Source organism: Xenopus laevis, chromosome 1S (assembly GCF_017654675.1).
Source record: "Xenopus laevis strain J_2021 chromosome 1S, Xenopus_laevis_v10.1, whole genome shotgun sequence".
NCBI lineage: Eukaryota > Metazoa > Chordata > Amphibia > Anura > Pipidae > Xenopus > Xenopus laevis.
In genome coordinates this window covers 83,189,388-83,255,851 of record NC_054372.1, presented here as the reverse complement: position 1 = coordinate 83,255,851, position 66,464 = coordinate 83,189,388, and the positions used below count along the sequence as shown (strand labels likewise).

Sequence of the window (66,464 nt, the reverse complement as noted above, 5' to 3'; positions counted from 1 at the left end):
ACCCCTGTTCTTAAGCATACACACTTAGATACTATACTATATAAGATACTATAGTATATTTCTATTAACATAGGGAAACAGAGAGTATGCATTTATCAAACCCATCTCTTTTGTATCTCTATAAGAATGGCTATGTGAGCATTTAAATAATATGAAATCTGAATCAGAGACTAATGTAGCTGAATATTTTTTCAAGTGTCTCTATCAACTAATTTTCAATACAGTGAATGAATTCTTTAGAATTAAACAGGGGGTGACCTAGCCAGAAAACTACTACATTGTGAAATCAGGTGGACAGCAAATAATGTGTTGTGTTCTTTTTAAACGTTCTTTTAAAAGTTCTTTTAAATGTCTTACATCTTGGTATTCTCTTTTAGGATATCTACCAGAATCAATATTAAAAAAACCATTTATTAGGCAATGCTCGAAACAGCCCCATAGAAAATACAAATATAGTCACATTATTAGCAAGTTTAAAATACTCTCTTACAAAGGGCACAGGCCCAGATTTGTGGGCAGACCAACCCATGTCAAGATCCTGTTGCAAGGATACTGCATCCTGGATGGAATTAAATGGGCTGCATAGTTTTGTGTCATCTGCAAACACTACATTACTTACAATGCTCTCCCTTAAGTCATTAATGAACAAGTTAAATAAAAGTCCTGAGGGACCCCACTAAGAACCTTACTCCAAGTAGAGAATGTACCATTAACAACCACCCTCTGTACCAGATACTGTAGCCAGTTTTCTATCCATGTGTAAATGACTTCATTAAAGGGATACTGTCATGGGAAAACATGTTTTTTTCAAAACGCATCAGTTAATAGTGCTGCTCCAGCAGAATTCTGCACTGAAATCCGTTTTTCAAAAGAGCAAACAGATTTTGTTATATTCAATTTTGAAATCTGACATGGGGCTAGACATATTGTCAATTTCCCAGCTGCCTCCAGTCATGTGACTTGTGCTCTGATAAACTTCAATCACTCTTTACTGCTGTACTGCAAGTTGGAGTGATATCACTCCCTCTCCCCTCCCCCAGCAGCCTAATTACAGAACAATGGGAAGGTAACAAGATATCAGCTCCCTAACACAAGATAACAGCTGCGTGTAAGATATAAGAACAGCACTAAATAGTAAAAGCCAAGTCCCACTGAGACTGATTCAGTTACATTAAGTAGGAGAAATAACAGCCTGCCAGAAAGTAATTCCATCCTAGTGCAGGCACAAGTCACATGACTGAGGCAGATGGGAAACTGACAAAATGTCTAGCCCCATGTCAGATTCAAAATTTCATATAAAAAAATCTGTTTGCTCTTTTGAGAAATGGATTTCAGTGCAGAATTCTGCTGGAGCAGCACTATTAACTGATGTGTTTTGGAAAAAACATGTTTTTCCATAACAGTATCCCTTTAAGCACAACAGACCTTAGTTTAAAAAAGTCATTTGTGGAACAGGGTATCAAATACTTTGGTAAAATCCAAATAGATCACATCTACTGCTTCCCCACTGTCCAGTATCTTATTTACCTCATCATAAAAAGCAATCACATTTGTCTGGCACGACCTATCCTTCATAAAGCCATGCTGATTGCTGCTCATAATGCCATTTACTAGGACAAAATTTTGAATGTGATCCCTTAACAAGCCTTCAAATAATTTGACCACAACAGATGTCAAATTTACTGGGGAATAATTGTCAGGCTGCAATTGTAATCCCTTTTTAAATATTGTAATGATTGACGATTTTTCTCCAATCTATAGGTACCATACCAGATGAAAGCGAATCTGAGAAAATCAGAAATAGGGGCTGGTCTAAAACTGAACTAAGCTTTTCAGGGGTGTATGCCATCTGGCCCTTGCGCCTTGTTTAAATTAATTTTTAATAAGGCTTTATGAATTATATCCACTGAGTCAGCCACTGACTAGATTGAACTGAGTAATTAGTGCAGCAACGAAATGAGCTTGGGAACTCGGACTCCTTTACTGTATACACTGAAGAAAAGAACTGATTTAGCACATTTGCCTTTTCTGGTACCATTATTTAAAGGCGCAACACTCTCAACCCGCATCTTTTTACTATTAATATACTTGCCATAAAATTGTCATGCAACAAGTTTATAAACTTGTTCCCATTAACTGACCTGGCAGTACTGTTGCTCCTCCTCACTTACATTAGGGGGTCTATAGAATACTCCCACAATTCATGTGCTGGACTCTTCACAATTGGTGAAGAGCTCCTCCTCATTTTCTAACATCACTTCCTCCTTTATATTAGCTTTTAAATCCTGCCTAACAAATAGACATAATCCTCCTCCTTTTCTATTGCCTCTGTCCCTCCGAAACAAAGTATAGCCACTGATGTTAACTGACCAATCATGTGACTCATTCAGCCATGTTTCGGCCACACCAATCACATCTTATTTTCCCTTCAGCACTAGCACCTCCAGCTCTCCCATTTTACCAGTCAGACTCCTTGCATTTGCATACATACATTGAATACTGGTACCATATTGAACAAATGACATGTGGTTCTCCCTATCATTAACAGTACCCCCAACCAAATCTCCTCCCCCATTTTCCCTTCCTATGCCCACTACCTCATCTAACCTGTCTTCCACAGAATCTTTCACTGAACCCTCCCCCCCATGCCTAGTTTAAAATCTCCTCCAACCCTCTAGCCATCTTCTCTCCCAAAACAGCTGCACCATCATCATCACTGAGGTGCAGCCCATCCCTAGCAAAGAGCATGTAGCCGATTGAGAATTTAGCCCAGTTCTCCGAAAACCCAAAAACCCTCCTTCCTACACCAATCTGTCAGCCACACATTACTCTCTCCCTAAGCTCCAGCTGTCTTCTTATGTTGCTCATGGCACAGGTAATATCTCTGAGAATATTACCTTGGAAGTCCTCGTCCTCAACTTTACACCTAGTTTTCTTGAGGACTTCACTACCTCCTCTAACTTTGTCATTGGTACCTATGTGTACCAAGACCGCCAGGTTTTCCTCAGCCCCTCCCAATAATCTGTCCAATCATTCAACCACATGCCAACCCTAGCACGAGGCAAGCTACAGACTGTTCGGCATGAAGGGTCCTCATGGCAGATTACTCCATCCACCTTTCTAATAATTGAATCCCCTATAATGAAAACCTGCCTATCCTTCTTTGCACTCCCCCCACCGAACCATATTAAAGACACTACCTCCTAGGGTGCTCTGAGAGTTAACCTAGGAGGCTTACTCTCAGAGTTCAGTTCAGAGCTGTCCTCCCCAGAATCTTCAGCCAAAATGGTTAACCTGTTGCTTTGGACAAGCTGTGGACCAGCTGCCCTACCATCCCGTCGCCTACTTCTCCTCTTGACTGTAACAAACCTTCCTCCCTCCACTGCTCCTTCTCCACCCCCCACTACACTGGCCCCTGTGAGCCTCCTTTCCTCCCCCATGTTTGCCGTTGCCCTCAGTGCTGCAAGTTCCCCCATTAGAGTCTGCAGTTCAGATTCCAAGATGAAAACCCATTGACATCTCTCACATGTAAATACTTCATGGAACAGCTTACCCCAAAAAGAGAAAAGAAGTAGCTGTTTGTCTCAGTCAGATCACACTGAGAACACACAGCAGTCAGTTATTTGCACTTACTCCCTCCTTGTACCCAGCACTCCTAGACATGCACAGCAAACACCAACACCTTAAAGTAGAATAATAAAACCCACTACCCCTCCCTGCTCCCACCCGCACAGGTGATAACTCCAGTAATTGGCACTAATCCTGTAATTACCCCTCGTTGCAGAGTAAGTGCAGTGGAGCTTACAGCGCCATCTTCTTCTCTTAGGTAATCTTCGTAAAGTAAGTGCTGTATCGGCGCATGTGCAGTTTAAGCAATCTTCTGATTCTGGACAACTGCGCATGCGCCGTCAGTGACGGAAATAGCCAAAGGAAAGAAAGAAGACCCGAAGATTACTGAAGAGAAGAAGATGGCCCCCGTGATGTGCTTACTCTGCTATGAGGGGTAATTACAGAATTATGGGCAATTGCTGGAGTTATCACCTGTGCGGGCGGGAGCAGGGAGGGGGGACTATGTAGGGTAGGGGGTAGTGGGTTTTATTATATGGGGGGGTTTAATTCTCCTTTAATGTTTCTAATGCTGCTTAACACTTAATTCACATGCAAGACTTGCTTAGCTGCTCCCACACTCGCTGTGCAGACAGAAACTTATTGAGGTTTCAAAAATCACTCTAGCTTTTATTATTAATTTTATTGCTATTTTGTAATGATAATGAGCTATTTGATGTAATTTAGGCACCTCCATTTTTCACTTGAACTTATTTGAACATAGTTTGTTCACATGTGTGTTATCCTTGATAAAGGTTCCAAAATAGGACCAAAACATTGGAATCACAGAGGCATTTCAATTACATTTTCAATTACAGAGTGCCTTGCATATAAAGAGTTATTGGCCATGTACCCGGATTCTAAAGTGCAGGCTTAATTTGTGTGTTGTGTGTGACTCCTGTAACAGGTATGAGTCCTGTTATCCAGAATGCTTGGGATCTGGGGTTTTCTGTATAACGGATCTTTCCATAATTTGGAACTTCACCCCCTTAGTCTACTACAAAGTCATTTAAACTGTAAATAAACCCAATAAACTGGTTTTGCTTCCAAGTATTAATTATATCTTAGTTTGGATGAAGTACAAGGTACCGTTTTATTATGACAGAGAAAAAGGAAATGCTTTTTAAAAGTGTGGATCAATTGATTATAATGGAGTCTATGGGAGACTGCTTTTCCGTAATTAGGAGCTTTCTGGACAACAGATTTCTGGATAACAGATCCCATACCTGTATCAAAAAATGCTTGGGTGCAGTGCCACAATAGCAAATAAGTAGAAGAATAGGTCCGCACTGATCAATATATCAATTTAAAAAAACTGTTTATTTCTTCATAAGACCTGTGAGTGCGGACCTATTCTTCTACATATATATGTGTGTATATATATATATATATATATATATATATATATATATATATATATATATATATATATATATATATATATATATATATACTAAACAAGGTAAAAAAGACACTTTTAGTTACAAAGTTTGTACAAAGCATGCATAAGCTGACGCGCCCCGTCAAGGCAGTGTCCATGCGTTAGTGGCTCTCTCCTTAAATGATCGCTCTCCCAACCCCCACCTAATGGTGCCTTTGGAAGAGATCATGCTAAATAAAGAGAAAAGCATGTATGGTCTGTCCCCCCCAAAGGTAACACATTATTGTTTTTCACTTAGGATAGGACTGACGCATGGACACTGCCTTGACGGGGCGTGTCAGCTTATGCATGCTTTGTACAAACTTTGTAACTAAAAGTGTCTTTTTTTAAGAAAGTTACAGTTCAGTTGTGCAAGAATATTTTTTTAGGGGGTTATATATTGAGAATGCTGGGGCTACCTTGTCCACATGCCCCCAATAAGAAAGGTAAGGAGCGGCATTTCAGATTGTTTGTTTAAAAATTATAAATTATATATATACATATATATATATATATATATATATATATATATATATATATATATATATATATATATTGTATAATACGAATATCTATATCTATGTAACATCATTAAAGTATATAGACACACACTGGGACTTTGTAATAAAGTGAAAAATATCTAAATTTATTTGTCAACGTTTCAGTCTCTATGTGAGATGAGAAAGGTCTCACAAAGAGACATTTTGATTTTTTCACTTTATTACAAAGTCCTAGTGTGTATCTATATACTATAATGATGTTACATAAATCAGTAGCTAGCACCTGGGCATTAGCCTACCATTTTTGCCTGCCATTTTTTAGTGCACCACACTCTGGACTATATATATCTATATCTATATAGATATATATTTATATAAATGCAAATTGGTTACTTTTCCCTCACCTTTTTGCCCTGCAGCTTTTTTTATAATTTTGACAATAATGATCAGGAGTGTTAGATGCACAAGGTTTAATAAATCAGTGTGCAATTTACCCTGTCTCCTTCTCATGTAATCTGTACCATTTGCAGGGATGCTGCCTGCTCTCAGCCAATCCTTAGTGACTCACCACAGAAATAGGACGGCTAGGATTTTGTCAAGCCTCCCCTCCTTCTTGCCTCCTGGTCTCCTCCATTGCACATACACAATAGCTTCAACTAAACCTGTACCAGCTGTTCTGTGTGCAGGCAAAGACTTTCATTAGCCTGTGCCATAAGAGATTGTAGCTGGAATGTACATTGGCTTAAATGTGCAAAAATCAGTTAGTGGCAGAAATAAGAAAAAGCTTTTTTGGATTTTCAAATACTCTGCAGGAACGAGTGCACCGAGAAATAGATGGATGCCAGTGCTATTATTTGATGCCAATGCGACAGGATTTGAGAGAAGCGTAATAGTACATTGTGGCCCTATGTGGGAGAGTGTATACAGGAATAATTACACTATTAACTAAAGCTGAGGTAAGCATGGTAGATTTATATTTGAAAAAGACCATATTTTTGACAATGGAAGTTATTTACATGCTTCCTAAAAATATTTAATGTTTCCTTGTTCTGTTGTCGTTTTAACAGTTTGTTTATGCATATAACGTGGGTTTTTTTTTTCCTATATATAATAATATGGAGGTTCTTTTTGGATAAAACTCCAGGACAGTCTCATGAAAAGATAAGCTATTAACCAAAAAAAAAAAAATGGTATTGGTTTTTGTACTCACCACTTATGACCCATATTATATTCTTGACCAAAATATATCAACATAAATACAATTACAATAAATATAAAAACATATACTGTAATTAATTATGTAATTCATTTATTAAATAAAATAACTAATACATTTCATAAAGAACCAATAACAGATTTCTCATATTTCTTAAGTCCATACAGTCATAAGTGCAGGTAAATTAAATCTATTTCTGATCTGTTAACACTTCATTAGTTATTGCTGCAAGGTTCTGCCCTGTCAAGGAGCAGCACTATATAAATAACCAGTTCATTGATGGTGTAGATCAGCACTGTCCAACTTCTGTTGTACAGAGGGATGAAATTTTTCCAGCCTACAAAGTGGAGGGCCGATAATGGAAGCCACTCCCTGTTTTTAAACCACACCTGCTTTAAACCACACCCATGCTACCACAAGATCATGTCCAAATTAATTGTGGTAGCACACCAAAAAACAAATGGTTGGTGCTCACTGCTTTAAACCACACCTATGCTACCACAAGATCATATCCAAATTAATTGTGGTAGCACACCAAAAAAACAAATGGTTGGTGCTCACTGCAGGGATATCACTTATCACTCATATGTGAAAAAAGTTGTCATATTAAGACATACCCTTAAATCCATATGCCTCCTCTTCCCCTTGGATAACACAACACCCCCAGGACATGATTTAACACCTTAGGGCCCCTAACAATAATGTATTTTCAAATGTTAACAAACCCCCAGAACAAATACCAGGCAGAGCATGACACACGCAGGCAGAGCATGGCACACACAGGCAGAGCAGGGCACATGTAGGCAGAGCAGGGCACACACACCGGCAGAGCAGGGCACACAAAGGCAGAGTAGGGCACACACAAGCAGAGCAGGTTACATCCAGGCAGAGCAGGGCACACACAGGCAGGGCACCTACAGGCAGAGTATGTCACACACAGGCAGAGCAGGGCACACACAGGCAAAGTATGTCACACACAAACAGAGCAGGGCACACACAGGGAGCATATGGAAGGCAGAACAGAGCAAAGTGTGAACAGGTGAACAATGTGGGCAGTTTCAGTCTGGGTCTCAGGTGTGAATGAACAGTACAGGGCTTTAGGGGAGTGAACAATAGAGTTGTCACAAGTGTGAACAATACAGGGGATTAGAGTTTGAATTTGAGGTTTAAACAATGCAGGCGCAGTTAATCTCTGTAGTGATACCATTTAAAGTTTACACATGGTAAGCAAACACAGCAGGTAGGTTTGGGGCCCATACAAGGGGGAGTCATGGGCTGCCAGTTGGACAGTCCTGGTGCAGATGGATTTTTGCAGAGCTTTACATATATTTATTCATAGTTTATTCCTAGCAGCATTTATTACAACAAACTTTATTTTTTTATCATTTTCCAAACAAATAATCAAACAACATAACTATAAGTGCATATTTCTTAACGCCAGAGTTTGGAGCATTGGCAACTGACATTCAATGAAGTGCAAAAGTCATTCATAACTTGTCACCAGCCATCACATCATGTTTGAAAATAGTTCTCAAATTGTTAGGGAAGTATTAGCTGCACATATAATTCCCAGCAGGTGCACACAAGTTCTGTAGACATTCAGGCATTCAGTTAAATATAGAGGTACATGACCAGGCTTTCATAGGAAAATTCTGTATCAAATTTGCTGCAGTAACATGGGATAATTTAAATATTACTGAAAGGAAAACCCAAGAGGATTTATGTAGTAATTCTTAAATTAGAGAGAACTGGAGAGAAAAAGATGGTTGTGTCATTGGGTATGGAGGTTAATATGGCCTAGAACATGAGGCAGTTCTCTGACCATGAAACAATTTGAATTATTTACCTTACTAAGGTGCTCTAGTAATAAATTTGATTTTAAGTTTAAACCACAAGCGAAACATACCAACATTTTATATCTTCCCCAAGATTCATAAAAGTTTTGTTGCACTACCATGCAGGTCAGTTGTGTCTGGCACATAGGGGTCACACAGAGATGATAGGTAGATACACAGATCAGTGCTTGCTAAATGATGGCCCACAGGCTGAATTACATTGTGTGGCCCCTGCATTAAATGAACAGTAACATCATTAAAAAAGTGTTTTAAATTAATACAAATATAATGTACTGTTGCCCTGCATTGGTATAACTGCTGTGTTTGCTATAGAAACACTACTATTGTTTTTAGAAATAAAATGCTGTGTAGCAATGGGGGCAGCCATTCAAAGGAGAAAAGGCTCAGGTTACACAGCAGATAGCAGATAAACTCTGTAGAACATAATGGTGTTATCTGTTATCCACTATTTAGCTGTGCCATATAGCATTTTTTCAATTTTAATTGTTACGAAGAAGCTTGTTTATATAAACTATAGTTTTGTTTCAGAAGATTGACAAGTTTTACCAGTGGAAGGCAACAGTGCATGATATTTTCATTACTTTAAAATACTTTCATTTTTTGGTGTTACTGCTCCTTTTAAGTCTGGCTGTTGTGACTGCATACTTTGTGTAAACTGTAAAAGGTATCTTTACTTAGATTAACTGCGCCTGCAATATTCACACCTGTAAAACCCTGTCCTGTTCCTAATGTAAACAGCCACTCCCCCTGATATACATTAAAAACAGTGGTGCCACCATCCATCAAATATTTCCTTTGCATCAGCACATATGAGATTAATTCTACCCTTGAAAGATAGGACAGTTAGACACACCTCCAAACAATTAAGTGCCCATAAAAACTCCCCCTTATCCCCCATTCGTCATTGTTTTTTTCTGTCCTAACGGACAGGATAGGGCGGTTAGGAACAAGATGAGGAAGAAATACCTTTAAGTTTGAGAAACCCTGCTGATGTGGATAAAGGGAGTTCCCTGCGCCTGCCTCCACCAGATCCCCTCCACGGCAGGAGCAGATGAGAAAATGTGTGCCAAGAAGCCGATTCTTTTCTTTTCTTAAGGGCCACATAGCCGAAATTCCCCGCAGCAGGGGTCTGCCGGCTGGGTGGAACACAGCACAATAGCGTGATGATGTCAGACGCTAGCGTTCATACGCGGAAGTAATACATGTGCATGCTCAATAGAAAATTGTGGCGCAGGTGACCTATTGGAGCTTATGAATGCCGAATTCGCGCCAGAAAATGTGAAAACCCGCCTATTTAAGGCCACAGCGGGTACACAGCACCCTCCTGGTGTAAACAAGTAGCAAATATTTGTGAAAGGAGATTCTGCCTGAGTTTTTTTCATAGGTAATAGAGTACTGGTGTATGGGTCATCTAATTATACATATAAGAAAAAAAGTTATTGCTTGCTTTTAGATGTCAAACAAAGTGGAGAACCAAGGGCCTAGAAAGAAAGCCAGGAAGACCAGACATATTGTGTGTAGGGAGTGTGAGGCACCCCTACCAGATGATTACCAGAGGGGGCGCTGTGTGGAGTGTTTGGAGAGGGGAGACCAGCTCTCAGTATCCACCGTTAATTTGATTAAGCAGCTTATCAAGGAGTCTCTGCAGGAGGTGGGACATCAGAGTATGTCCAAAAAAGGGTATGTCCAACAGGATTCTGATATACGTTCAGAAGGGGACTTGGTGATCCTGAATGAGGTTGGTTCATCCTCTTTGGAGGAGGAGGTGGAATTGGCTCTTTTCCAAACAGAGAAAATCCCAAAATTGATAAAAGAGAAAAGAGCAGAATTGAGGCTTCCGAGGAAGAGTCTCAGTCAAAGGACCCAGAATGGGATATTAAAAGCAATGTGAAGAGTAAAACTTTTCCAGTGCACCCACTTATGAAGGAACTTATGAAGATGGAGTGGAATAATCCAGAGAAGGCTCCAGTCTTAAACAAGAGGTTTAAGCTCTTGTATCCAATGGAGAAAGGAGAATCTGAGCAATGGGAAGTGCCACCAAAAGTATATGTGGCAGTCGCCCATTTTTCCAAGAGGACAATAATTCCGGTAGAAGACGGGTCTAGCCTCAAATCGTTTAAAAGGGGAATTTAGATTTCAGCACACTGCCCGTTGTTAGGTTCTATTTAGAAGTTCCTAGGTGCCTTGCTAAGTTTATTCTTTTGATCCTCTAGTGGTTTGACCCTTGCCTGCCTGCTTACTACTCTGACTTCTCCAATCCTGACCCAGCCTATCTTTGACTACTCTGATCTCTCCAATCCTGATCCTATGCCTGTTCTCCGACTATTCTACACTCTCCAATCCGATTCCGGCCTGTCTGACGATTCTCTGCTTGTGCTGGCCCGGCCTGCCTGTTCCTGGTGGTTTTCTTCCTTCCAGGATCCTGGTGAGATGATCGTGCTCCTTTGCTAGTCCAGAACCATTTTGCTCCTCTCTCTATTAAGACCTGGCGGCATCCGATTAGCCGAGGGCTCCTCCTGATGTGAAAGGCGGCGGTTAAAGGCAGAAGTGAGAGCAGAGACCAGGGAGCTTAGCTTGGGTTCTGTATATAGGGTGCCGAACGTGACACATAGACCTGAAAGATGCCTACTTTCATGTGCCAATTTTTCTACCGCACAGAAGGCATAGTCATAGTAGCATATCTGAACGATTGGTGGCTCAGGGCTGTATCGCAGAGCTTGTTGAAGAAGCATTTAGACAGAGTTCTAAACCTCCTTCGATTTCTGGGTTGGATAGTAAATACCCAAAAGTCAACTCTACAACCAGAAAGAATGAAATAGTTTTTGGGTTTTCTGATAGACTCAGAGAAAATGAGTTTAGCAGTTTCCCAGGAAAGACGAGTAAGGTTGATAAACCATTTAAAAAGATTGAGGCAGCCGATACCCGTATCTGCCAGGAAAGTGATGAAGGTTCTTGGGATAATGTCTTCAGTGATAGAAGCAGTACCTTGGGCTCGCCTTCATATGAGGTTGCTGCAACAAGAACTTCTGAAGAACTGGGACAGGAAACTTATTTCTCTAGACAGATCTTGGATTCTGTTGAAAGACACCAGATCCCGGCTCAGATGGTGGCTCCAGACTGCCAGACTAACAGAAGGCAGGTCGCTACTTCAGAGGAAGTGTTGTGTACTGACAACAGATGCATCTGGCAAAGGATGGGGAGCCCATCTAGGCAGCCACTCAGTCTGAGGGACATGGTTCATAATGGAGATGACGCTTTCCTCAAATTTCAGGGAGATGAAGGCTGTGAGCCTGCCACTAATGAGCTTCCAGGAGTCTATTGTGGGGAAATCCGTAAAGGTCCAGACGGACAATGCTACAGTCAGCTCCAATATAAATCAGCAAGGGGGGACCAGCCCTCCATTGTTGCTGAGAGAATCTCTGAAGGTGCTTCATTGGGCAGAGGCCAATTTGTTGCAGATCATGGCAGTCCACATCAGGGGAGTGGACAATGTATGGGCAGATCAACTGAGCAGAGAAATGATACTGCACGGAAAATGGGCCTTGAAGACCCAAGTGTTTTGGCAGATCACAAAAAGATTTGGGTATCCACAAATAGATCTAATGGCATCGAGAAGGATGCCAGGTTCCATTCGCTGTTTGCCCAGGATACTCCAGAGAGTCTATATGCGATTTCAGTGATGTGGGATTACAAGTCGGCCTACATTTTTCCTCCCTTCTCAATGATAGACAGAGTACTGAGGAAAGTAAGAGAGGACCAAGCAAGAGTGATTGCAATACTTCCCTTTTGGCCCAAGAGGGCTTGGTTTGCCCTACTCATGCAAATGAGCCACGGAGAGTTTTGGATTCTTCCGCAGGTCAAGGATCTGCTGTCTCAGGGCGAGTACCTCTACAAGGATCTAAAGAGACTCCGCTTGACGGCATGGAACTTGACAGGCCCTTACTAACTAGTTATGGGCTCTCACATCAAGTAATTGAAGCCATGTTGCAATCTCGAAAACCTTCTACAAACAAGGCTTACGCAAGGGTTCAGAAAACCTTTAGCAAATGGTGTGTTGGTAACAAAGTGGTACCAGGGCCTCCTTCTGTGAACAAAGTGTTTAAGCTCTAATATTAATCAAGAGATAGTGTTACCTTCTTTTTTCCCAAATCCAGTGGACAAGCAAGAGGAGAAGCTTCATTCTCTGGATGTTGCAAGAGCATTAAAAAGTTATTTACAGAGATCTAATTTCTTTAGAAAAACTGAAATTTTTTTTAAAAGTATTTATTTTTGCATTTTGCTTTTTACAGGAAAGGAAAGAAAGGAAAGAAGAAGACATACAAGCATTGTTTTTGCCAGTGCAGCCAAATAATAAAAATACAACTTTATCTATTGTAATATCATTGTCATACCTTTGTTATACATTGCTGTACATTAACATGTCTCTATTCGAATCAGGATTATTGTACATTACTATCTGAACAGGGTGCCCTCCATTTCTAGCCACATGCCCCAGATTGTATCAAATTTTTTTGGACAACCTCGGGCTATATAGGTCAGTTTTTGGCTAGGGAGGGTGTCATTTACCAATGCACGCCAAAAGGCAAGGGTTGGAGGAGCAGTGGATTTCCACTGTAGCAGAATAGCCTTTTTCGCGTAGTAGAGCAGTTGAAGGTAGCAGAGCTTGACACCGGACCGAAGCCCTAAGTCATCAGCTATTCCTAAGAGACATATCAGTGGAGTCATAATGCACGGGACAGATAGAGTGCTGGAAATGTAGTGCAGAACTTCTCCCCAAAATCTCTGGATAAGTGGGCAACTCCAAAACACATGCATAAATGAACCAACCTCATGATTACATTTCACACACTGGTCCAAAGTCATTGGGTATATCTTTGCAAGTCTATACGGAGTAAGGTATACTGTTCAAAAATTTTATTTGTATGTATCTGTCCCTGATCGACATTGTGATGTCAGGAACCTGTTTGAGTGCATCTACCCACATTTAAAAACTGAAAATCACTTTTGCAGGTCGAACAAAAGGCAGTAAAGCATCAAAATGTACGATTGCCAGATGGATCTGGGATACAATTCATTTATGTTATGAATTAGCAAATCTTTAACCTCCAGTTTTCATTTAATCCACCAGAGCAATGGCTACATATTGTGCTGAAAGGAGTCAAGTGTCAGCGGACCAAATTTGCAGAGCAGCTACATGGAGTAGTTTGCATACCTTCTCAAAGCATTATAGGCTTGACATCTGGGCTTCACAGGAAGTAAATTTTGGCAGAAAGATTCTTCAGTCTGCAATGTCTGGGAGTTCCCTCCCTATAGAGCAGAATTACTTTCTATGTCTCATATGTGCTGCTGCGAAGGATGCAAATGAAATAGGAAATTTGTTCTTACCGTAATTTCTTTTTCCTTTGGATCCAAGCAGCAGCAGTAGTTCCCACCCTCTGTTCAATAAATGGTTGATGTGCAATTATGTTGTACTGTTTTATGACAATGACAAATGACAAATGGGGGATAAGGGGGGAGTTTTTATGGGCACTTAATTATTTGGAGGTGTGTAACTGTCCTATCTTTCAAGGATAGAATTAATCTCATATGTGCTGCTGCTTGGATCCAAAGGAAAGAGAAATTACGGTAAGAACAAATTTCCTATATATAAACCATGAAAAGATTAGGCATTCCATAATTGCTTATTTTTGTCTGTGCTGGTGACCAAGAATAAGCTATTCTATTGGCCTTTGTTATAAAGGAGCACTGGATATGTTTAGGCACGATTCAGTTATTGGTATATTATAGTTATGCAAGAAGTGTTGTGCTTGACAGAAGTTATTTGTATGTATACCTAAGCATCCCTGTCTTTAGCACTTTTACTCCTAGGGTTGCTGACTTTCAGAAAGAATGTTGAGCCAAAAATGATTAATATCTCAGAAACCAGGGCTGGAACTAGGGGTAGGCAGAAGAGTCAGCTGCCTAAGGCACAACAATTGAGGGGCGCTGGGCAGCTACCTCTTCTGCCTACCCCTAGACCGGACACACCAACCACCCAGTTTGCCCGCTCACCTACCAAGCACGTACGCGAATGACGTCACTGTTCATGCGATGCAAAGACACATGCGCCCCAGCGACGTGACTCCACCATGCATGCGCGTGAGTGACGCCACCGCACATGCGTGCAGGCGAGGGACAGGGGAAGGACGTGAGTGAGCTGGCCAACTGGGCTGCATAGGACTCCCAGCCGGCCTGGCCCGCCTCTGTCAGAGACGCTAGGGGTTATTTACTAAAACTCTGTTTTTTTCTGGTTGGAGTTTTAAAGGAGAAAAACACCATTCTTTCATAGAAAAAACTAAAAATGTGTGTGATTTCTTAAACCCTGATGCTGTCTGAATAAAAAAGTACTCCATCTCAAACCTGTCGAGGTTATATAGAAGTCTATGGCAGATGTCCCATTTACAAATGGATGATATCATGATCTGCTCTGCATTTCATACAATAATTAATTAATTAATTAATTAATTAATTAGTTTAAAGTGTTCAGAGAATCAGAGCAGCTTTAAAAATGTATTTCTTATGGTGATAGGAGGACCTACAGATGACATAATTTAAAACCAAAACAATGGTAATTTTGTGTTTTTAGCTGAAAACCTAATGTCCAAATCTATTCATTGATGCAAACTTCCACCATATGTAATAAAAGACACCATGTTGGCAAAGATGCATTAACCCAACATGTTAAACATTCTATTGGTTGGTAGGGGTTACTGCACCTGGACAAACATAGTGCCTAAGGCTTACCAAAACAGTCCTAGCAGACACGATTGCTTTCCAAATAAAAATTTGTCCTAAATTGAACCAGACATTGCAAATAATACAGTACTTATTTGAACCTTACAGTGGAATCAATTAATCTCATTCACAAACTTTACCTTAGCTCAGATAAAAGAGGCACTTTATTCCTATAAGACAGGTACACTTAGTAGAAGACACAGCAGTTGAACTATTCATTTTCTTCCTCCCACTTTACAGCCAGCACTCTCATCTGAAACAAATTTTTTTTAATGTCTCCTTGCAGGGGCGTAACTATAGAGGAAGCAGACCCTGCGGCTGCAGGGGGGCCCAGGAGGTATAGGGGCCCCATGAGGCCCTAATTCATATACAATTTCAATAAATATTGGAGAAACAAGTCAACCTCTAAACATTTTGGGGGCCTGAAAAATAATTTGCTGTGGGGCCCAGTAATATCTAGTTACGCCACTGTTCTTGACACTTATTCACTGCAACACATGTTTTGCTGCTTTTCACACTTCCTGTTCAGCCTCTAACAAACTGAAAGTTCCCCATAGTATCTAATTTAAAACGTTAAATAAATCCACTTCTCATTTTTCACAAGACCTGTGAGTGCGATTGTTTTTGTAAAACTTAATATGTTGCAACAATTTTACCAGCACCCAGGCATTTTTCCTTATGTTTTTTGAGTGCACCAGAACAGGACTTTGTATATATACCAAGTCCATACATACAAAGTCCCAAAAAATTACTTGTATAAAAACAAAATTTAACTTGCCTTATGGCTGGGCTGGTTCTGTTGGTTTCAGATCCCCCTGCCAGAATCAATTACAGTACTAGCAAATGACAAAGAGGGAAAGGGTGGTCTTTTTAAATCACAAAACATATGACCTTCTAAAGTGGCTTGCTGAACATTTTTCAAAACAATAAACAGTATTATGTATATTAAGATATGATCTTTTCTTATATTCTATTGTAGGGTTCAGGGCACACTACACCATTGTAGTGTGGAGTGACGATAAATGAGTTCCTGTCTGATACACACTACAAAATAACAAAATATACAGATGGGGACCACAGAGGCCACTCTGCGCATGGAAAATGTGGATGTAGAAGTGAAAGAGGAATGGCAAGATGAAGACTTCCCCAGGTAACTTACCTTTTTATAGTATGGTATTTTATTTTTTGTCACGTAGTATACTATGTTTACCTCAATATACAAAGACAGAAAGGGAATGTTTAAAGGGAACATATGCATTATTATTTATTATTTTTGCTTTTCATGATCTGGCTTGTCAATAACTGTAGGTGGATAAGTAGCTTGAGGGTTATTATTTCAGCAGTTTGTGATTTTACATGGTTACAGGGTCGAACTGGGGGGCCCGGGGCCCACCGGGCTTCTGTCCCAGGGCCCCCTACTGCTGTGCACACACTCTCACTATGTTTACCGAAAAAGGAAGGTCACAGCAGGAAGAAGTCTCCGGATCTGGTTGAGGATCTGAGCCAGCCCTGCATGGTTACAGTTATTTGTTAGATGGCAGTGTTGCGTATATAGTGTGTATATATATATATATATATATATATATATATATATATATATATATATATATATATATATATATATATATAATATTTTGATAAAGGTGTGAATATGTTGATTTTGCACAATAAAAAGGATTTTTTTAAGCAAGTCCTGTGAGTGCTGAGTTGCTGTGGATGTCCTTGCTAAACTACCACTCAGCACCCAGCCAGTTTTTGAATCATTTTGTGTCTGTATATGTGTGTATATATATATATATATATATATATATATGTGTATATATATGTATATATATATATATATATATATATATATATATATATATATATATAATTATTCATGATGGACCAGCACTCCATCACTGTGCATCCAATGTTTCGGCCAACATTGGGGCCTTTATTAACGATGATAAAGGACCCAATGTTAGCGGAAACTTGGGTGCACAGTGATGTTAGAATAAAACACTACTGATTAATGAAACTGGAGTGCTGGTCCATTGCGAATAATTATACGCGTACCTTCAGAAATATTATATATATATATATATATATAACCAAAAAACAAAGCGGGTCCTTCGCACACAAACGAACTGTGAACGACCAGGTGCTGCTACAATATCGTATATTTAAAGGTCCATTGGTAGTGAGCAGCGCACACTGGAATTTTTAAAAAAGATTTAATTTATTATTCAATAATTATTCAAGATACAACATGTCATCCTCTTAATAAAGTGGCAGAAAAGTGGTCGAGTTATTTACAAACAGCAATTACTCCTTCCCAACTCTCACATTCCATTAGTAATTATAACAAATATTTGGTGTCTGAAAACTGGAGAGTACAACACTTTAAATTGGTACACTTGGGCTATGGTAAATTGTATAAAAGGACATCGAGCTTGGGCTCCCAGTCCTTCTGTCCGAAATGTAAACAACAAAAAGTAGACTTATTTCACTACTTTTGGAGTTGTCCTAATGTATACAGCGTATGGTTCAGCTTGGAGAAGTTTTTGAATCTCAAATTTAAGCTCCATATTAAATTAAGTCCAAAATTTGCACTACTACATCTAGATTCTCCAGGACTCGTTCTGAAGGGGCAACCCAAACCCCTAAGTGATTTATTGCACAACCTAATTATGTTGTTTACAGCCACTACTAAGAAATTATTGTTCTTAAATTGGCTGTCTGAATCCACTCCTTCTTTACCAGATATACAGTCCCTTTTAAATCAACTCTGCTGGCAAGAAGCGATAAGGATTAAATCAGCAGAACCCCATCTTAAAAGAAGATTTACTGAAACTTGGTCAATATTCTGGGACCAAATTGATTCTAGCTTTAAACCACGTATTCTGGACTTGTTACAGTTATAATTTTCTTATAGTGGTTAATCTGATGTGTTCATAAAAAGTAGTTGTCATTCCTTGTATGATTGTACGGTTAAGAAACTTGCATAAATTCACTGAGCGTAATTAGGTTGTTGGTTTTGGTTTAATTTACTTGTTTGTAATCTAGTAAATTGTTTAGGTGGCATCACCAATTAAAAACTATATTTTATTTTTCTTTCTGTGCATTTAGCCACAACAAGTTGTATAGGTGTGCCTTATTGTATAGCTTTGTTCTTTGATCTTTGTTTAAATTCCTGCTTGTTTAATATGAAAACAATAAAAGCAGTTAAACAGAAAAGATACAACATGTATTTAAAACCAAAGCTTTATACTCTTCTGTTTAGCAAAACAGGAAATGAAGTCACCGACAAATCACTCACAGATGGAAACATAAGACTGTCCAAATGTCAATAAGTGTTCAAATGTAGCTACTTCACAACAAAGTTACTTAACTATCCACTTTATCAAAGATTGTTACAAACAATTAAAAGGAAAAACATTATGCAACAGTCTCAGTAACACTCAAGAAAATGCTTAGCCACTGGTTTCATAGTACAATTATCCCTAAATGCTGTACTTATGGCAGAGCGATGGCCATCCATCCTGAGCGGCAAAGTAAGATCAGTCTTACCCACATAGGAAAGCCTACATGGGCAGGTGATAAGATAAATGACATGTGTAGTATTACATGTGATGTGGGACCGTATGGCAAATCATTTACCCATATGTGGATGTAAAAAGCTCTGACTAGGACACATGTAACGACATGACGTACAGGTATGGCATCTGAAACAACCCATCTTCCTACTGGCAAGCCAACTTAGTCTGAACTTTTTGGTAGCACTCTACCGGATCGGTTTTAACCAAAAGATTCCGCAGACTGGTACCTCGCTCATAAGCAATTGTAGGGGAGCTAGGTATTGCTGATTTCAAACCCCTATCAGCCTGTACTATGTTCATGTCTTGAGAAAGGTCCAGACTGGACCGAAACGTTGACAAATAAACTTCACTTTGCTTGATCTCATTATGAAGTCCTGGAGTGCGTCATTCCTTGGAACACGACTATATATATATATGTGTGTGTGTGTGTGTTTTATTATTATTCGAAGATAAAAATAGATACTTGTGCTAAAAATCCAAAATTTTTCATGTATATATTACATTTATATTAGTAAGTGATGCAACCTATGGAAGATTAGGTACAGTAAACAACTACACACAGCCCCAAGCCTATATACTGACACCACAGACTGAAATACACAAACATTTGTGGCCAAGGGTAGGGCGGATCCAATAAAACTGCATTTGTGATTGTTTAAATCACATCTGTTGGTTGAAAGTATAAGAAGGAGGAGGTAGAAGCTCTTCTCTACTGATAGTGTCATAAAAAGTTGATACAATACTGAGCCCTGAGGGACCCCACTAAGAACCTTACTCCAAGTAGAGATTGTAACATTAACAACCACCCTCTGTACCCTATCCCGTAGCCAGTACATGTGCAAACAACTTCATTAAGCCCAACAGACCTTAATTTAGAAAGAAGTAATTTGTGGGGCATGGTATCAAACGCTTTGGCAAAATCCAAATAGATCACATGATCTGCCCCCCCTGTCCAGCATCTTACTTACCTCATCATAAAAAGCAATCAAATTTGTCTGGCGTGACCTATCCTTCATAAAGCCATGCTGATTGCTGCTCATAATGCCATTTACTATAACAAAATTTTGAATGTGATCCCTTAGCAAGCCTTCAAATAATTTGCCCATCACAGATGTCAAACTGATACTGAATGCTGATGTCATTCAAATATTTAAAAAGGGATTATGATCTCAGCCTGGCAATTATAGGCCAATATTTAAATGGCATCAGCTTTTCTCCAATCCATAGGTACCATACCAGATGAAAGTGAATCTGAGAAAATCAGAAATAGGGGTTGGTCTAAAACTGAACTAAGCTCTCTTACACCCGGGTGTATGCCATCAGGAGCTGGAGCCTTGTTTACATTAATTTGTATTAAAGCTTTATGAAACATATCCTGAGTCAGCCACTGACTACATTGAGTTTAGCCATCAGTGCAGCTATGAAGTGAAAGAACTGAACTGAAGAACTGATTTAGCACATTTTGCCTTTTCTGTATCTGTTACAACCATACTGGTACCATTATTTAAGGGAGTGACACTTTCAACCCGCATCTTTTTACTATTAATATACTTTTTGGTGTTAGTATTAGCCGCAATGCACTCTTCATTTCCTTTCTTTGCCCTTCGGATTGCTGACAACATTTTTTATAGTGTTTATATTCATTGAATGCAGCTTCTATCCCAACAGACTTGTAGTTTTTAAATGCCTTTCTCTTCTTTCCTATTAAATTCTTTGCTTCTATATTAAGCCACATAGGGTGATCCTTAGTGCTTCCACATTTACTCCTTAAGGGTATTAATTGAGAACAGAAACTGTGTTTTTAGCTGAAACCATAATGCCCAAATCAATGCTCTGAAGGGCAGCCCTCAAGGCACTTAAATGAGCTTTTCTGAAATTCATGTTGCCACAGTGTATATATGTTTTTTGCACCAGACCCTGAATGATATAACATTATGGTCACTATTACCCAGGGGTTCAATGATTTTCACATTTTCGCATTAAAATTTCAGAGTTTTGACCGTAAAGAAATTACGAAAATTCAAATTAATTTTTATCAGTTCGACCCTTAATAAATCTACCCCTTACTGTTCTTGTCTGTGAGGCTGAACTGCTGTACTGCACCATCTCACCAAGCTCTCTGAAACTAACAGTGCATCGCAAGTTGAAAACAGGTTTACAGTGTCTTATACCCACAGCAGCTTCCACATATAGTGATGGGCGAATTTGCGCCGTTTCGTTTCGCCGAAAAATTCGCGAATTTCGCGAAACGGTGAAAAATTCGCGAAACGGCACCGGCGCCTCGTTTTTGATGCCGGCACCCGTTTTTGACGCCGGCGCCCGTTTTTCCGACGCCGGCGCCCGTTTTTTGCGCCGGCGTCCGTTTTTTAGAAAAACATTTTTTGACGCCGGCGATTTTTTGACGCCGGCGAATTTTTGCCGCGAATTTTCACGGGCGTTTTGCGAATTTATTCGCTGGCGGCGAAACGCGCAAATTCCCCGCGAATTCGCACCTGGCGAATAAATTCGCCCATCACTATCCACATATATTGTGCATATCTCAAATGTGCATTCTTTGATCATATTCAAATGAAAAACCAGGGGTACTGGCCTTAATACCCACCAATGAAAACAAGCAAAAAAATTGAGATGGATACCTGAATGATATGCAATAAAGGTATGCAATAAAGGGGGTGTTCCCAAATTATTAGTATTATTATTAAGGTGCTCATGGCAAAAAAATGCCCCTGTAGCTCCCATTTAGCTCTTCTTTTCTGCTGATTCAATGCATGTATGGTCAAATATCTGAATTGTTATAATGCACATGGTCACAATCCTGGGCAGCTATACTGCAGCAGCTGAAAGGGCCATTGGGAAGCAGATGAAAATGGCAGCAGGGCACCAGTGTTAGTATACACAGGGTCAAGGAGGGGTATGCTGTCATCAAAGAGGTCTTGTTTGCAACTGTTACTAGATGAGATTAACTTCTAGTAACCTTGGTATCTTCACAGAATGCTTTATTTAGATAACAGCGCACAGCAAAATAAAAATGGATAGCTACAGACGCAACCCACCATCAGCTCAGGCAGGCCCAGTCCAACCCTGCACATTTGGAAAAACTTATCTTTAGCTTTAAAGGGGTTGTTCACCTTCCAAACACTTTTTTCAATTCAGTTGTTTTTAGATTGTTCCCCAGAAATAAAGACTTTTTGCAATTACTTTCCATTATTTATGTGTTACTGTTTTTCCAAAAACTAAGTTTAAAGTTGAATGTTCATGTCGCTAGTGTTTGAGTCTGGCAGCTCAGTAATTCAGGTACAGACGCTAAACTGTTACAATTTTGCAACATTGAGTTAATGCATTTCTCAGTGGCATCTCTGGAGTATTATCAACTATTGTATGAATTCTAACAGCTGCCTGTAATGAAACTCAGAGATACTGCTCAGCAGGGACAAAGATAAGAAATGTATCAACTAAATGTATCTAATTAGAATAGTTTACAGGGTCGGTGACCCTCCCTCCCAGAGCTGCTTCAGAAGGTGAAACATGTTGACACGTTATTTCTGGTGATCTATCTGAAGGCAACTAGTTGTTTGAAGGTGAACCACCCCTTTAAGATAACTGGTACTTTATTCCAGAAGAAAAAGTGTCTCTTCTGGAAAAATGTGTTAAGCCCATGCCTCTCCCTGCCCATACAAACATGTTTTTAATGTTGGATCAATTAAAGATAGATTTAAGAAAAATTTAAAACCTCCTGTCTACCTACTTTGAAGTGAGATTTGTGTGTGCCCATGTATTCTAATTAATCTTATTTCTAGAAGAATATCTGACATTTGCTTAAAGGAATTGTTCAGTGTAAAAATAAAAACTGGGTAAATAGATAGGCTGTGCAAAATAAAAAATGTTTCTAATATAGTTAGTTAGCCAAAAATGTAATGTATAAAGGCTGGAGTGATTTGATGTATAACATGTCAGTCTGAACACTACTTCCTGCTTTTCAGCTCTCTTGGTTAACACTGACTGGTTACCCTGGCTACCACACAGTAACCAATCAGAGACTTGAGGGGGGGCCACACGGGTCATATCTGTTGCTTTTGAATCTGAGCTGAATTCTGTAGATCAATTGCAAACTCACTGAACAGAAATGTACCATGTGGCCCCCCTTCAAGTCGCTGACTAACTCAGAGTTATAGAGCTGAAAAGCAGGAAGTTGGATTCTGGCTGTTTTATTAGAGATCTGTTCACTCCAGCCGTTATATATTACATATTTGGCTAACTAACTATATTACAAACATTTTTTATTTTCCACAGTCTATCTATTTACCCAGTTTTTATTTTCACACTGAACTATTCCTTTAAAAGTGGTAACGGGGCATATATAATTTTATGTAGTTGGCTGTGCTGCAAGCAGTAATGTTTCTGCGTCAGTAAAATATAAATAGAACTGTTGGCATTGTCTGCCTTATGACTAAGTTAACGTCACAGGAGGAGGGGTTGCTGAATCTCTTGTGTTTGGCTGGACTGTGTGTGTCTGTACCCCATCCTGCAATAATGAGATGGGGAATGAAACAAGATGCACAAACTCAATGGCTTCAGTATCTGTTTACCCAGGGGATTATAGCAGAGATCCGGTGCTGTGTATTGACAACACATTTACTAGCAAAGTGAAAACCTAGCTTCCTAGGTTTTAAATCTTAATTGTACAACACAGATGAATGTCAAAGAAGACATGCAAGAATAGAGCAGAGTTCATTAGAGAGAGCAGGTATGGGTTAAATTATCTAACCACGTTTTAGTAATATTAACAGTATTGCATATTAATATATCATTGAACATGCTTTCTGTGAATTAAATAGCCAAAGATCCTGTGATGTAACTAGCAGCCCATGGACCACATGTCATTTTTGCTCAGGCCCCCTTTGTCCACAATCATCCAAACCAATAATTACCATTGGCCTCTCAGTCCTACCATATCACTCCTAATTCTGCATGGGGGATGGGGGATTTTATGCTGTCCTATATTGTGTGTGTGTGTTTTAAACGATTACATTTGCTTTGCCCATGGTCTCTTCCCTCCCTGCGTATAACTATATATAATATAAATATAATATACAGTAATTAGTGGCACTGAACTGAATTGATATGGATGAAGGAACACTTTACCCTGGGTGCCTCTGCAGCTTTATTGATTTTGTTTGGTTGCATGCGCAGTTAGCACATGGGTTGCACATGATGATACTGTAAACTGGAGTGCTGATTCATGTGGAATTTACTGTGTGTATGCATACTGTATATCTGTATCTGCAAATATACAACATACAGTATATATTCAGATAAGCCTCTATAACATGTGATAATGTTAACAATATGTTGCAGTACTGAGGAGGTTAATAAATTGAGTAGATACTCATGTCTACATCTGTCTATCTATCTATCTATTGATATATATATATATATATATATATATATATATATATATATATATATATATATATATATACTGTATATATTAAACCTTATGAATCAAGCAGGAAGCTGTGCAGAACTGCAGGAAGGCTACTTCTTTCACTCCTAGGGGCAGAATTATCAAGGATCAAATTTCGAATAAAAAAAACTTCAAAATTCGAATAAAAAAAGACCAACCGAAATTTATAAAAAAAATTGAATTTTTTTTCGGGTGAATAGGCTGTTTTCATTTGAAACGTACGAATCTAAGTCACATTGTATTCGAACAAATTTGATTCTAAGTTTTTTCTAAAGTCCACCAATTGACTCAAATAGGTTCTAGGAGGTCCCCCATAGGTTAAAACAGCAATTCTGCAGGCTTTAGATGGCGAATGGTCGAAGTCAAATTTTTAAACATACAGTACATGATAAATTTCGATATTCGATTTTTTTAATTTTTTTCAAATTCGAATCGAATTTGGACTATTCCCTAGCCAAAGTACACCAAAAATAGCTCGAAATTATAATTTTTTTAGTTCAAATTTTCACTTCGACCCTTGATAAATCTGCCCCCTGGTGTGAGCATAGCATTAAAATATAAAGCAGGCATGTCCAAAGTCCGGCCGTGGGCCAATTGCGACCCGGTTTCAAATTTACACCGGCCAGGGGCATCCTGTCCATTTTGCTGCCTAAGGAGGCCTTTATTATGCCGACCCCCACCAGTCCCTACGGCACTCACCTTTCAGCGCCGGAGGGGGTCGTGGGCGGCCCGTGTCGCGCCGGAGGGGGTTGTTGGTGGTCCAGTCACTAGTGCAGAGAACGCAATTTCTGCACTAGCAGAGCCGGATTTCTGTGTTGAAAAATGGAAATTCAGCTCTTAGTTACCTTTATATTATAAAGGATGCACAGAGAAAACCATGCAAAGTGGTATCTATTGGAGATGTTACCTGCATAGGCAGTTAAAGGGGATGTTTACCATTATACAATAAAAAGTGAACATGATAACAGACTGAAGGAATAGGACATGAGCTGCACAGAGATGGAGGATGTCTATTGTCATGTTACACATGCATCATTTGTTTCATGGTTTGCTTTCCCTTGTTTGTCCCATCTCTCCTCCTCTGATCTCTGTCTTTTGGTTTACTCCACTTGTCCGGTATTATATGCTAGGCTCCATTTTGAACTGCATCTATATTGTTAGAGTGGAAATTCACTGTTGTTAAGATCCTCACAGTTTTGAAATAAACTTCTCAACGATCTTCAAGGTGCCATTCTGATTGAGTTCAACTGTCTGCTGACATTCCTGAGGTTGTAAGTTATTGCTATCTCAAGACAACTTGATAAGTTAAAGAGATCCCACTTTCAATGCTTAGAAAGGGAGGAAGAACAGTCAAAAGATCAGTCAATAGCTCTGGAATATAATGTGAAATGTTATACACGGACACTAGGAATATAGCAACTTGGAAGGCTCAGCAAAGGTTTGCGACTGATAAAGAGGAATTGCTTTCTGGTATTAACCATTTGTGGTCTAAGACTGTTAACTGAATGTCTGCCATTTCTCAAACTGCCTTCGATCCTCTTCAACTCGAGGGCACTCTTTATTAACTGCTATATATGAGAGCTACCAGCAATTGTGTTTGAAATATACCAACTTCTTAAAGTGGTACAACACTGCTGAGTCACAAAAAGAAGTAAAGGAATTTGATGAGCTGAATCTAAACAGAGACAGCTTAGTTTCACAAACAAAGACAAAGGCAGAAGTGAGAATCGCACAATTTCATGAATCCAGATCTCATCGTTTTGTATCTAGTAGACACTCCACGAGATCCTCCAAATCCCTTTAATCGGGATCTTCCATTTTCCATCAACAGCTTATTCAGGCATTTCTTCTGAAATGGAAGCAGAAGCCGCACGCATGAAAGCAGAAATGGAAAAAGAAGCTGCATGCAAGGAAACAGAAGCTGCATGCAAGAAAGCAGAAATGGAAACAGAAGCTGCATGCAAGAAAGCAGAAATGGAAGCAGAAGCCTCATGCAAGAAAGTAGAAATGGAGGCCTTGGAAAAGCAGTGAGAACATGCCACAGCTCTGGCAAGTCTAAATGTCTTAGAACAGGAGGCTAATGAAAATGAAAGAAATTGTAGCAGTCAAACAGACATAAAGGGTTTTGAATGCATTACCAACTATTTCGCAAATGATAGCAGAAGCCATTCAAGGGGCCCCTTAGATGTTTCTCCAAAACTTCAGCTCCCAGTCAACATGGCTGCATCAATCGACCAATGTCTGTATACTGCATGTACTGGTCCTTGTGACAATTTAACTACTTCCGGTTAAGTTCATCAGGTCACAGCAACGAAGAAAGCTATGAGCACCGGTATGGAAATACCAGACAATCTCCCCTACTATGGGAATAATCAGTTACCGTGAATCTACCAAACTCCTTCTCAGCTGCAACCTAACACATCCATGCAATCTGAACCTGTGCCAAAGTTGAATGCTTATGCACCAGCCTTTGTTTCCAACTCTGTTTCACATAAGCCATAAATCCAAGGTCTGGAAATGCAGACTTGTCACAGTTTGCGAAACATATGCTTGACAAAGAATCACAATTCTAGATGATTAGAGTAACTGATCTCTTGCAAGATCAAAGTTTTTTCACCTGTTAAACATTCAGGCGGATGGCATTCCCTACACCCTTGGCACCTGTGCTGGCACTATGGAAGCCTCAGGAAGGCAAGTCAGTGGTCTCGTAGTAGCTCCTCTGAATGGCAGTACAGAAATACTATTGTCTACTGTCATTGAGTGCAACCAGATTCCAACTGACAGAGAAGAGATCCCTACTCCTGCAGCTGCCTCCCACCACCCTCACTTCAAAGTTATAGCTGATCAGATACCAGCCTTCGACAAAAATTATGATATCCTTCTTCTACTTGGCAGACATATTATAAGAGTGCCCAAGGTCTGCCAACAAATCAATGGACCTCATGATGCCCTGTTTGCCCAATGCCTGGATCTAGGCTGGGTAATCATAGGCACGTGTTGACGTTGGCCTGCCTGGGAAGAGTTACAAAGCCTACATATGTTTTGTCAAATGAACACAATACTTGTTTTGAACAGTGTCCACATTATTACTGTGTGAAGGAAAATCTATGCAGTGAAGGTATACAACAGAGCATCACACTAGGTGATAGCCTCGGCTCCACAGTTTTCTTCATAACCAATCGTGACAATGAGATGGCAGCCTCAATTTAAGACAAGAAAATTGTGAACAAGGAAGTTTACCAGGATGACTCCAACAGCTGGGTAGCACCCCTATTATTTTGTGTCCCGAGAACCAAATAATAGCCAGCTTACAGAAGCACAATTTGCTTCCTTAGAGCGCACCCTGTACAGGAAACCTGAGCCTTCACCATCACTTGAGAAATGAGTGCTGATACCTTCCATCTTTTGCAGCGCTGATTCTGACTAAGGAGCCGTCTGAGGCGGCTCCTGCAATGCCGCACCCCCTCACCAGCTTACGTGTCGGGAGGGGAGGCAGACACACTATTGCGGAGAGCGCAATTGCGCTCTCTCGCAATAGTACAGCCGAATTTCCGGCTCTTAAAGGTGCAGGAGCAGCTTTTTTGCCGCCCCTGGAATCCTTTCAGGCGCTGCCACCTGAGGCAAGCGGCTCAGCTCGCCTCATTGGCGGCGCGCCCCTGATCTTTTGGCATGTACTACCCGTGCAAACTTGGCCAGATCAGGGTGGTCTTTGACTCAAGAGCTAGATATAAAGGTGTTTCCCTCAACAACCTTCTTCTCACTCAAGGACAGAGTGATCATCATGTACATTTGGACTATTAACTAATGTTTTTCCATTATTTGAAAAGATTTCAGATGGAGAGTGTCATGTTACACATGCATCATTTGTTTCATGGTTTGCTTTCCCTTGCTTGTCCCATCTCTCCTCCTGTTGTCCCCTCTGTCTGTTGTATATGCTAGGCTTCATTTTGAACTGCATCAATATTGCTAGAGTGGATCATATTATAATCTTTTGATCTATCCGGATGTTCACTGTTGTCAAGATCCTCACAGTTTTGAATTTTGATTCTGAGTTCAACTGTCTGCTGACATTCCTATAGGCTGTAAGTTATTGCTGTCTCAAGACAACTTGATAAGTTAAAGAGAACACACTTTCAATGCTTAGAAAGGGAGGCAGAACATCCATGATGGCTATAATACATCACTGGAAAACAACAGCAATATAAGATATAATTAAAGATGCTATTATTTCTAAAATAATCACGTTACTATTAACTATTCAATGCAAGCAATGTCATTCTTCGTGTCAGAGTTAGAATTACATTTTGATTGACAGTTGGGTCATTCTTGTGTACTCACTTTGCCTTGAAATGTATCAGAGTTAAATATCTTTCAATATAACCAGTTCTGAAGCTGTATGTAGATTATTGAGAGGGGGCAGGGAAGAATACATTGATTATTTTAGAAACACCCCCCCGTTTTTTAAAAGAATATAATCAGAAAATATATTGTTTCCACTAGATTACAGGTATGTGACCTTTTTTCTGGATAAGGGGTATTTCCATAATTTGGATTACCATGCTTATAAATGATGTAAACATTGAGATGAGATGGTTTGACCCTAATTCTGGGCTTGCTGGAAAACAAATCCATACCTGCATCAATATACTCAGTATCCCAAGATCAGGATCTGATAGTTGGCCTTGCTCTGGTAACTAGTTGATTACAACAGTTTATTATTCTCCATAAACGGCATCAGTATATCATCCTTCTGGGAAGAAATGCACTATTGAAATACACTACTGGGGGAATGTAATACAGTATGTTTCATTAGTGCAAAAAACGTTTGCAAATACCATTGCAAATTTTAGCGACCATGTTTGCATCCTTTTTTACCGATTACAGACCTCAACAAATTCCAAAATGGCTTTTGCAAACATTAGCAGTGTATGTAATAACATTTTGCAATTGCAAAGCATATTTTGTGACAAAATATTTAAAGAAACTCCAGAGCAGGTGTTAACTCTAACTTTTTCTTAGCGATGTCATATTAGCCACCGAATGAATTGACATTGTGAGGAGCGCTAAACATTTGCAAAAACGCCATTTTAAATGACACTTTATGTGATAGCTACTAGGGTAATAAAATGAACTCATCCCTGCGTTAAAATTTGTAATACAGGGGAGCACAAAGGCAGATTGCAAATAGGGTTGCCAATTTAGCTCTTCTCCTGATCCAGACAGCGACATTAAAGGGTTGTAAGGATATTTCTTTCTAAACAGATATTTTTTTCTAAACAGAAATAGCAATTATGCTTATGAATACTGAACACTGATTCAGTGAGGTTTCAAACTGAAAAAAAATCGTGTTTGTGCTAAAAATCCTAACCATTGCTAACCAATGGATTTTCAACCTGTCTAGTAGAATTTCTAACAGCAATGTACTATTTCAGCACACATATTTCATTTTCCTCATAGAGTAACATGGGGATTTGGATAGGTAATGTAAAAACATTGAGAAAATACTTTACAGTAAATGTGTATATAAATATAAAAAAAATGTGCATTTACAGACAATGTTATGATAGTTAAATAGTAGATAGTAAAAATAGTTTTAATTTCTGGTGTCAGGATCTCTTTAAGTAACTACAGCAGTTTGGGCCTCCAATTTAATTCCCAGCCTTTACATATGCAGAAGTGTGTGGTGTTCGGGAGCACAGAGTACAGTTAATCAACTTTTGTAACTTTGATCCAGTTTTTCCTCATCGGAAAATCACTATTACTCTTTTTATAGGCCCCTTCCTGAAGATACAGGAATGGACAGTCTCAGCAGTCCACTTGAAGATGACTTTACTTCCTGTAAGTATATTTTATAGATGATCTACACAAATATATTCACACTGGCTTTTCTCACCTTGAATTTTTTTTATCTCAGCTCCTCCGAACACGTTAAATATTAGTTCATCCCATAGCAAGAGGAAGACCCTGGTAGCCCCAGAAATTAACATATCTCTTGACCAGAGTGAGGTTTCTGTGCTATCTGATGACTTCCTGGATACTCCTGATGATCTAGACATTAATATAGATGATATTGAGACACCAGATGAAACAGATTCTTTGGAATTTGTGGCCAATGGAAATGAGCTTGAATGGGAAGGTAATGATGGAATAAACATTTGGTATATTATCATTGTTTCCTGAACACAAACTCATAATAGTTGTACAACAAATATATATTTAATAATTGGTCTGATATCTGCCTTATGTACTGTTACAGGCAGATAAAAGCAATGTGAATGTCAGGAGGCCTAGGCAGTATTTGGCAGGTGCTGGCGTTTCTTCTTGACAAATACCTTGATCCCTGTTTCCACAGCCATTTATGCACTGTTGCAAGTAAAGAAACAGGGATACAGACCAAGACTGTAGACTATAGACCCACAAGGGAGCCAATATAACTATATCTTTATTTTTGTCTTGAATTCATGAAAATTAAAAGGTGTATTATTATAATTATTATATTGGCAAATACAGGGTGCTAAACATTGGAATATTCCACAGCACGTACAACTCCCTCTACCAGGGGTTCTGTGCCAATGAGGCGAGATGAGAAACTCGCCTCAGGTGGCAGAGCCCCACCTGCTACAAGAGGAGGCAAAAAAGATACACCAGGTAACATTAAAAGCCGAATTGCAGTTATAAAACCAAAAATTTAGCTCATCTAGTGCACAGAGTGCAATTGTGCTCTCTGTCCTAGTGCGATGGACCTCCTGGAAAGGTGAGTATGGGGGCAGGGTAGTGGCAGCATAAATTGCCTCTGAGAAAGATGAGTACAGGGGCAGGGGGTAAGAATAGCCTCTGCCCTCTACTGAGGAACGCAATACTAGGTATTCCACAGTACTAACTACAAATTTGTAAGAAAAAGTAATCTTATAATGGCCATTTAAAAGGGTTCTGCTTGCCTCAAGGTTAATATCAACCTAATAGGAAAGACTACTGCTGAATTCTTAAATATGAGAATTTCTTCTTTAGATGACACACCAGTTGCAAGTGCAAAGAACATGCCTGGGGATAATGCTGATCTTTTTGGTGATGGAGTTGGTGAAGAAGGTGGAACCACTAATGGACGCATGTGGCGGACTGTGATAATTGGAGCGCAAGAAAATCGTATCGACCTGCAAATGATTAAACCATATAGGAAGGTAGTGACACATAGAGGTTAGTAGGCAGGTACCTTTTCCCTATAAAATGAGAAATAAAGAACAGCAAAAGGTGTATGTGTCATAGACGAACATAGGAGTTCCTGAGCTGGCAGTTGTGTGGGGGAATATTATGCTTCCAGCAATAACCCATGCTGTTTATTCTTAAAATCCTAGTTTATTGCACACAGTGCTACGCAATATGTTGGCGCTATATAAATACATGTTAATAATAATAGATAAAACTTGTCCAATTAGAGAAATTTGAGTCTGTCTTGTTTTTGTTGTATTTTTATCTGTATATTACATCTTAAGTATGATCATCCTCTAATGACAAACAAAAATCTAAAATTTAAAATAATTGCAGAATGATGGGGACAGCCCCCCCCCCCCGCCAGAACCCCACAGATTGCCAGTCTGGGCCTGCACTGAACATAATTTAAAGTACTCTACAGCTTTCTGGCTTAAATTGACACTGCTTGCATTCTTCACAACACTTTTGTGATACCCGAGATTGTGAGATTGTTATGATTTTTTATACTGCACAATATGTTTTTAAGCAATTCATTAAAAGTTATGTTTTAATTTAGTTACCTTTCAAGCCCTGCAGCTATTTAGTAGTTGATGCACAGTAACTGATTTCACCTTTGGGATAAGTCTGTCCCCATCATTCTGCAATTAGCTTTTAAATTAAAGGGATACTGTCATGGGAAAAAACATTTTTTTCAAAAAGAATCAGTTAATAGTGCTGCTCCAGCAGAATTCTGCACTGAAATCCATTTCTCAAAAGAGCAAACAGATTTTTTTATATTCAATTTTGAAATCTGACATGGGGCTAGACATTTGGTCAATTTCCCATCTGCCCCTGGTCATGTGATGTGTGCCTGCACTTTAGGAGAGAAATGCTTTCTGGCAGGCTGCTGTTTTTCCTTCTTAATGTAACTGAATGTGTCTCAGTGGGACATGGGTTTTTACTATTGAGTGCTGTTCTCAGATCTACTAGGAAGCTGTTATCTTGTGTTAGGGAGCTGTTATCTGGTTACCTTCCCATTATTCTTTAGTTTGGCTGCTGGGGGGGGAAGGGAGGGGGTAATATCACTCCAACTTGCAGTACAGCAGTAAAGAGTGATTGAAGTTTATCAGAGCACAAGTCACATGACTTGGGGCAGCTGGGAAATTGACAATATGTCTAGCCCCATGTCAGATTTCAAAATTGAATATAAAAAAATCTGTTTGCTCTTTTGAGAAATGGATTTGAGTGCATAATTCTGCTGGAGCAGCACTATTAACTGATTCATTTTGAAAAAAATGTTTTTTCCCATGACAGTATCCCTTTAAGGAATCAGATATGCACTACATGATACCTTACTTTGTAGGCATAGTGCAGAACTGTGTAGAACTATACTTATATTTGAGGTGAATACAATATAAAATAACCCCTATTTTAGTTTTCTGTGGTCTATGGTTTCTTTAGAGTTTAAGTTGAAATCAACAGGAGGTTTCGCTATTTATATAGAGCAATGCTTCCTAGCCATAATCCTAACCACAGACTGTGCACAAGAAATAGCTCCACTTCAAAAACTCTGAAAAAGTTTAACTGCAAACAGAAGCATCAAGTATTTGGTGAGGTTTCTTCCTTTTATGAATTTAAGTATAGAAATATTTACAGATATTCCAGAAGAAAAAGAGCTCATCAATTCTAAGACCATGCTTCTTCAATCAATCATACACACTGTGTCACCATAAACATCATACAGATTACTAACATCTACATAACTTTTAAACCAAAAAATATTACAAAATGAAGACTTATTGCAAATTGTTTCAGAATATCAATGTTTCTAGTTAATTTAAAGGTGAACTAAAACAAAGATACCTCATGAAGACATTTTTACAAGCTGTCTTGTCGTATAGTCATTTTCTCATTACCTTGTTTAACATCCTAAAGTTAAACTAGACAAGGTTTTGTTTCTTTGTTTAAACTGGAACATTTAGCCAGTTCAACCTCACTGCTTATTGGCCAGTTATGCTCCATGCACTTGAGATCCCATTAGTCTTTTTGACCAATAATTATTTATACACACAAATACAGTGTTTCCAGCTATTCATATTCCAGATATTTTATATCCACAATAGTTGTTAGATATATGCCAAAAAAATAACTTCACTATTATGTCTGCTGTCACTTCTGGGAGTTGATGGCAGCTGAGCAGGAGAGTATATTTTGTTGTGCCACTTACCACACTCAGTCCATTGTGCACGCCAACAACTGGTTACAAACCTGCAATAATGAAGCAAACCCTGTTGGCTTGTGACAAATGACTCAGCTCAATGGCCTCTGCATATGTTTAGTTGGGCCCATAGACAAAATGATGAGAACACAAAGGAAGCAAAAGCAAGACTGGAAACCTTTTTTATTTTGGTTAATTGATGATTTCCACTAAACGTGTTAGCTAGCTTCTTCTCTGATATACTGGCAAGTGAATTCTGAAGAGATTCCATGCAATTTTTGTTTTTAAATCTGCATATTCACAATCAATATCCACAGGTCACTAAAATTTGAAATGCATCTTTTTTTCAGGTAATTATGGTGAAGGTCTCAATGCTATTATAGTGTTTGCAGCCTGTTGTCTACCAGATAGCAACTGTCCTGATTACCATTACATCATGGAAAATCTCTTTCTGTAGGTAAAAATTACATTATATTGCATTTTATATTCCACTTTGGGAAATAGTCTTGCTTTCTATATCAAAATGCTGTAGTACCTGTTACAATATTTTAAGATATTTTGTTTGCATATTGCATCATAATTTAGAAATATACAAATATATTTCATTTTAGGCAATTCAACTTTTAATTAAAAGGGCAGAAGTACCTTCCCACAAATTTGACATTGAACATTTTTGGTGTAAATGGGAAGATGCTCTTTGATATTATAGATACAACTTAAGGCAGTGCAACTCAGGTTATTTTTTGTTGTTGCTGAATTATGTTTAATAAATACATTTTGAAACTGCAACACAATCTCTGACCTATAATACTGTACTTTTTTTTTTAATAAAAGATTAAAAAAAACAGCAGTTTGCATGAAAGTTTAGAATGTAATTCTCCTACCGCACACCTGTAGTTCACCAATCCTGCAATTGGTGGTTCGTTCCTTCCGTTGACCCAGCTGGGTCCCTTAGCAACCAATGTGTATAAGAAACGGATCCGCACACACGCTGATGAAGGGTGGGTGCTCCCGGGTGCTCCCCCCCCCCGAAACGTTGAATGTTTGGTGGTTGAATAAAAGGGGATATTCCCCGACTGCATTAATCAGCGTGTGTGCGGATCCGTTTCTTATACACATTGGTTGCATGAAAGTTTAGGACACAATTGTGTCAATATTGGTTAGGACCCATTCTAGTGGACAGATTCTGAATTTTAACCTTGATGTATCTTGATTATTTATCAAAATCCTTGAGACAATTCCTGAAAACTATGTAATAGTTTCATATATATATATATATATATATATATATATATATATATATATATATATATATATATATAATCATCAAAGGATGGACCAGCACTCCAGTTTTGATAAATAATGGTGCTTTTATTCACATATCATCGTGCATCCAACGTTTCGGCCCGCATTGGGGCCATTATCAAGGATAAAAGTGCTTGTGATGATTAAACAATTTATATACCCACAATACCCTCCAAAATGGGTGTCATCATGACATCATCAAGTTGTGCCATAAGCATTTAGTGCAATTAAATTCACATGATTAAAATATATAATTAAAAATACATAGCTAGAAAATACATATTAAAAAATACATATTTAAAAGTACCTTATAATTTTGTGCCACTAGGTGTTATCAGATTATAGTGATACAATTTCCTTCACCAAATTGTAATAATACAAAATGCTGTGTATTTAATCCCAAAAAAAAGTTGAAAAAACTGTTACAAATTGCTTATGTTGATTCCAGAAGCAGCAGATACATTGTAACAGCACCTATAAATAGAAACAAATTTTATCTTAACCATTTGAAACATATGTGTCAATCTTATCAGGACTATGCCTAGTATTTGGATACATATTGTCTATTTTTCTGTAATAAAAATAATAAGGTGCTGTTTAGTAAAAAGGGAGAAAAAGACAATTTAGACTGAAAAACATCCTAAAGATTGTTGCCCATTAAGACCCTTCGGTACCACACAATCCAACTCGTGGATCCAGAAAGCTTCCCTTCTTAGTAATGTGTTATCATAATCCCCCCCTCTCGCTTTCCTGGGGATCTGTTCAATTGGCATACATCTGAACGATGCTGGACTATGCCTAGCCTCTGCCCAATGTTTTGCCACGGGTTGCTGTGTGATATCCTGCTTTTTATTTTTATTTCTCTCTACTCTGTCCGGATCCATTGCTGCCCTAATGCTCGACCTATGCATTGCCATTCTTTCCTTAAATTGTCGGGTAGTTTTTCCACAATAAATCAACCCACAGGGACACTTGATGTATACCACCATGGTGGCATCACAAGACATCCTCTGTCTGATGGTATATTTCTTACCCGTATGGGGGTGGGTAAAGAACGAACCCAGAATCAATGCACTGCATAATATGCAGCCTTTACATTTATATACCCCTGGTTTTTGGAGTAAAAAGTGCTGAACTTGGGGTTTCTGGTATTTATTTATCGGATCCGAAGGACTCAATATCTCCTTCAAATTGCTCCCTCGCTTATAGCTGAATTTTGGTTTAGAGGGCATCTTTTTGGCAAGGGTCTCATCCGTAGTTAGAATCGGCCAATGCTTTGTAACACTTTGTTTAACCGCTGTACTGTGTGGCCCATAGCGGCTCACATAATATAAATCTTTGCCGCTACCCTTATTTTTATCTTTGCATTTCGACTCCTGTTCCTGCAGTACATCCTCACGATTAAGTGAAAGGGCCCATTCCTTTGTGTCAAACAACAATTTTTCTGGGTAACCCCTATCCAAAAATTTTTTACACATATTAGTGAGATCTTCCTCCCTCTTGGTTTGATCACTATCAATGCGTACCACCCTTAGCATCTGTGACCTGGGTAACGAATTAAGCAGATGCCTCGGGTGGTTGCTATGGTAGTGAACCAATGTATTTCTATCCGTTGGTTTTAAATAAATACATGTTTTTAATTCTTCAGCATCTTTGTATATTTTCACATCCGAAAAATCAATTTTCTGTGCATCATATTTGACTGTAAATTTTACTGGACTATCCAGACAATTTAGACGTTCCACAAATGTATGCAAGTGCTCTACTGGTCCCAGCCATAAGAAAAAGACATCATCTATGTAGCGTCTATAGAATGCCCCATATTTTCTAAACAGCAAATCGCCCAATATATGATCCATCTCAAATTTATACATATAAGCATTCGCATAAGCTGGGGCCACTTTCGACCCCATTGCAGTACCCGTGCGCTGTACATAGTAGCCATTTTCAAATTTAAAGTAATTTTTATCCGTATATAAATATGGCTGACAGACATGCAGGCACCCCGGAGGGGATAGTCTCTACCTTGAGTAAATTTAGACCTAAAAGTACATACGACCCAGTAAGTGCCAATGCATCCATCAAGACTTTTAATCGTATGTTAAACGTGGACATGTCCTCCTACTATAGCACACAGCGAAAATTGAGGGGCAATCTGACTGTAGCGGAAAAAGAAGCTATTAAGTCCTTGAAACAAAATAAGGATATTATCATAAAGACTGCTGATAAGGGAGGGGGAATTGTCGTTATGAATTATGTGGACTATAAACATGAACTTTTGTCCCAATTATCTGACGTAAGCAAATATGAAAAATTACCTTCTGACCCCACGGAGCAGTTTTATAAAGAACTTAATAACATTTTGGAATTTGCTGTGAATAGTGGGTGGATCACGGACATATGTTTGAATATTTTTTGCCGAAACATCCGATCAGACCTATGATATACACGTTGCCTAAAATCCACAAAAGTTTACAAAAGCCGCCAGGCCGCCCAATAATTTCCTCGAATGGCTCTTTAAATGAGGGCATTGCAGCGTTTGTGGATTATTTATTGCAACCGTGTATACAAAATATATGTAGCTATTTGAAAGATACTAATGATTTTTTAAAAATGATACGGAGCATCAATTTTCCAAATAAAGACATAATATTGGTGACAATGGATGTACAGAGCCTCTACACTTGCATCCCACATGATGCAGGTGTGGAGGCAGTGCGGGAATTGGTCACCGGCAATTCTTTATATTCAGGTCCACCCATTGAGTTTATGTTGGACTTACTCCGGTTCATCTTGGATAAAAATTACTTTAAATTTGAAAATGGCTACTATGTACAGCGCACGGGTACTGCAATGGGGTCGAAAGTGGCCCCAGCTTATGCGAATGCTTATATGTATAAATTCGAGATGGATCATATATTGGGCAATTTGCTGTTTAGAAAATATGGGGCATTCTATAGACGCTACATAGATGATGTCTTTTTCTTATGGCTGGGACCAGTAGAGCACTTGCATACATTTGTGGAACGTCTAAATTGTCTGGATAGTCCAGTAAAATTTACAGTCAAATATGATGCACAGAAAATTGATTTTTTGGATGTGAAAATATACAAAGATGCTGAAGAATTAAAAACATGTATTTATTTAAAACCAACGGATAGAAATACATTGGTTCACTACCATAGCAACCACCCGAGGCATCTGCTTAATTCGTTACCCAGGTCACAGATGCTAAGGGTGGTACGCATTGATAATGATCAAACCAAGAGGGAGGAAGATCTCACTAATATGTGTAAAAAATTTTTGGATAGGGGTTACCCAGAAAAATTGTTGTTAGACACAAAGGAATGGGCCCTTTCACTTAATCGTGAGGATGTACTGCAGGAACAGGAGTCGAAATGCAAAGATAAAAATAAGGGTAGCGGCAAAGATTTATATTATGTGAGCCGCTATGGGCCACACAGTACAGCGGTTAAACAAAGTGTTACAAAGCATTGGCCGATTCTAACTACGGATGAGACCCTTGCCAAAAAGATGCCCTCTAAACCAAAATTCAGCTATAAGCGAGGGAGCAATTTGAAGGAGATATTGAGTCCTTCGGATCCGATAAATAAATACCAGAAACCCCAAGTTCAGCACTTTTTACTCCAAAAACCAGGGGTATATAAATGTAAAGGCTGCATATTATGCAGTGCATTGATTCTGGGTTCGTTCTTTACCCACCCCCATACGGGTAAGAAATATACCATCAGACAGAGGATGTCTTGTGATGCCACCATGGTGGTATACATCATTAAGTGTCCCTGTGGGTTGATTTATTGTGGAAAAACTACCAGACAATTTAAGGAAAGAATGGCAATGCATAGGTCGAGCATTAGGGCAGCAATGGATCCGGACAGAGTAGAGAGAAATAAAAATAAAAAGCAGGATATCACACAGCAACCCATGGCAAAATATTGGGCAGAGGCTAGGCATAGTCCAGCATTGTTCAGATGTATGCCAATTGAACAGATCCCCAGGAAAGCGAGAGGGGGGGATTATGATAACACATTACTAAGAAGGGAAGCTTTCTGGATCCACGAGTTGGATTGTGTGGTACCGAAGGGTCTTAATGGGCAACAATCTTTAGGATGTTTTTTAGTCTAAATTGGCTTTTTCACCCTTTTTACTAAACAGCACCTTATTATTTTTATTACAGAAAAATAGACAATATGTATCTAAATACTAGGCATAGTCCTGATAAGATTGACACATATGTTTCAAATGGTTAAGATAAAATTTGTTTCTATTTATAGGTGCTGTTACAATGTATCTGCTGCTTCTGGAATCAACATAAGCAATTTGTAACAGTTTTTTCAACTTTTTTTTGGGATTAAATACACAGCATTTTGTATTATTACAATTTGGTGAAGGAAATTGTATCACTATAATCTGATGACACCTAGTGGCACAAAATTATAAGGTACTTTTAAATATGTATTTTTTAATATGTATTTTCTAGCTATGTATTTTTAATTATATATTTTAATCATGTGAATTTAATTGCACTAAATGCTTATGGCACAACTTGATGATGTCATGATGACACCCATTTTGGAGGGTATTGTGGGTATATAAGTTGTTTAATCATCACAAGCACTTTTATCCTTGATAAAGGCCCCAATGCGGGCCGAAACGTTGGATGCACGATGATATGTGAATAAAAGCACCATTATTTATCAAAACTGGAGTGCTAGTCCATCCTTTGATGATTATACAGTACTACTTTGACCAAGCACCCGTGAAAATATTTAAGTGGTTGGAGTGCAGGTACCTTGGACATAGTATATATATATATATATATAAATATATATTTATACACAAGAACTTTGGGGGATTCGGCACTCTCGTCGCTAGGTCCAACCTGCCTGGGTGCAGTGTCCAATATTTTTGAAATAATTATTCAGTAAAGAAGGTCCACACTCTCAGGACTTAAAAATTAAATAATGTTTTATTGACAAAAGACTAACGTTTCGGCCTTTCTCAAAGTAACAACAGACAATGAAAAATGCATTAAATACCCATGATGGCGGGAAAAGTTAATTGGCTGACATGTCATCCTTGTCATCATCACAATGCATCCAATAGCATAACTCGAAATATATCAATACTAAACATTAAGAAATACTAAGAAACACAGATAATCATATCACTGTTAAAACACCCCTTTTAAGTAATAAGTATTTTCCTCTCTTAAACAAGGAGTGTTTTAACAGTGATATGATTATCTGTGTTTCTTAGTATTTCTTAATGTTTAGTCTTTTGTTAATAAAACATTATTTAATGTATATATATATATATTGTACAAGCCGGACGGGATTTATAGTGGATGGCAGATACGTATCCCCGGTTTTTAGGTTCTGAGCCATCCATTTAAGAATGTTCCCTTTAAGAAACACCAGAGGGTTAAGCAGCCAGAAGGTGGGCTGGACAGCCAAGGGGTGTTTAAGGGAGTCAGCAGCAGATGTGCAGTGTGTGAGAGAGGAGTTGCCCAAGAGGGCTGGACTTTCAGAGACCTGGGGGGGACTGATAGCCAGGGGGATATTTTCCTGGTGTTTTCCCCACAGACCAAGCCTGGATATTACCTTAGGGTACTGAAAACGTAAAAATTAATTAGAATTAAGCCCATTCTCAGGTCTATTATGTATTCTATTACCAATGTCAGCAGAACAAGTTAATCACAATTGCATCATATAGCCAGGCAGTTATGTACAATGGAAAGCCATCATCTGGATACAACTTAACAAACAGTAGTCAGAAATAGAATATGCCCATATACATTTTGTTGGCCAGAGCTTCATGCTTTTAAGTGTCTCACCAGATGAAGGCAGCATTTGCATTTAAAGGCTACAGCACATGTTTTGATCAATTGGTGGCAAGAATCAAATGCTTTTGCACCCTAAGCAATAGCCCTATGTGCTGCTTCTGACTAAAAAGCTGCTCTGTTGGAAATTCTTTGTTTTCCCGCTATAAAATTGTGTAATAATATTATAATAAATAAGAGCCATAAATATCCTGTAAATGATATGCTTATAAACAATGTTTAGTGAAGTTATCGGTTATAATTACTGCTTAGTGATGCAATTTCTGTCACTTGACTTTCTGAAATGTTTCGGTTATAATAAATAATGTACCCCCTGTTGTAAAACAAGTGCATATACGAAGTCACCTCAGAATTCAGTCTTGTGCCTTCATAGGGTAATGGAACTCCTTCATGTTACAAGAGGGTGTATTTCTTTTATTAAACAATATAATATGTATCAGCAGAATAAATATTGCACAAGGGTAGTCTCCTGGACCCCACTTATTTTTGCTGACCAATTTTTGTTTTTTCAGTTATGTCATAAGCAGTTTGGAGCTGCTGGTTGCTGAGGATTATATGATTGTTTACCTAAATGGGGCTACGCCACGAAGAAGGATGCCTGGAATAGGATGGCTAAAGAAATGCTATCAGATGATTGACAGGAGGTGAGTAATCACTGGTTTGAATGTATTAGATTTTTTTTCTCCTCCTTGCTTAAGAAAAATGCAAAAGAGATAAGATTTCTTCAACATTAACTAAATCTGGAAAGACAAATCTAGAGTAACACAAATCAATGCTTTTTTTATTTAATTTTTTTGTTTATTTAATTTTTTTCAATAAAAGCCAGCTTGCAATACCACACTGCGATCTGACATACCTGGATTCTATTCTCTCGCACATGAGCATGTCTAAGGGGTCAACTCATTTAAATTATAGAACATGTTTTTACTGTAATTTGAGAACATTTTCAGCAAAAATAATGGTGGTGGTGGTGGTAATTTTTTCACCTTGAATTTTCAGGATTTAATTTATGTAAAAATCTTGAATATGCAAATAAAGTAACTGGACTGGAGTGTTTTCAACATTTAAGATTTTTATTTTTCAAGAATTGTAAAATTGTTTACAAACTCATTGAAAATTAATGAAACAATGTCATTTTCATTTGCAATCAAGTTTTCCTTCCATTATTTAATAAAATTTCGTTTTTTTCTATATTAGTTTTTATCATAAATATGCTAACAATTGAGAGGAAAATGCCCTAATTCCAAAAAATAAACTTAATTGAGGACAATTACAGTTTTTGTGTAGAATTTTATAATTTAAAAAAAACCTTTGAAAACTGAATAAGAAGACTAAAAAAAGTGTTGCTGCGGTACTTTTTTCCCCCCGGATCACTGTTTTTTCTTAAACCAGCCCAGATAAAAACGTAGAGTTTGGATTTACTGTAGGTCACCTAATATACTGTATTGGCACCCCCCCCCCCCCCGGTTCCTTGTCTTTTACATAGATGCTTTTTATATTGGTATGAGATAAATGCAACTGTAAGTTCCTTTATGTTTCACATCATAAAGTTCACTTACAATATACTTTGATGGCATGCTGATACAAACAAGGGCTCATTTACAAGTCACAAGTGCATTTTGCAGCTGTTAGCTGTGCAAACAAATTCAGTTCATTACAGGTATTTGCATCAAAAGCTACTTCTAGCCCTTCCGTAGAGATGGAAAGTGTCAGTAGCTCATTGGTTCCCACAATTAGCACTATAATCTTGCTTCTAAAGAAACAGTTGCAGAGGGTGCCAGAAGTGACACGTAGGGGCAGATTTACATAGGGTCGAATATAGAGGGTTAATTAACCCTCGATATTCGACTGCCGAATTGAAGTCCTTCTACTTCGAATATCGAAGGATTTAGCGCTATTCCTACAGGAAGCCTATGGGGACCTTCCCCATAGGCTAACATTGGCCTTGGTAGGTTTTAGGTGGCGAACTAGGGGGTCGAAGTATTTTTTAAAGAGACAGTACTTTGACTATCGAATAGTCGACCGATTTTTACTTCGAATCATTTGATTCGAAGTCATAGTGGAAGTAGCCTATTCGATGGTTGAAGTAGCCATATTCGACCTTTCAAAATTCAAAGTATTTTTTTTTCTATTCCTTCACTCGAGCTAAGTAAATGGGCCCCTAATTGACACGAATTGGACACAATAGAGTTCTAAATTTTCAAAGTGCAAGATGCATCAGCTTCAGCTGAGTCAAGTGCATCGCAACATTCCCGACCATAATTTTACAAAAATGATCGGGAGACACAACACTTAGAGAAAAAAATCCCACAGAACTTTACAAAGTATAATTGGCAAACTGCGCTGGTCGCTTGTAAATGATTCTTATTGAGTCTCATTCTCAATTAGAAAGCATGGAAATCATTTTCATGGGCTCCATAGTTATAATGCATTTATATTTCTAACAGAGGATTTTATAGTTTCATTATTTCTTCATACCTACTTCATATTCTTTTTTGAGGATTTACAAGTCTTTGAGAGAAGTAAGCCATCCATTTTTCATTTCAACCATCCTTATCTTCTGTATGTACTTTATGTTTTTGATTTCAATATTTTCTGGAATAATTTTGATTATATTTTTTATTATAATTTCTTCTATACCTCTAATCTTTACCTACTTATTATTTGTACATTTAAATGGTTTAAGTTTCATACATATGGTAAACAGAGAAGAAAGGTTATTCATATGTAGTATAAATTGCAATTTAGCATACTATAGAATATTTTTTTAAACATTTCCATAATGGCAATTTCTCAACACTATTTTTCTAGATTAAGGAAAAACCTAAAATCTTTGATTATCGTCCATCCTTCTTGGTTTATCAGAACAGTGCTGGCTATCTCCAGACCTTTTATCAGGTTAGCTGTTCTTTAATCACAAATTAGTTTAAAATATTAAAAAATATGAACTGAAGATTTTAATTAAATAAAATCTATATTAGAAATGCCCTGTAGTCACATGGAACAGATTTTGAAAAAAATAAAAAGATGAGTCATGGTGTGGTGTCACTGTGGGTTCACTGACTGCTTTACTTGTTAGGTAGAATTTAACTTATTTGTATTTTACTCTATAAAATAAACATTGATTATATTGCCATCCATTATTTTTTATACAGGGGTTCCATAATATATGCTCCATTGCAGCTTGTATCTGCTACTGGTTAACCTAGGTCAACAACCTTTGAAACATTCACTTTCTGAAAGGCACAAGCATTAATGTAAGGCTGGCCATGAATGCAAAGATCCGATCGTTCGAATCCTCAAACGATCAGACTTCCCCATCTCCCGACCTGCCACTAACCATTGCAATCAAATAAAGTAGTAAAAAAAACAGATCAGCCGATGTTCTGCCCCTGATAGCAATCGTACGAAAGTTATGTCCAACAAAGCTGGTTACAGTCTCCCACTGAAAATCGTCCGATCAGCAATACATGCAGAGAAATTATTGGCAGCAGACCGAAATCTTTTAACCTGACTGATCTCTGTGGGACGAAAAATGTTGGGAGTCTACACACGGTCCGAAAATTGTATGAATCGAGGATTCATGCGATCGGATCTTTGCGCCTATGGCCAGCTTAAGGGTACCACTACTAGTGTGAAAAAATAGTCTAAAAAAGCCACGCCTGGTAACTTTTAAGTTAAGTAAAAGTTAAGTAAATTTCCGGTCATTAAACCCAGAAATACAGCTCTTCTAGTGCAGAGAGCGCAATTGCACTCTTGCACCATAACAGAGGGGAGGGAGAGGAGCGCAGCGGAGTGGAACTCCCCGTGAGGGAGGTAGGAGCAAGGAACAGAGGGAAGAGAGGTAGGGTTGAGCAACAGGGGGAAGGAAGAGCAGCAGAGGAAGCATGTCAACCCAGACTAGGGGTAGACAGAAGACCTGCCAGATACCTGCCCAGGGCCCCCCATCATTGCACCCTAGTTAGGTGCCTCTTCTGGCTACCTATAGAAAAATCGCAATTGCATTTTTGTTGCAATTATGCACTTTTTAAATTACATTTCTTTAACAAATATTCACTCTAGTGGTGTTCTTTAATCTTGCTAAAGGTTGTCTTTATAAGTTATAAGCATAATGTATTGTTTGGGGGGTTAACTACATTTTTTTTTCCTCTCTCTTTGTATAATATTTGGAAAAATGTGAATCCGGTTTCTAGCCATGCCACACTTCAATGTACCTTTTCTCTTTTTCCCCTTACAGCGTGAAATTTATAAATAAGATCCATTATGTTCACAGTTTAGAGGACCTAGAGCAAATAATTCCCATGGAGAACATACATATCCCTGATTGTGTTTTGCAGTAAGTTGTTTACTTCAAAAGTCGAGTTTAAATTTTTTTCAAGATTTGAGAAAGAAGGCTGTGAAAAACATGAATGGGAATACACTTGAGAATATTCTTTGGAACCTTAAATTGTCAGGATTTATTAAAGAATAAAACCACAAAAAGTTTCCTGAAAAAACTCAACAAGGACAAGGTTGCAAGGTTCAATAGGAGTCAATGGTAATTGCCTCTTTAATTAAATATATTTATTTTCCCAGTTCATTTTTAACCTTGTTGAAAATGAATGGAACAATGTGATTCTCGCTGGCGTATTTTGTTTTTTTCTAAGAAAACCATGCACGGGAATATTCTGTCAAAGTTTTTTCTTAAATACGCTAGTGTTAAAGAAAAAGGTTGCTAGCGATGCACCGAATCCACTATTTTGGATTCGGCCGAACCCCTGAATCCTTCGAGAAACATTCGGCCGAATACCGAACCGAATCCATATGCAAATTGGGGGTGGGAAGGGAAAAATATTTTTAACTTCTTGTTTTGTGACAAAAAGTCACGTGATTTCCCTCCCGCCCCTAATTTGCATATGCAAATTAGGATTCCGATTCGGTTAGGCCATGCAGAAGGATTCGGCCTAATCCGAATCCTGCTGAAAAAGCCCGAATCCTGGCCGAATTCCGAACCAAATCCTGGATTCGGTGCATCGCTAAAGGTTGCAAGATGTTTCGTTAGTTTTTTTTTTTATGCTCACTGTTTTTACCTCAATCTCAAAAATTAGTTAAGAGGCCTCCATGAAATTAGAGCAAAACGGAGCAAACATTGTCATTCATTAAAGGTACATATGCCTGTAGATGCTCCTTGCACTTGCAACACTTTGAGTGCAGAGCCACCCTCACTGTTCAGACCTGCGGGGCAGTTTTCAGGATTTACATCAGTGTAGTTGGGGAAAGGAAATGGGCCGGAGGGATGTGCACTGACCCTGCTGTTGAAAATTTATAGGCTGGGTTTAGAACTCCATTACTAATAGTAACTCCTATTATGTTTTTTGGGGTTTCTTTTGCATTTTGTATATCTCAAAATTACACACCTACCATTACCACTTTGTTACAGATATGACGAAGAAAGAATGAAAGCCAAAAGAGAGAGGTAAGTGTATTTTTGGGGGATTCAAACCAGGATATACATTACAGAACAATCTTGGAGGTAAGCGAAATCAGTAACCTTGGGCTTTGTGCTTGAAAGGGGCAAGGGAGTCCTGCTCTCAGAATAATACATGAGTACCTTATAGATATTAGGTTAGTAGCTCTACAAACTAGATATGTTCAGTATAGCTTCTGAACATTTGCATTTTCATCTAATATCCCCTCAATGCTGCCCTGTCAATGGAGATTCATGGGTGTGCACGTAGAAGCAGATCTGCTTTCCTCTGCCTCTATAAAAACAGATGATTCCAAAGTATTGCAGGACAGCTGTATCTACTGGATCTTAGCCAATTCATGTGATCCAAAAGACTGCACCATATGCTACCATTGCAAGCATACAAGCTATTTCTATGTCCAGAAAATAGAAAATATATAAATATATATACACAGTTTCCCAAGGTTCCAATTGAGTCCACGGTCCCCTTGCCGGCCTTTACTTGTATCCCCTCAAGTCCAAATCGCTTTACCTATAACAGAAGCCAGCGCCAAAGGCACAGGGTAGAACAAACCCACATAGGGCAATATGGTTTGATAAATGTAACCCCTTGTGATTAGGAGCTTTTATATATGTATTTACCACACTATGTGCAGCCACTTTTTCACCACCACTTTCGGTGATTATAACAAAAATACTGAGGAACTCTCCTTATATTATGCTTTCGGATGGGTACTCACAAACACACTCTGTTCAAATGCATGTAAAAATCTCTCTTCGGTGTCGGAACGCACCTTTCAGTGCAAACTCCAAACCCAAAGATTTGTTCATCCAGGAAGGAATTGGGTCCATATGCAACATCTGTTTGGAACTGGAATGTCCTGAATTCTTGCGGTAATTTTCAATTTAGTTAGCATAGATGTATATGTATTTGACTTGCTTTTACCTACCTGGTTCATATTTATTTAACTACCTATTTTAAAACAAATCTTTTTATTTTCTATTTTCTTTCTACGGAAGGTTTAAAGACGATTTATTAAAACTTATTATAAATTGTGACAATTACAAATAAGAAAATACCTTTTGAAATGTGAAGAAGTCAATGGCAGATGTCCCATTTATAACTGGAAGATTTTCTTTCTTTGATTCATGGTTTTGGATGATTTCAGGTGTTTCAAAAACCTCAAAAATCACTAAAATTAGAATCTTGATAAATAGTCCTCCACGTTTGATTTACATTTTGATATGTGTTGCTTGGATCTATGTTAGGCTTGTACAGTTTATTACATATATATTTTTTCCCAAGGTCAGAGGAGAAGCAAGAGATTGCAGTACCAGACAGGTAAATTTTAGTTTCTTAATTCTCCAGTATAATATTCCCAGAAATATTTAAAAATAGCAAAAAAAGACAAAAGATCTGGACAACAGAAAAGGTTTAGAAACAGTAGAGGTAACCGACAATATAAATAGCTATTTATCAGTTACTTCATGTGCAGCCCTCATCTTTTTCTCAATCCGAGTCTTTCCTAAAGGTTTCCGTCTTAATTCCCTTGCTGTTACTATTTAAAAAATGCTACATGGTATTCTGATTATTTAAATAATATAATAAGGGGCATGGGTTGGTAGTTATGTTTGATAGAGCTCATGACATAAATTATAAAACATACAAATGGAAGCCATTGCATTCCCTGCAATATACATTTTTATAGGTGTTCTTAGAGGAAAGGATCATTTGGTGAAGGTTTTTCTAGTTTTTTATTTAAAAAACAAATTGTAGTAAAACAATTTACGAGTTTTATGTAGCTAGGTTTACCAGAACATGCTTCTAAAACTAGACAGTTATAAAATATAATGACCTGATCAGCCCTTTAACTGTTATAGATGGGATCCATGAAATCAATGCTGACCTATAAGATGCATTCTTATTTGTACACTTTAAATGACCTTTAGCAAAGACTAACCAGTCATACAGAATAATCTGCACATGTGGCAGGACAATATGTAACAATATAGTTTACCACTTTGGCCTACGACAGTGCTTCTACATTCATTTGGATACAGCTAATTAATAGGTGAAATATGGATCCTTTACTTATTTTAATTTAAAGTTAGATTTAACAGATATAAACTCAATTTCTGCTCTGTACATTTGTTTGTGTTTGAGTTGATTTTGCGTTTAACTGATTATCAGTATCCAAAAGCAAACTGAGCATGTGCTAGCTACCTCCTCTGCTGTCGGCTGCTGTAAATCTGGGATGGCACAGTAAACTGAAAGCATAGAGTACATAATTTATAGCCTAATTCTACTGTTTGGAGGTTTTTTTTTAAGATGATAATGCTTCATTGAATTATATATATTATATATATATATATATATATATATATATGAATAATTTTTACTTGAATCATTTATAATAGCATGCAGCCAAACGAAAATGTCTCTTGTAATTGAAACCCTGAACTAAATGGAGTTCTATCAATAATATACCTTCCTTGACATCTTTTGCTGGATGAAAACATATGGCTTCCAGAGGACATATTGCTTATAAAAACATTGGTCAGCTCTAGGAGTTATTGTCTGAAAAAGACTTGAGCATCAAAACCACTTGTTTATGATAAGACTGTATGTTGTTCTTCGTCTTTTAAAATAAAAAAATTGTCAAAGTGATAAAGTTCACTCTTCAGGTATTACACTATACTGTTTTATTAATCCAGATCTAACAAGTAGAGACGTGAGATCATGTGTAAAGGAACACTCTTTGCCTAGGTTTTCCTACTATCTGTTTCACAAAGCAAATTGTGGAGAATATTTACACACATCACAAAATAAAGCATTTCTGTTTCATGGTATTAAAGCAAAAGAGAATGATACATCAGTCATTGCCTGGGACCTATTGATACAATATTAAGTTCAGATTTCCTGGAGATAATGGAATTAAAGACTGTTCAAAATATTATATTTGCTGTAATGCAGCCTTGTGTGCATCTCTCCATTAATGCAACCTACAAACACTCCTTTCTTTCTAGATTTAGGTTTATGTCTTGGTTTACATTTGAAAAAAAAGTTTTGGTATGTTAGCAGTATGTTTATTATAGAAAAATAAAGTTTCCTTAAGTGATATGGAAGGATGCGAAAATGTTTAAAGCCAATCAACAAAACCCTACTGGACTATGGTGAGATAATATTTCCTTATGATTTTAAAAAGGCTTAGGATAAAAGATTTTATTTAAATGAACTGAACATTTTCTGCAATTCATGTTGAAATATATGCTGTCAATATTTTTTCTCAAGACATTGGAAATAAAACAAGTTCTAGCATTTCATATAAGTGAGAGATGTTTTGCAGTCACAAAAAAGGTATACTGGCTTTATGTGTTGTCATATTGTTAAAGTACTAGTTTACTATAAAACATTGCTGAGTGGCAATTACATTATTGAGCCTGTAATTTACAACACAAATTTTGAAGCACCAAGGGGTGCACCTTAGTGCCTTTTAGGGACCACATAAGGAGTATGGATTCATTTGGTGCAAGGTGCAGAGCGCAGCCCGCATGGCATGAAGGCAGCCCTATATGGTGGATATTTATCAAAGGGCTATCACCTTGCATGATCTGAATTATGTGCAAGCTAGGGACAGTCCAGGTGGGAACCACATGCCACCCACCTCCTCTCCTGTATGAAGTTCAAACATATACAGACGGTCAGGCCTGGATTTAATCCCATGAGGTGGGAACTAGGACCTGGCGACCTAGGAACGCCAAAAAGGGAAATCCGGGCCTGCAGACAATGCTACATACAGATTGAAGCACAATACCAGGAGCAGAGTAGTGAATAAGTGCAATTTGCACCATTGTTCTGTTTGTACCTTCCCTAATTTTTTTTGTAAATGCACCCTTAATAACTGAGCACGTATTCTTAAAAAATATTAGCCATGGACCACTGGTTCCACAGCAGCCCTGTTAAAGTGTTAGTTTATCTTCCAAACTTTCAGCTGTTATATTTCAATGCAAGCAGAAAATGTATCAATTATAACTGCTGAAGAAATGTATAAACTAATGTATACAATTTTACCAATTTTAATAATGTTAGCAAAATCGTACCCCTTCGTGCTTATTCGAGAAGCACTTACATACTGGATCATGCTCCCATAGGACAGGTGATAGGTAAAGAGCTTATTAACAGTGACTGTCTATGGCATCTTAAAGCAGCCCCTCTGGCATTTACCAGTATCCGCAGATTGCCAGCCTGGGCCTCAACACATACCTGCCTTCCCTCACCAGTTCCTCATGAATACAGCACTGACAAACATATGCAGCACTGTATTAAAATGGGGAATACATGTTTTTGCAAAACATTCTGTTGATGGGGCAGAGTGCAAAAATGCAAATATCATGGCTCTTGTACACGAACCCCAGAAATCTGGAATTTACCAGCTGCTAAAACCTTTAAATATCCATTGTACACAAAAAGGACAAAGTTTGCAAGCATAAAGCTTGGTTCTTGTGTCTTTTTCCACTTATCAACAAATGACCCTTCCATTCTGTCACTGAACCATGTCCTGCTCTAGAGTTCAAAAGGATTATTTCTATTGTGATAAACATGGACAGTGCACTCCTGCAGTAAAATGAATGTATTACTATAAGATGAAAGAGGCTGGGGGGGTTGACTACAAACGTTTTTTAAGTAATTGATAGTAGTGATGGGCAAATCTGTCTGTTTCACAAAAAAATTGCGAAACTCCAGAAAAATTTGTGAAGCGACGAAAAATTTTGAACACATTGAAGTCAATGGCCGTCAAAATAATTTTGACGTGCAACATTTTTGACACGAGCGACAATTTTTAGATGTGCGACTCTCTTGTCCAAATGCATTACAGTCAACGGGCGTCCAAATTATTTTGAGAAGCTACAATTTTCATGCATGCGACAATTTTTGCAGGCAGTGAAATTTAGAAGTTCACCGTGAATCCATGCCTGGCGAATAAATTCGCTGATTAATAGTAATAAGATGCATTTTGAGAGTGTTGCCCCATTAAGTAATGGTATCAGTATGGTGGTATTATTTTAAGTTCCCTGACCCACCTCATAGCTGCACTGTTGGCTCAGCTCAATCTAGTCAGTGGCTGACTCAGGGTATGGTTCATAAAGCTTAACTAAAAATATGTAGATAATAAACTTGGCTGTAGCAAGCAATGCCAGTCAGCAGCATCAAGGACAAATAAGGTATTGAGCTGTATTAAAAGGGGCATATATTTGCAGGACGAGGGGGTTATTCTTACACTGTATAGAGCACTGGTAAGGCCCCATCTAGAATATGCCGTACAGTTTTGGTCCCCATCACTCAAACAGGACATTATTGTATTATAGAGAGGGTACAGAGAAGGGCAACAAAGCTGGTAAAAGGTATGGAAAATCTTAGCTATGAGGAAAGACTGGCCAAATTGGGGAAGTTCACACTGGAGAAGAGGCGCTTAAGGGGGGATATGATAACTATGTATAAATATATGGGGATCATACAATAACCTCTCTAATGCTTTATTTACCAATAGGTCATTATTAGGCTTTTCTATGCATTTATGGATGATGTATTATTACACAAAAATATAAACTGTATGCTTTATGTTTGCTTTAAAAGCCATTCTGACTGAACTGGGCTATAGGGCACGGTTTTACAATGCAAATACAGTCACATGAAAAAGTTTGGGAACCCCGCTCAGCCTGCATAATAATTTACTCCACTTTCAACGAAAAAGATAACAGTGGTATATCTTTCATTTCCCTCTGAGTACTAGGGTGTTTTCTGAACAAAGATTTTTAGTGAAGCTGTATTAAGTTGTATGTAATTAAATCAAATGTGAAAAACTGGCTGTGCAAAAATTTGGGTACCCTTGTAATTTTGCTAATTTGAATGCATGTAACTGCTCAATACGGATTACTGGCAACACCAAATTGGCTCATTAAGCCTTGAACTGCATAGGCAGGTGTGTCCATTCATGAGAAAAGGTACAGTATTTAAGGTGGCCAATTGCAAGTTGTGCTTCTGTTTGACTCTCCTCTGAAGAGTGACAGCAGTCAAAGCAACTAACAAAAGATCTGAAAACAAAGATTGTTCAGTATTGTGATTTAATGGAAGGTGACAAAAAGCTATCTCAGAGGTTTAAACTGTCAGTTTCAACTGTAAGGAATGTAAACAGACACAATTGCTGTAAACACAGGTCTGGCAGGCCAAGAAAAATTAAGGAGCGGCATATGCGGAGGATTGTGAGAATGGTTACAGACAACCCAAAGATCACCTCCAAAAACCTGCAAGAACATCTTGCTGCAGATGGTGTATCTGTACATTGTTCTACAATTCTCCACAATTTGCATAAAGAACATCTGTATGGCAGGGTGATGAGAAAGAAGCCCTTTCTGCACTCATGCCACAAACAGTCGCTTGTTTATGGAAAAGCTCATTTAGACAAGACACAGTCATTTTGGAACAAAGTGCTTTGGACTGATGAGACAAAAATGTCATTATTTGGTCACAACAAAAATATTTTTAAAGGGGTTGTTGACTTTTCCCTCCATGTCTACAAATTTAGACTTGAGTTGTTGCTTTAAAGGAAAAATATACACCCAAAATGAACACTTAGGCAACAGATAGTTTACATTATATTAAGTGGCATATTAAAGAATCTTATCAAACTAGAATATATATTTAAGTAAATCTTGCCCTTTTACATCGCTTGCCTTGAAGAGTGCTGCCTCAGAGATCACCTGACCAGAAATACTACAACTCAGGAAGAAGCAAAAGACAAAAATCTGTCTGTTAATTGGTTCATGTGACCTAACAAGTATGGTTTGTTGGTATGTTTGTGTGCAGAGTGAATTGTATGATCCCAGGGGGTGGCCCTTGTTTTTTAAAATGGCAATTTTCTATTTATGATTACCCAATGGCACATACTCCTAGAAAAGTATATTATTATGAAAATGTTTTTTTTACATGAAGAAGGGTTTTACATACGAGTTGTTTTATGCAATATCTTTTTATAGAGACCAACAGTGTTTGGGGGATATAGTTTTCCTTTAATTGCCCTCTCCCATAATAAATTAAAAAGGCATGTAAAAGCACAGTTTTTACCTCTGAAATCGCACTTACCCCCATATGTAATATAAGGCACTAAATTTGCCTAGGAGCAGTAACCCCTAGCAACCAATAAGATGTTAGCATAAACAGGTGACTAGTAGTACTGGTCATATCCCCATAAGAGAGCTTAGTGGGCATGTTTACACTTGCAGCATTCAGTTTCATCGCCTAAAGCGCACGTACATCCACCCTGGTATTCTGCTTCAATATTGGCTCTTTGGCTTTCACTTATGCTCCCTTTACTACATACATAAAGTGAATTACTACAAATTGTTTAAACAGGCTGAACTAGTGTTTAATAAAGCCTGTTCTGTGCAGGAAAGGGATAACCAGAGAAGGAAGTAAGGGAGTAGGGAAAGAAGTTGTTCTGGAACAGGGACAGGTCAGGTTGGAGCAAGAACATACTGGCAATAGCCGTAGTGAAGCTCAAGTGTTACACCTACTGTTAAAGGGAATCTGTCGTCATTTTAAATTTTTTTTTTTTTTTTTGCATTTTTATAAAAAACACACATCCATAAACACTGTCTGGCAAATAAAATGTTAATCCACAAATCCATGCATAAGTTATTTTAGTTTGTATTTTGTCATGGGGGCTTCCATTTCTGCTCATTACACATTCATCCTGTGCTGCTCTAACAGCAGGCACAGCATTATCTGTGTGCTTGGAGGCAGCCACTCTGTAATGAAAAGTCAGGTCGCACTACGACGTGAGAATCTAGCTGTACACTCCCCCTCCCCTCTCTGCCCATGCGTGTGATGTTTGGAGGAGAGAGGTCACATGGTTTGCAGGGAAGCAATACTTTCCTACGTTCTGCTCTACAGCTGCACTAGCAGCCCCTCCTCCCACAGACACTATCAAAGCTCCTGCCGTTCTGTAAGTTTGATCTCTGCATTCCTTTGGAGGGGGTAGCTTTCTCTCCTTGCTGCCTTCCTAGTTAGTTTTACTGGTTACTTGATGTGGTAAAGGAGCTGTGAGTTCCCTCTGCTATCCACCTCACACACACCTTGCTCCTTTCCTGCCTGCAATACTTCTTTTTACATTAACTACTTACTGCCTCCTTTCTCCTGAGCTATTTTAACCCTTCCTAGACTTCCTCTTAAATTTTCCTGGTTTTCAAGTATGTTCTCCTTATTTTATCCTTTTTTCTATTCCCTGTCATCAGTCCTGGGAGTGTACTCCTGTGTTTCTGCCATTCATTTTTGTGTAAACAAATATAATAAACTATCTATATAAAATATTTTTCCAGTGCCAAAATGAATTGTGTGTGTATGTGTATATATATATATATATATATATATATATATATATATATATATATATATATATATATATATATATATATATATATATATATATATATATATATATTTTTTTTTTTTTAAACGTAAGTGGGGGGCAGTGATCACAGGACTATCTTATTTCAGTCCTTCTGAAGTGGTGTCAGTGGGAGCTTATCTTGATACCTGCCTATTGTTCAATTGACAGGCTCAGCAGACAAGGCTCTATTTACATTACAGCGTAGGAGGGAGGGGTAATGACATCACTCCAACTTGCAGTGCAGCAGTAAAGTGTGACTGAAGTTTATCAGAGCACAAGTCACATGACCTGAGGGCAGCTGGGAAATGTCAAAATGTCTAGCCCCATAGCCAATTTTAAAATAAGATATAAAAAAATCCATTTCTTGTTTTGAAAAACGGATTTCAATGCAGGATTCTGCTGTAGTAGCACTATTAACTGATACATTTTGTAAAAAACATGTTTTTCCACGACAGTATCCCTTTAAGATAAAAAGCAAAGATTTTGTTAATATGCCAAGCTGTCCATACTTTATTTACACACACCTAGAAATGTTAAAAGCACACTTTAGTATTGGTTAAGGCTAATATCAAATGAGGGGTATGATTGTCAAGAAACCAGTGCATGCTCATTAGTGAGAAGTAGATGATAAGTAAGAAGATCATAATAATCAAAAGAATCATGTTAGTGTCAGTTACTAGGAACTTATGACAACTAATATAAATTTTAAACACAATGAAAATAAAACAAGTTTTACAGCTTGATAGCTGTTAAACACCAAAAACAAAGAAAAATACCTGTTGCATAGGGAAGTTGTCCGAGATTCAAGTGGTCTTGGGAGTTTGTACTCTTAGGGCTATTCCACACGGGGAGATAGCCACGCGTTTGCGGTCGCGGCGACAAAGCGCCGCGCCAGTCGCCGCGACCGGCGCAGGCGACAGTTTTGTATGGGCGCCTATGTAAAAACGCCTGTGCTAACCACACGAGGCGATGCGCTTTTCAACAGTCGCCTGAAAAAGCCTGGCGAGGCATTTTCAGGCGACTGTTGAAAAGCGCATCGCCTCGTGTGGTTAGCACAGGCGTTTTTACATAGGCGCCCATACAAACCTGTCGCCTGCGCCGGTCGCGGCGACTGGCGCGGCGCTTTGTCGCCGCGACCGCAAACGCGTGGCTATCTCCCCGTGTGGACTAGCCCTTAAAGTAATACTGATACTTTCCTCCAACGTATCAGTATTACTGAGAGAGTATGGGATTGACCCCAGCAGCAACAGCAACAGCAGACACTCTGACATAGCTTAGATGCCTGAAAGCAGAGATCCAATTGTACTGTGCTGGAGGTACTTACATGTCTTAACCCTTTTCCTTTCAGCCGTTTTGTCCTAGATGCGAACATCTACTGCCAAGCAGTTTTTAGATATTTTGCACTCTTTCACTTTAAGGGCCTTTCTTGGGGCGGTCTTTTAGTTTACCCAGGAAAACAATATATTGTTTTTTTCAGGACAACCTGAACTTTCAAAATATGCAAGAATTTTGGTGTAATTCTACTTCTGTAAAAAAATATAGGCTTCTAAGTGTCCAATAAAATGAAAAAACTCATGTTTCACAAAGAACAATCACATATCAGAAACATCATTTATTTTATGTATGAGAACACAGCCGATTTGGAAAGGTCTATGTCTCCTGAACGCGGCAATAACAAATATATATAGTTTTATGGAGATTTCTCACTTGTATAGATCAAAATCTACAAGCAGTACACTACAAAATTTCCAAAGCACCGCTCCCCAAACGGCATACTTCTGATTTCAAGGCCAAACATTCCACTAACAGTAGGTTTACCCTAGAAAACTACCCATTATTAGAAAGAACAGAATCTGGTGAATCAAAAATGGGTAAATATATCGTTGTACTCCAAACTACCAAGTTGCAATTGTTTCCTAAAGTTATAATGTTTTATAGAAATTGGTGAATTTTTTGAAAAATTACCTCAAAGCTTCCAATCTACAGAATCATATCTCCAACACATCATTAGGTATCAATGTAAAACACCCTAAATATGAAAGCCTGGGGTCCACTGAACAGTTTGATGCCCAATATGTATAGGTGTACCCAAGCATGTGCCATGTAGGTGCCCTAAAATGTAGACACCTCATTTGAGCTATCAGTTCTGTAATTCCAGATACTGCAAAATCAACACATTTACATCGTTTTGGGGGGGGTGTAAAAGTAGAAAAAAGTAAGTTCACCCCAGAAAACCATATATTTTCGGAAAGTACACATTCCCACGGATCTAAATTGGGTATGCATGTCTTTGTACTCCAAAGTACCAAGCCACAAACCATTCCTAAATTTGGTGATTTTGGCGAAATTTCCAGAAATCACCTCAAAATGTCTAGCGTGCAGCACTGTATTACCCACATACTTTTAGGTATCAAGAGAAATCACCCCAAATATGAAAGCCTAGGGTCCTCTGAACAGTTTGATGCCCAATATGTATAGGTGTACCCAAGCACGTGGCATACAGGGGCCCCAAAAGGAAGACCCCCATATGGTCTGTCATTTCAGGTACTGCAAAATCAACACATTTATATCGTTTTGGGGGAGGGGGGCAAAAGTAGAAAAAAGTAGGTTCATCCCAGAAAACCATATATTTTCGGAAAGTACACATTCCTACAAATCTAAATTGGGTATACATGTCTTTGTACTCCAAAGTACCAAGCCGCAAACCATTCCTAAATTTGGTGATTCTGCTGACATTTCCAAAAATCACCTCAAAACTTCTAACCTGTAGCATCGTATTACCCACATACTTTTAGGTATCAAGAGAAATCACCCCGAATATGAAAGCCTGGGGTCCTCTGAACAGTTTGATGCCCAATATGTATAGGTGTACCCAAGCACGTGGCATATAGGGGCCCCAAAACGAAGACCCTCCCATATGGTCTGTCATTTCAGGTACCGCAAAAGCAACATCATTTTGAGAGGTGCATAGTTAGAAAAGAGTAATTTCACCCAAGAACACCATATATTTTTGGAAAGTACACATTCCTCCGAATACAAATTGGGTATGCATGTCTTTGTACTCCAAAGTACCATACTGCAAAGCTACACTAAAGGCTGTGGTTTTTATGACATTTCTAAAAAAATCACCTAAAAATATTGTAATTCGCTGCATTTTTCTCACCCAATTTCTTACTTACAATTGTAAAACACCCTAAATATTGATGCCAAGGGTCTACTTAACAGTTTGATGCCCAATATGCATAGATATACCAAAGCAGCTGGCATGTGCGGACCCCAAATACAAATAGTGCATATGAATTTTCTCGGCTGCCGATTCGCTTTCTGTGAACAAAGACCTTTGACTGCGCATTGTGTGCCACAAGACCCTCCTAACGGCACAAGGACCCCCAAAACCATATATTTTTGGAAAGTACACATTCTGACGAACCCAAATTTGCTAAAAATGTGTTTGTACTCCAAATGATCAAATAGCAAATGGCGCTAAAAAAATGTAAGGAACAACAATGAAAGCATAAAAATCCCAAAAATCAAATACAATTAGGGAAATAAATAAAATAACAAAATAACTGATCCAACAGTGTGGTTAGTGGTCAGAATGCTTGATCCACTAGTCACACTGCTAAAGCAACAGTTTTTTAGGGAATAACAAGAGGGAAACTGATAAACTGAAGAACTAAAGGAAAAAAAAAAAAAAGGTAACAAAGATCCTATAAGTTACATGTGTGTGTTTGTGTATACATGTGTGTACAGCTCTGACAAGTGAATAAGTGTGTGTATATATCTGTATGTGACTCTGTAAAATACATAAAAAGCCAGAAAAGAAGTCGGGTCCTGCGACAATCGTAGCACAGGACCCGACTGGCAGCCCCCTAGGCTCCTTGTTTAGGGGGAGGAGGGGCCAGGAGAACCTCTCTGCACTTAGATTTTTGCAGGAGTGCAGAGAGGCAGCTGATTAAAGAAAGAACGTAGCTCCTACGTTCTTGGCACTTGCAGCCTTTTTTTAAAATAACAAAGGAGCTACGTTCTTGGCAGGGAAAGGGTTAAACGACTGGAGTACTGTTTATATTTGTAGTTCAGCGAATTTCTGAAAAGGTGCATTGGGGCAGTTTTGTAACGAAAGAAGTTTGTGGTCCTTTTTTTGTTAGTAACACATCCCTACTAGTTTTTCTAAGATGCTAATATTAGAAAGTGTACCATCTAATTTAAAAGGAACACAGTCACATTATCCTGCTGAACTGTGCTTAGTTCAGGAGATTATCAATAATGGCAATGTTTTATGTTTATTGTATTTCTGTGTAAAGTCTGCAAATGTTGTTTTGTGTTTTACCCCCAAATGTAATAAAAGGCATTAAGTTTGCCCAGGAGCAGTAAACATGGCAGCCAACAAGCAACCAATAAGCTGTTAGCTTTTAAACAGATGACTACCTTCTGATTGGTTGCTATGGGTTACTGCTCCTGGGCAAACAGTCCATTTTATTACATAACCCCCTTAGTAAAAAAAAAAATGGTTATCAACGCTAGAGAAGAAAAAAAACGAGCAAAATAATGATAGATTTATCTTGTAGCATTTCTTTAGACAGATACACTAAAAAAGTTATAATACAGTGATCTACTATCCGAGCATATGCACTTATGTAGCCTTAAGATGTTTAAATTTTTATTTTGAATAGGTGCAAATTTCATTCCATTTATTTTTAAGCATAAGCATTTCACTGCAGGACAAAGTGCACAACATAGTGATAACAGTACATAAAGTGCACTGATGTAACAATGCTCTGGACCAGGAATGAGAGGATACTCCACATTATTTGCATTTATATGTAAATGGAAATCTACATAATTTTGGTCTGGTCTGTAAATGACCAATGTACACCCCTAAAAATTATCCATACAACACTGAATGTACAAAAAAGTGGCTTAATATATACTTGTGCAAAGAGCATATGAGAAGTCAGCTAAGACTGTGGTCTTTAAAATAGTAGGGCTGAAATAATAACAGGTTATTGGGAAAAGAAGTGTACAGTATACATTTCAGCACACTCCTCTTAATCCATCTTCACCTCTCTCCACAGTTTTTAACAAATCTTCAACAAAGCTCATTTCTGCAGTAAATTGTACCTGTAGAGCCTCATATCTATTTTCTAATTTACCAAACCTTCTATTCAGAGCATTGGCACTAAGCATAGCTCCCCTTAAATCTTCTTGTACCTGCCAACGCTGATCCTCTCTGAGCTGCAGTTCTTGCCGAAGCCCTAAAAGTTGTCGCCCAACTCCTTCCTGCTCTTCATGGTACCAACTTTCCTTTTCCTCATAGATAGAGCGCAAGGCACAAAGGTCTTCACGTGAGGTGGCCTGACTCTTTTGAAGCTCACAAAGTGCATCTTCTGCTGCTCCCAGCTCTTCCAACACATGGCTAAACCTTTCAAAATTCACATAAGTATTATTTGGAGGCATGCTAGAATGTGATTTTATTGTGTATTCCTTCAAACGTGTAGTCTTCAGGCGCCGGCGTTCAGGTCGTTTTCCACTATCCTCGAGTCGAACATTTCGACGCTTGATAGCCTAGAGATGAAATATAATTTATATTACAATTTATAAAATTGTAAAGTTTTTTTTTTGCTGAAATGTAAATATAAATATACATATGTATATGCACTGTCACATTGTTTTTAAATCAAATAACACTAATAAATTCCACTACACGATTATACATTTTACACAAGGACTACGTTTTACCCGCAACTTACTTGCTTTACGTCATGGATGATGCAACCATCCCTGTTTTGTTTAAAGGGGGGGAGGGCATTTTTAGTATCTAATGGCACAAAATGTCTCAACGTCTTAAATAATTGGATTTATATACCTACCGGTAAATCCTTTTCTCTGTAGTCGACAGGGGGACACAGGAGACCAGTGGGGTTAAGTTCCATCCTCCCGGAGGCAGGACACTTGAATGAATAAGAAAAAAAAGGGGGTGTGCCTGGATGTTCCAGCTTTACCCCTAGTACTTCCCTCTTCAACTCTGTTGTTACCAAGTAACCGTACACAGAGAGAAGATAAAACAGTAACACTATTTCAACAATCAACTCATTTACAAAGGGTGGGAAGTCCTGTGTCCCCCTGTCGACTACAGAGAAACGGATTTACCGGTAGGTGCTGTGGCATTGTGGCATTGTACCACGACAGCCCAGTTTTGCAGTGGTGTTTCCCAGTGGGATAACGCTTGACAAATTGTCCTTAGTTCGAGAATGTTTATTACCAACTGTGACTCGCAGTCTTGCCGTTCCATGTCGCTCCCCATCCGGATAGACTGGTGTCTGTGCTCATGACTTTGGTGTCGCCCAGGACTGGCCCGCTGATAAAGTTGCCGGGGGTTAGCCACCACTGAAGAGAGTCTCTGGTTTGTGTGGACAGTGGGAATGTTTGACGTAAGGATCCTCTCTTCCAGCGTTGGAGGATTTTGTATTGTAATGGTCGCAGGTGGATTTGAGAAAAGGGGACCGCTTCTATCGCCGTCACCATGGAGCCCAGAACCCTCATGGCCAGTTGTATGGTCAGATGGGTGGTACGAGCCAGAAGCTGAATCTGGTTCCGGAGCTTGAGTGGTTTCTCTTGTGGCAAGAACACCTTCTGTTCTAGTGTGTTGAATTCCAGTCCTAGGAACACCATCCTGTGTGATGGATGAATCTATGATTTGTTCCAATTGATGGTCCAACCGAATTGCTGGATCATGGTAATCATTTGTTTCAGATCCTGCTGGGCCTGCTCTGGGGAATCTGCCTTGATGAGCAGGTCGCCGAGATATGGTGTGATCGAGATTCCCTGTATTCTCAGGGCTGCTGCAGTGACTGCCATCAGTTTCGTGAATACCCTGGGAGCTGAGGTTAATCCGAACGGAAGTGCCACAAACTGGAAATGTTGATTGCCGAAGGCGAATCGGAGGTACCGATGGTGGGGTGGCCAGATCGGGACGTGGAGATATGCATCCTTGATGTCCAAGGACTCTTTAAAGTCCAACACAGGTCTGAACGTGTGGTCCTTCTTTGGAACTATGAAGAGATTGGAGTAGTAGCCGTAAAATCTCTCTTGTGAGGGGACTGGATGTATTACCCCTCCAAAAGAGCACTGACACATTCCTTGAAGGCTTGTGCTGTCCTTGGATTGGACGGAACGCTTGACATGAAGAATCTGCTGGGGGGAAGGGATGTGAAGTCGAGATGGTATGCTTCTCCGATAATCTCTTCCACCCAATCATCTGAAGAGTGCTGTAGCCACGCCTCCCAGAATTGCAGAAGCCGGCCCCCTATGTGCTGCTGCGACCCCGGAGGGGGTGCCCTGTCATGCTGATGACAGCTTGTCATTGGTAACCGTGCCCTGTGGCTTGGTGGATCTCCACCCTGGGTGAGGTTTATCTGATGTCTTGGAACGAAAGGAAGACCTGAATGGAAAGCTTGATGTTTTCGTAGATCTCTGATTGTTCTGGGCACGAAAAAATCATCCCCTACGTGGGGCCGAAGTGGAACGTGACTTGAACTAGGGCAAAAAAGTGCTTTTGCCCCCAGTCGCCTGTGAAATAATTTTCTCTAATTCGTCCTCGAATAGACGAAGACCCTTGAAAGGTAAGATTGTCAAGGATTTCTTAGAACTTATGTCAGCTAACCAGTTCTTTAGCCATAAGGTTCGGCGTGATGACTCTCCTAGTGCGGACGTGCGTGCTATGAGCTATGCTGTGTCAAGGACTCTATGCAACACGCAGTATTAATGAGTTCTGCACAGGGAATGGCTCCTGCAGACCCGATATGAGTGTGGTTGTCCAAGCTTCTATGGCTCTGCTCACCCAGGCAGAGGCTAGGGATGGGCAGAGGGCCAATCCTGAAGCGGTAAAAATTGCTTTTAGGAAACCCTCCACCCTTGTCGGTAGGATCTTTGAATGCAGCCGCGTCCATGACTGGTAGAGTGGTGGTTTTGGACAGTCGGGAGACTGGTGCATCTACCAGAGGTGGGACGTCCCCAACCCCCTCTGGAGTGGAGTAGCACTGGAGGTGAAGAGACAGTGTTCAGCACGGTAGTAGACTGCGTGAATTTGGCGCCAATGTAGGAAGGTGATGAGTAACCACCCTAGTGACGTCACTGCCCCGCCTTTCCTTGTGCGCATCTAATTATTGTTTAGCGCCAAGGAGTACTGTCCTTTGCCTTCCCAGACGCACCGGGGAGCAGGAGATGCACCGATAAAGTCACTTCCATGTGCCATGTGCGCACTGAATCTAAACGTGCCCCAGTGCAAGACCTCTGCCACCCAGGCACGCCGGAGAGATATTCCTGAGACGCACCTGAGCTCCGGTGAGATGCGACCCCCGAGGCAGAATGAGTTGCGGCTGTGGAGGACAGGGTGCAGCGTCCATTGAACGCCTGCCATGTAAGCCGAGGACGAGGGGAGATGGGGGAAGTAGGATCGGCCCAAGCAGGCTAGGAAGTAGCATAGCCATAAAGCATGAGGCTATACTTACATGAATAGGGGACATCCCGGCCAGAGTACCTTGAACCATGGAGGGCAGGTGTAAGTCTGCGTGGTCTTTGTCCCCTAAGGGAGATGGTGACCCCGGATGTCTCAATTCCAGAGTTTGGGGGGTTAACTTGTAGGAATTAGGTAAACCTGTTCCTTGTCTAGCCCCTGATGTCAGTGCTAGCCACTGACCGACGAATTCCTTGAGAGGGTCTCCTGGAGACCCAAGGTCCAACCTCCTGTGGACAAGACACCTGAAAAACTGAGTTGAAGAGGGAAGTACTAGGAGTAAAGTTGGAACATCCAGGAACACGCATTGAGTTGTGCACAGATATTATACACACGGTGGAAGACACAGTGCCGGTGTGCAGGGAAACGGAATGCGTCGGAAATGGAATTCAAACAAAGCAATTCGCCGGCAGTTGTTCCCGGGCAGCCAGCAAGAGGGGAGACTGGGCAAGGAAGATACGGTGCCGGTGCGCAGGGGCAGCAGTAAGAGATCAACCGGCTCAAGAGGCGAAGGGCAGCAGCAGCATCCAGAGCCGGCTTTTAATGTCCGGACCTTCCCGTCCTGTACCCATAGATCTGGGATAATTAGCGAATGCAGAAGGCACCTCAGGGATGCTGGTAATTGCACCGCGGCTGGAACCGATGAGCAAGGCACCGCAGATCTGCAGAAAGTTCATGCTGGAAGCGCTGCTGTACTACAGAAAGCACAGAATGTGGCAGCTAAAAGATCCAGCAGCAGAGAGCCAGGGAGGAGAAATCAAGTGCCGCTCAATGGATGGTCGCCCTTTTTGTACAAGACAGGAAGCAGAGTTTCTGTAAGTTATTTCTTAATAAAGACTTTGCTTTTTTAAAGTATCATTTGTGTTGGTGTTTTTTTTCGTTGTGTACTAACGAATTTTTTAAAATTTTTTTTTGATGTTACTGGTCCTTTAAGTGCAGAGGACCGCTTGTATTTGTGTAAAAGAATTGTCACAACCTTATTGCACCTCAACTTACTGGTTTAGACATTGTTGTGAGAACTTTTCCTTGTTTGTTATTTTATAAGGGGTATTTAAGTACAATATTTTTATTTTTCCATTTTTTTTAGTGCCAATATATGCTGCGCACCATTTTTGTTTGGAAGCAAAACCTAAAATATCAGCTTAGAGTTGTTTATATGTTTGCTACTATATTTATATTACATTGTGTCAATAGTTAGAACAAGCAATGAATGCTTAGAATAGCAAATCGACAGACACGGCTTTCATTAGCAATTGCATTTATAAATAATTTGAAAATGTGTAATAAATGTATAAAGAAGTTGCTTAAAATTTTTTTGAAGGAGGTGAAATGTAACTTTATTTGTTTTAACAACCCCTTTTACTTAGCCTAGCAAATTAAGAGAATTACAGTTACATGACTGAAAGTAAACTTCTGTAGTTTAAAGAGCTGATGGTATATTTTTTTCCTCACCTTAATCCATGAATGCTCTAAACTTTGATCAATGGTCATTCGTTTTCTAGGGGGGAAAAAAAAAACAAATATAAAACAGCCTTGCCTTTTATTAAAAAAATAGTTCCAGCGTTTTATACAGTAATTTTTACAGTACTCCGTTTTTGATCATTCTAATGCCATTTCAGTCACCTTAAATGCAGACTGTCTGGTGGGTTTAGATCAAACACTAATTTAAACTAAACACTGGTTTAAGGTTAGCAAAGCAGAGCAGTATACAGCCTCCACTGCACTATTTCTCAAACCAGCAGTTATCTCTTCCAATATCTTACATTATCAACTATACCTTCTTATCCCTTCCCCTTCTTTATTTATACATAAGGCACAATATATATAACACCTGTGGAGCACTAAAATGTTGCTATGTTGTTATGGTATGTGCCAGATATGTAAATGAGTACCCATTTAACCCAAGCAAGGTGCATGCAATCGGTAATGGCTAATTAGTAGCCTGCATTACAGAGGTGTCCACATTTACTTTACATTGACATATTTACCCACTCCAATATGGGACTTAGCCTCTAAATGCAAATAAACAATACTAGATAACCAAGGCCATACATATGATATTAAAAAGCAATATTTATTATCACCATGCCAAAATTACTAAAACCATTTAAAATAAGCAGCGCTGCTGCTTATTTAATTACTGTTAGATACAATGCAGTGAGAGAGGCTGCGTGCACGCTGTTAATGGAGGCCTCCAATTGTTTCAGTTGTAACAAACTTTTAATCAGGTGCACGGAACATCAATCTGGAAAGATCCGTAGTCAAATGTTCATCAGAAGAGAAAAGCGATACATCATCGCATCTGTAGTATAAATCGCCAATAGAGTACTCAATTTAGTGGCGGAAGAGATGATTGATCCAGTAAAATTAATAGGTGGTATAATGTATAACGGTATGTGAGGGCGGATGGTTTTAGTAATTTTGGCATGGTGATAATAAATATTGCTTTTTAATATCATATGTATGGCCTTGGTTATCTAGTATTGTTTATTTGCATTTAGAGGCCAAGTCCCATATTGGAGTGGGTAAATAAGATATGTAAATGATTTATTTTAACATGAAGATAGAGAAAAGTAGTGCTGTCCCCATATCTAGCTCATATTATTAGTTCTCTCTTCAAGAAGAACAAAAGCTAGCAAGAATGGTAAGCAAAGATGAAATACTATGAACACTTACTTTGGATCTTTCACCAACAGCCGGCGAATAAAATCTTTAGCCAATTCACTAGTGTTGCTGAAATATTCCTCATCAAAATCATAATTCACACCTGAAATGTTGGTCAGAGTTTCCTGCTTGGTGTCTCCAAGAAATGGCGATGCTCCACTGAGACTGAATAAAAGGCAAGTTTTAAAGGCTTTAGGGTCTGAAAAGTGTGATGCTATTTGCATATGTTTTATAGAAATACAGCTAATGGAAAGAAGTTCATAGCTGTACATTGACACTTTCCAGGTCATAACATACTTACAGAATGTAAGTGATAACCCCAATGCTCCTACAGGGAAAAAACAGAGTTTTTAAGAGATAATCAAATAATTTTCCTGCTAATGAAAGACGTATTTATATTT

The 66,464-nt window shown here is 38.8% G+C and overlaps 2 protein-coding genes across 5 annotated transcripts in view; one reads left to right on the top strand and one right to left on the bottom strand.

Moving 5' to 3' along the window:
- The first annotated feature begins 6,159 nt into the window (after window positions 1-6,159).
- On the top strand, window positions 6,160-49,128 carry LOC121399355 (caytaxin-like). Of its 3 annotated transcripts, XM_041579840.1 has the most exons (12): window positions 6,160-6,482; window positions 16,352-16,522; window positions 30,191-30,255; window positions 30,332-30,553; window positions 31,426-31,611; window positions 34,174-34,276; window positions 41,504-41,635; window positions 43,803-43,889; window positions 45,229-45,327; window positions 46,411-46,446; window positions 47,744-47,779; window positions 48,856-49,128. In XM_041579840.1, exons 2-12 carry the CDS (start codon window positions 16,440-16,442, stop codon window positions 48,887-48,889), a joined length of 1,083 nt encoding a protein of 360 aa, XP_041435774.1. In that variant the 5' UTR covers window positions 6,160-6,482; window positions 16,352-16,439; the 3' UTR covers window positions 48,890-49,128. The 3 variants fall into 3 exon arrangements, with proteins under 3 accessions (XP_041435774.1, XP_041435776.1, XP_041435775.1); XM_041579842.1 differs by lacking the exon at window positions 43,803-43,889; XM_041579841.1 differs by lacking the exons at window positions 6,160-6,482; window positions 16,352-16,522 and adding an exon at window positions 23,306-23,697.
- Window positions 49,129-59,531: 10,403 nt separating this feature from the next.
- The window catches only part of dapk3.S (death-associated protein kinase 3 S homeolog), a 12,098-nt gene continuing 5,165 nt past the window's right edge, over window positions 59,532-66,464 (bottom strand). Inside the window, 4 exon segments of one of the 2 annotated variants that reach the window (NM_001091621.1) lie at window positions 59,532-60,449; window positions 64,852-64,897; window positions 66,076-66,228; window positions 66,365-66,391. In NM_001091621.1, the coding sequence (NP_001085090.1) occupies window positions 59,919-60,449; window positions 64,852-64,897; window positions 66,076-66,228; window positions 66,365-66,391 (757 nt within the window). In that variant the 3' untranslated portion in view covers window positions 59,532-59,918. 2 annotated transcript variants of the gene reach the window in all.

What these genes read in the sequence shown, in the direction of transcription:
- LOC121399355 (XM_041579840.1), top strand. Translation starts at nt 16,440, where the DNA reads ATGGGGACCACAGAGGCCACTCTGCGCATGGAAAATGTGGATGTAGAA. An exon ending in GAAGGTAGTGACACATAGAG is followed by an intron (nt 31,612 to 34,173) that starts GTTAGTAGGCAG and finishes TCTTTTTTTCAG; the next exon opens with GTAATTATGGTGAAGGTCTC. An exon ending in TATCAGATGATTGACAGGAG is followed by an intron (nt 41,636 to 43,802) that starts GTGAGTAATCAC and finishes CTATTTTTCTAG; the next exon opens with ATTAAGGAAAAACCTAAAAT.